This window comes from Oncorhynchus keta, chromosome 1, assembly GCF_023373465.1.
Source record: "Oncorhynchus keta strain PuntledgeMale-10-30-2019 chromosome 1, Oket_V2, whole genome shotgun sequence".
Lineage (NCBI taxonomy): Eukaryota > Metazoa > Chordata > Actinopteri > Salmoniformes > Salmonidae > Oncorhynchus > Oncorhynchus keta.
Window position 1 is genome coordinate 71,585,879 of NC_068421.1, and position 72,089 is coordinate 71,657,967.

Consider the following 72,089-nt stretch of genomic DNA (forward strand, 5'->3'; position numbering starts at 1 on the left):
ACTTCGAAAAACGATCCACAGGTGTAACCCTGTGAAGGTGGAAGATCAGTCAAAAAAATCCACCGAAAGGTGCGACCACGGCCGTTGACGAACGGGTAGAGGTTGTAGCTTACCTCTGAGCAGGTGTCTAGGAACCTTACACTGGGCACACACTGAGCAGGAGGAAACATAAATCCTCACGTCCTTAGCTAAAGTGGGCCACCAGTACCTCCCATCAAGACAGCGCATCGTCCGACCTATTCCAGGATGACCAGAGGAGGGTGATGCCAGAGTGCCCTGCTGCTTTCTCTATTCCCAGAGGAACCAACCCGGCACCGACCAGCAGTGTGCCCTCTGCGACCATGAATGGTGCTCGAGCGGGAACCCCCTCCGGTCTCCCTGCGCACCATCCCTCCCAATTCCATAGGTTCGGGAGAGAGGGTGCGGGAGGATGGAACAACCAGACCCCGATCTAGACGTCCACGAGTAGCCAGCATGTTGTCGAGCCTGATGGACATGTCCACCAGCTGGTCGAAGGTGAGGGTGGTGTCTCTACAGGCCAGCTCCCGACGGACGTCCTTGCGTAGACTACAACGGTGATGGTCGATCAGGGCCCTGTCGCTCCATCCAGCGCCGGCAGCCAATGTCCTAAACTCCAAAGCAAACTCCTGTGCACTCCTTTCCTCCTTAAGCTGAACTTGTATCTGGCCATGGTCTCCCCAGTATCATCTGACCATGAGAAGAGTTGCGACCTCGTCTCATGCCTCACCGGAAAAGCCCTGGAATGGGCCAGCGCTGTGTGTAGAGAGGAGGATACGGCATTGGACCATTTTGAGGAGCTCACCCGCCGCTTTGCCTTCGGGTGGATGGTCGAATACTATCCGGAAATGGCGGGTGAACTCCTCAAAATGGTCCAATGCCGTATCCTCCTCTCTACACACAGCGCTGGCCCATTCCAGGGCTTTTCCGGTGAGGCATGAGACGAGGTCGCAACTCTTCTCATGGTCAGATGATACTGGGGAGACCATGGCCAGATACAAGTTCAGCTTAAGGAGGAAACCCTGGCCGCCGGCAGTATCTCTGTTGTATCCTGTGGGTAGGGATAAATGGATTTTCGGTTCCGGAGGGGAAAAAGCATTCAAGGGAGATTCCGGTTGTGGTGGTGGTGGCGTTGGAGAAACTCCCTGTCTCTCCCAGCGATCCATATTCTGGACAATGCGATCCATTACGGTGCTCAAACAGTCAATCGCCTCCGCTTGTTCCCAGACACATTCCTCCACCTCCATGAGCGTAGTGTCCTCTCCAGCTGACTTCATATTTTTTTGGTCAGAGATTCTGTCAGCGCCGTGTGTATAGGTGGCAGGGAAGTCAGGCGCAAGAGTCAAAATGGAGTGTAAATGGAGTCTTTTAATACATGTCCACATGCTCCATAACACTAAAAGTACAGACATGAACAAACATGGGTACGAGGACCCATCGCAACAACACTGACAATAAAACAATCTCTGACAAAGACATGAGGGGAAACTGTAACGGCGTTCTTCGTTTGTTGAAAGAGAGTCGGACCGAAATGCAGCGTGGTGGTTACTCATGTCTTTATTGAAGAAAAACGGAACGATACATGAAATAACTAATAAATACAAAAACAACAAACGGAACGTGAAACCTATTACAGCCTATCTGGTGAACACTACACAGAGACAGGAACAATCACCCACGAAATACAAAGTGAAACCCAGGCTACCTAAATACGGTTCCCAATCAGAGAGAATGAGAATCACCTGACTCTGATTGAGAACCGCCTCAGGCAGCCAAGCCCATACAACACCCCTACTCAGCCGCAATCCCAATAACCACAAAACCCCAATACGAAATACAACAAAACAAACCCATGTCACACCCTGGCCTGACCAAACAATCAACAAAAACACAAAACACTAAGACCAAGGCGTGACAGAAACAGAGGGTTAAATACACAACAGGCAATGAATGGGATTTAAAACAGGTGTGTGGGAAGACAAGACAAAACCAATGGAAAATGAAAAATGGATCAATGATGGCTAGAAGACCGGTGACGTCGAACGCCGAGCACCGCCCGAACAAGGAGAGGCAACGACTTCGGTAGAAGTCGTGACAAGAGGCTAGAAATGTTTGCTTGTATTCCATTGCCACTCCCTGTTGCAATCAACAAGCCTTCTTTCCCCTGTCACAAGGGGATGATTCATGGCTAATATTTAAATGTTTTATTTCACCTTTATTTAACCAGGTAGGCTAGTTGAGAACAAGTTCTCATTTGCAACTGCGACCTGGCCAAGATTAAGCAAAGTAGTTCGACACATACAACACAGATTTACACATGGAATAAACAAACATTCAATCAATAATACAGTAGAACAAGGCTATAAACAGCATGTACAAATTAGGTAGGATAAGGGAGGTCATTTAAGATGAATTAGTCAACCCTGCTACTTAATTTGGCTACACCACAGGTTCAGCAACTGGAGCTTTCACTAAAGGAGCAGAACACTAAAATACAGTATATACTAAATAAATTAAAGCCCCATACTTTCACAGAAAAATCTACAGACAAAACACAACATTCAGGGGATTGTTTTAAAGAAGTACACACAAATACACACATGTAAGCATGAACACATGCACGCACACTCGCACGAATGCAAACATGCACACACATACCATATCATGAGTATTAATTACATATTGCATCGTGTTGGCACTTGGCCCTTGTAACTAGATTATCCCAGAGAAAAAGCAACTGCCACGATAAAATTGGGTGTTTGTTTTTCTATCTTGGCCAGAAGTATAATTTTACCAGAGGCTATTAGAAAACAAATGAGACTAATGTGCTGGAATGAGGACCTGGACAGAATTCAAACCTTACTGAGAGACATAGGGTGAGATGGGAGAGGGATAGAGAAATAAAAAAAAAGGTTTCAATACACTGCGTCTAATCGGACTGTATTGGGAGAGTAATAACACATGAAAATCTCAACTGGGCCATATACAGATGTAAGAACTTCATTTGATCACCCTGTTGCAGGACATTTCATATTAGACCAACAGTACAGTAGCACAAGTGTAAGTAGCTTTTGCTGTAAAAGTCCAGTCTCAGTCTCGCCATGATCTTCAAATAATATGATGAAATATTACAGAAAAGATTCTTCTCCCTCTCTCAGCTGTTCTTTACTGTAAGCGACCACTCTGTCTCACAAACGTATTCAACCAACCATTCTGCTTCAATGGTGGGATTTCCTGTCCCTCTTATCAGATACTGTAGATGCTAGAACAATGGGCTCAGCCCACACAGTGACACGCACAAGGGCCCTCCGTCTGTCTGTCCACCGGCCTGGCCTGCTGGACAAGCCACTGTCCTGGCAGCGTTCCCCTTCAGCCAGATGTCCCATGCTCGACCCAAGCCAAAGACCCTGACAATTCTGGAGCAGGAAACATGATTTTATAAACAGATACGGTCAGTGACTGTAGACTAGTATGACTAGTAGACTAGTACACTACCATGGGGAGGAGACTGACAGTGACCCGAGGCATCACCTGCTCAGAGGCTTGACACAGATGGCTGACAATATGACCATTACTAATACAAATCATGATTAACAAAACTATTTAAGGGTTTCTTTTATTTATATTACAGTAACACAAGAGATAGCAACACATTGCAAATGTGCACAACAAACAACTTTGTCTCTTGTAAAATAAATACACAACAAATATACAAATGTCCTAAAAGTTTGAAAACAAGCATCATATTATATCAACTTTTCCAGCGTAACGTTGTTAGGGATAATCAGACAATATTTTGGTTGTGCTCTCTTTAACAGTGTGATGAATGACAGATAAACATGTAACTACTATGTTATTAGTGCGTAATTACCTATTTTGAGGTCTCCAATTCCATGTGACAGAAGGGGGAATGGGGAATGAGCATTGCATTGATGTGAGTCATTGCCCTACAGCTCTACTCGTCCCTTGCTTGTAATTAGTCAAATTAGAACAATATTTGCTATTGCGTTCCTGTTTGGGGCTGAAAACAAACTAGATTTTCAAGGCAAAGCTGTACAAAAACATTTGAAAATAAAGAACAAATGTTTAGACTTGCTTGTAGAAGACCATGCGATGGTTAGCCAAGGGGAAAATGTCACTACACAACGAATCTACAGCAATATCCAAACAAAGACATCTACAGTTGTTACAAGAAAACAGAAAAACAAGCAGCTTACCTCCAAAGAAGAAGAAGATGTACAGTATATATTTAATGGGTGTATCTGTGTATCTATTTGTGGTAGGAAATGTTTTATATTACAGAGTATCAGAGGTGTGCATTAAATATACCATATCAATAGAAAATAAAACATTAAGACAGCATCCACATTACATTGTATTCACACACATATTTACAAAGAGCCAGCTTTGAGAAGGAGACAGGGTTGAAAAGCGAGTTGGGTAAATGTCATACATTTCATACTGTGGCACCTACACACAGACACACGGACGCACACACTTTCCGTCTGTGCATTTCCAGGTGCTCTTCACAACAATATCTCAGTGTGGGAAGAGGGAAGTCCTAGTGATGGGAGTCTGAAGTGATACCGAGCTCTGGCTGAGAGATGGTGGAAATGACACTTCCGTCAGAGGAAGCAGCTGGACATAAAGAGCGGAGGGAAGGCTGAGAAATCAGCTACTGATGGATGGGAGCACTGAGGGTACTGCATTGAGCTATAAGACATGTCACAACCTTGTTTGATTAGACAGCTCTAACATCTAACACCAAATTGGCTATTCATCTGAGCAGAATTCCTTCCATTGGCTTTTTCTCCGAACAGTTATTGGTTTGTTCTGCAAGCTTCACATTGGCATTTGAAACGAGCATCATTGGCTTTTTGTCTCAAAACAGAAAGCCTTCTTTAACAATCTTTAAGAGTAGAAAGCATCCACTGGCTAATCACCTTTTCCCTTACACAGTATGCTCATCCTAACCACACACTGTTTCAACCTTACCCATCTTTGGTTTTTATACTAAAGAAACCCCATAGTGATATGGCAGTACCTGTCTGATGACAAATGTAAACAAGGGTCACATACTGTAAAAGACAGAAGAGGTGCCGACACAAGCAACATATTTACATATTTACAAGGATTCTCCAGCAAGCAACCTTTGCTGAATCTAAGCTAATGCTACCTCTCACACCATACGCTTATTACTAGCCATACACAAGGTCAATATATACACATATAAACAGTCATAGTACCATGCTTATCGGTTCATTAGATTGAGAGGTTTCGAGACTCAACCTCCTGAATATAATTTCAGCCATTGGCCCTAGAAATGTCTCTCCTTCACATAATCACCAACAATGAACTTGTGGAATAATACTAACATTCATTTTTTAAAAGATGCAACAGGAAAAAAAAAAAGGTCAACTGAAAGCTTCATTACATGATGCCTACATCTGGAAAGATGTTACATTTCAAGTACTTTCACCTCCAACGATAGTTGTATTTTAACCATTATAAATGCTACATTATTTAGTTTAAGAAAAAAAAAATATTTAAAACAACATAGTAATTCAGTTTAATACATTGATAACGGAAATGTGAAAAACAAAAACATTGTATGAAACATACAAGATACAGTAACAGCAACATTGAGGAAAGTCCTTATAAAATAGAACTACTATGGAGCTATAAACTATAGTGTCCATTTCAAACAGCACATCAACATTTATATGCAGTAATGATCTAGGAATGGTAACCCATAAGGCGGCCAGAAGCAGAGGTTTCGAGAGGATCCTTCTTTAAAACCTCGGTCTGAAGGGGGAGGCTAACAGCTAGGCATAAGGTTGGGAGGGGGTGGTTAATAGCTAGACACAATATATGATTGGAATAGGGTGTGGTGGGGTGTTCGGGATGGCACTGAACAGGCACTTTATGGGGCATCCATCGTGGGTGGGGCCTTACACCTGGTGGACCCTGAGCCCAGTGGCCATCTCCCCCAGAAAGATGTCATCGCTGGCGCTGGCCAATAGGGGCTGAGTGGAGGCGTTGCTGTTGCCCACAGAGTTGAGGCAAAGGATGTTGGCATTCTGCGCCCCCTGGTCCACGCTGGTAACCTGTTGTCCCATTGTAACCGGAAACCTGGAGCTGAAGTTCAGATAGATCTAGACAGAGAGAGGGAGACACGGAGAGGAACAGAGAGAGTTCATACTGGAGGGGTGTTTTCATTGCAGTTCTGCTTACTGAGTGAGAAACATGTAGCGTGGTTAAATAAAGAAGGTGACTGTGTAGCATTCTGGTCTGAAGGTGTGAAGGGGAAGGCGTGAGAAGAGAAGGCCTGCTCTGTGTTAGCTAAATCGCTGGCATGTTTCAGAAGTGAGAGGTGAGCTGATTTCATGAAGAGAGGTCATCATGACACAATGAAAGAGGTGATTATGTGTGTGTTAATTGAGGGTTGACACATTTCTGTGTGTTAACTGCTAGTCTGATGGTAGCCTAAACATGTGGCCCTTGGTAGTTCGGGTGGGGAAACCCACAGGCATGTTCTTTGTACTCTGTTTGGACTGTGTGGACTGTAAACCCACAGGCATGTTTTACTTAAATACTTGTAGTAAGTTGAATTCCCTGATCCACCTCTACGCAGACGACACAATTCTGTATACTTCTGGCCCTTCCTTGGACACTGTGCTATCTAACCTCCAAACGAGCTTCAATGCCATACAACACTCCTTCCATGGCTTCCAACTGCTCTTAAACGCTAGTAAAACCAAATGCATGCTTTTCAACCGTTTTCTACCTGCATCTGCACGCCCGACTAGCATCACCACCCTGGATGGTGGACATCTATAAGTACCTAGGTGTCTGGCTAGACTGTAAACTCTCCTTCCCGACTCATATCAAACATCTCCAATCTAAAATCAAATCTAGAGTCGGCTTTCTATTTTGCAACAAAGCCTCCTTCACTCACGCTGCCTAACTTACCCTAGTAAAACTGACTATCCTATCGATCCTCGACTTCGGCGATGTCATCTACAAAATAGCTTCCAATACTCTACTCAGCAAACTGGATGCAGTTTATCACAGTGCCATCCGTTTTGGTACTAAAGCACCTTATACCACCCACCACTGCGACCTGTATGCTCTAGTCGGCTGGCCTTCGCTACATATTCGTCGCCAGACCCACTGGCTCCAGGTCATCTACAAGTCCATGCTAGGTAAAGCTCCGCCTTATCTCAGTTCACTGGTCACGATAGCAACACCCACCCGTAGCACGCGCTCCAACAGGTGTATCTCACTGATCATCCCTAAAGCCAACACCTCATTTGGCCGCCTTTCCTTCCAGTTCTCTGCTGCCTGTGACTGGAAAGAATTGCAAAAATCGCTGAATTTGGAGACTTTTATCTCCCTCACCAACTTTAAACATCTGCTATCTGAGCAGCTAACCGATCACTGCAGCTGTACATAGTCCATCGGTAAATAGCCCACCCAATTTACCTACCTCATCCCCATACTGTTTTTATTTATTTACTTACTTTTCTGCACTTTTGCACATCAGTATCTCTACCTGCACATGACCATCTGACCATTTATCACTCCAGTGTTAATCTGCTAAATTGTAATTATTCGCCTACCTCCTCATGCCTTTTGCATACAATGTATATAGACTTTTTTCCTACTGTGTTATTGACTTGTTTATTGTTTACTCCATGTGTAACTCTGTGTTGTTGTCTGTTCACACTGCTATGCTTTATCTTGGCCAGGTCGCAGTTGTAAATGAGAACTTGTTCTCAACTAGCCTACCTGGTTAAATAAAGGTGAAATATATATTTTTTTTAAAAGCTAGGCCTCAAAATAAGGCCTTGTGAAATATGCAATGTATTATCATAAACGGTTGAATTATAATGATAATATTAGCCTAGGAACTTACTTGGTGAAGGCCGCAGGACTGAAAATAAATGAATTCAACAACCATGGGTCTCTGTCACTAACAATTACAGTCATGTGAGGTAATTCTACAATTCACTCAAAAAGATAAGGCACACAAGGAAATTATATTGGAGGTGTGGTTTAGTGGGGCCATTCCTCAAAATTTAAAGCCGATACAACTCAACCCCTACACGGTCACAGTGACTCCATCAGTTTGAGTAATGACTACAAAAACACTAAAGTACAGTTGAAGTCGGAAGTTTATATGCACTTAAATTGGAGTCATTAAAAATTGTTTTTCAACAACTCCACAAATGTCTTGATAACAAACTATAGTTTTGGACATCTACTTTGTGCATGACACAAGTCATTAATCCAACAATTGTTTACAGACAGATTATTTCACTTATAATTCACTGTATCACACCAAGTTGACTGTGCCTTTAAACAGCTTGGAAAATTCCAGAAAATGATGTCATGGCTTTAGACGCTTCTGATAGGTTAATTGACATAATTTTGAGTCAATTGGAGGTGTACCTGTGGATGTATTTCAAGGCCTACCTTCAAACTTAGTGGCCCTTTGCTTGACATCATGGAAAAATCAAAAGAAATCAGCCAAGACTTCAGAAAACAAATTGTAGACCTCCACAAGTCTGGTCCATCCTTGGGAGCAATTTCCAAACGCCTGAAGGTACCACGCACATCTGTACAAATAATAGTACGCAAGTATAAACACCATGGGACCACGCAGCCGTAATACCGCTCAGGAAGGAGACGCGCTCTGTCTCCTAGAGATGAAAGTACTTTGGTGTGAAAAGTGCAAATCAATCCCAGAACAACAACAGCAAAGGACCTTGTGAAGATGCTGGAGGAAACAGGTACAAAATGATCTATATGAGTCCTATATCGACATAATCTGAAAGGCCGCTCAGCAAGGAAGAAGCCACTGCTCAAAAACAACCATAAAAAAGCCAGCCTACAGTTTGCAACTGCACATGGGGACAAAGATCGTACTTTTTGGTCCTCTCCATGTCCTCTGGTCTGATGAAACAAATATAGAACTGTTTGGCCATAATGACCATCGTTATGTTTGAAGGAAAAAGGGGAAGGCACGGGGGTGGCAGCATCATGTTGTGGGGGTGCTTTGCTGCAGGAGGGACTGGTGCACTTCACAAAATAGATGGCATCATGACAAAATAGATGGCATCACGAGGATGGAAAATTATGTGGATATATTAAAACAACACCTCAAGACATCAGTCAGGAAGTTCAAGCTTGGTCGCAAATGGGTCTTCCAAATGGACAATGACCCCAAGCATACTTCCAAAGTTGTTGCAAAATGGCTTAATGACAACAAAGTGTTGGAGTGGCCATCACAAGGTACTGACCTCAATCCTATAGAAAGTTTGTGGTCAGAACTGAAAAAGCGTGTGTGAAACGTTTGACCCAAGTTAAACCATTTTAAGGCAATGCTCCAAATATTAATTGAGTGTATGTAAACTTCTGACCCACTGAGAATGTGATGAAGGAAAGAAATTAAAGCTGAGATAAATCATTCTCTCTACTATTCTTCTGACATTCCACATTCTTAAAATAAAGTGGGGATCCTAACTGACCTAAAACAGGGATTTTTTACTGGGATTAAATGTCAGGAATTGGGAAAAACTGAGTATAAATGTACTTGGCTAAGGTGTATGTAAACTTCCGACTTCAACATTAAGTGCAACAGGTTTCATCAAAAGTTTTGAGTAATGACAACACATAGTGGTTTACAGTGTGGCCCTGTGGTAATTAATTAACTCTGTCAAAACAACTAGATCAGTCCTAACAGTCTGTGACACATGCTGGAACGCCTTAACAGATGATTGGTCAGCAGTGTTCAGCAGATGGGACTCTTTGATTGTTAGGTGGTACTTTAAAAGCACTTCTGTCAGGTTTCAAATGTCAGAGGACTCCCATTCTTCAACCACTGAGTGGCCTTACAAAAGGCTAGGGCAGTAGGCTAACGCCACTGGGAACAGACATCAACTCGGTTCCACGTAATATCATTGTATTACATTTGTATTTATTAGGAATCCCCATTAGCTACTGCCTAGGCAGCAGCTACTCTTCCTGGGGTCAAAATACATTAACGCACTTACATTACATATCAAACAAATATAAAGCAGTACATCATATAAAATTAATACACTACTACAATACATAATTGAAATTATGTGGAAATTATTCAACCAGTGTGTGCCCAGTGGGACGTTACTAAAACATGAAGGCAGGTAATATTTTATTGAATTTTAGTACAGTGGCTTGCGAAGGTATTCACCCCCTTGGCATTTTTCCTATTCTGTTGCCTTACAACTTGGAATTCAAATAGATTTGTGGAAGGTTTGTATCATTTGATTAACAAAACATGCCTACCTACCACTTTGAAGATGCTAAATATGTTTGATTGTGAAACAAGAAATAAAGACAAAAAAAACAGAAAACTTGAGCAAGTCAATACTTTGTAGAGCCACCTTTTGCAGCAATTACAGCTGCAATTCTCTTGGGGTATGTCTCTCTAAGCTTGGTACATCTAGCCACTGGGAGTTTTGCCCATTCTTCAAGGCAAAACTGCTCCAGCTCCTTCAAGTTGTAATGGTTCCGCTAATGTACAGCAATCTTTAAGTCATACCACAAATTCTCAATTGGATTGAGGTCTGGGCTTTGACATTTAAATGTTTCCCCTTAAACCACTCAAGTGTTGCTTTAGCAGTATAATTAGGGTCATTGTCTTGCTGGAAGTTGATCCTCCGTCCCAGTCTCACATCTCTGTAAGACTGAAACAGGTTTTCCTCAATAATTTCCCTGTACTTAGCGCCATTCATCATTCCTTCAATTCTGACCAGTTTCCCAGTCCCTGCCGATGAAAAACATCCTGACAGCATGATGCTGCCACCACCATGCTTCACTGTGGGGATGGTGTTCTCGGGGTGATGGGAGGTGTTAGGTTTGCGCCAGACATAGCATTTTCCTTGATGGCCAAAAAGCAATATTTTAGTCTCGTCTGACCAGAGTACCTTCTTCCGTATGTTTGGGGAGTCTCCCACAACTTTTGGTGAACACCAAACACGTTTGCTTATTTTTTTCTTGCCACTCTTCCTTAAAGCCCAGGTCTGTAGAGTGTATGGCTTAAAGTGGTCCTATGGACAGATACTCCAATCTCTGCTGTGGAGCTTTGCAGCTCCTTCAGGGTTATCTTTGGTCTCTTTGTTTCCTCTCTGATTAATGCCCTCCTTGCCTGGTCCATGAGTTTTGGTGGGTGGTGCTCTCTTGGCAGGTTTGTTGTGGTGCCATTTTCTTTCCATTTTTTAATAATGGATTAAATGGTGCTCCGTGGGGCGTTCAAAGTTTCAGATATGTTTTTATAACCAACCCTGATCTGTACTTCCCCACAACTTTGTCCCTGACCTGTTTGGAGAGCTCCTTCATAATACCTCTTGCTTGGTGGTACCCCTTGCTTAGTGGTGTTGCAGTCTCTGGGGCCTTTCAGAACAGGTGTATATTAAGAACATGTGACACTTAAATAAAGTCCACCTGTGTGCAATCTAACTAATTATGTAACTTCGGAAGGTAATTGGTTGTGCCAGATCTTATTTAGGGGGCTTCCTACCAAAGGGGGTGACATATGCACACACCACTTCAGTTTTTTTTTAAAGGACATTTTTGAAACGCGTTATTTTTTTCATTTCATTTCACCAATTTGGACTATTTTGCATGAAATACAAATAAAAATCTATTTAAATTACAGGTTGTAATGCAACAAAATAGGAAAAACGCCAAGGGGGGCTGAATAATTTTGCAAGGCATTGTTTGCTACTATTGAATACAGCACAATCTCAAGGTGGGACCTTTTGGCACTTAAAAAAATCTCAGGAATATGGATTTTACTGCTGGTAAACTCTTGTGAATACCTTAAATCCATGGTCTGTCAACATGTGTAAACAAGCAGGTTAGAAGAGATCTGTGACCTACGTGTTTTGTGGTGTCTGACAGCTGTTGTTCAATTCTCTCCACCACCTTGCTGAAGGAGTGTCTCTTAAAGGGGTTCGAGTCCCAGCACGACCTCATTATCTCATACCTGAAACCGCAACACACATATTTAGCACAGGCATGGCACCAAGCACATACACCTGTTACCCATCTTGTCTCTCCCCCTTCTCTTACAAAGTGACACTTTACATGCTTTTCTCTAAGTCTATTCTTCTGAAAATGGAGCTAACGTATAATAACAAACTAAATAATAATTTAGCTTTCATGGTGAAGTTTATGGTGAAATGCATTAAATATGCAATCTGCTTAAATCCCACATATTCACACCCCTGTATAGTACCCCCACGCACACACCGTCTTTCTCAAGATACTTAGACACATGCACTCACATTTCACTCGGTGCAAACTCTGGTGCATCCATTCTATATCCTTCCTTAATCATTTTGTAGAACTTTGAGTCCACAAGCATCCCAGGATATGGACTGCTTCCTGTAGGCCATGAAGAAAATAAGATAATGAAAACACACACATGGACAGGTACTCGCACACACGGACACACACACACACACACACACACAGACACACACACAGAGGGTAACGTGGACGTACGTACCGAGTGAGAAGATTTCCCAGAGCAAGATGCCATAGGACCATACGTCACTCTCAAATGTGTACACACATTCAAAGATGCTCTCTGGAGACATCCACTTGACTGGGAGGCGGGCCTGCATGGAACACAAACCGTCACAGCCAGTCTAATATGTCAGATGCACTTCATGTATTCATAAAATGCATCAAAGCAAATCTCTTGACATCTTTGAAGTAATCCATCATCTCTATTGCTTCAGCTGTCTACAGCAGTGAAGAGTGTAGAATTAGAGAGAGCAAATAATGAATGCAGATGCTTTTGATTCATCTTGAATTTTGGATCAGAAATGTTCAAAATTGCTTGTTCTTGTATGAGAGGAGAGGTACTGTATTTCCTTAGTTTCAAGAGGAGGTTAAAACTCCCCTAAGGTGCTTAATGTTGTGCTTAATTGAAATAATTCAGTGACATTTAAAGGAATTCATAATTACACCTGTCAGAGTGCACATTACAATGTTAGATCCATCAGATACACACTGAGTGTAAAAAAAACTTTAGGAACACCTTCCTAATATCTAAAGCATTCCACAGGGATGCTGGCCCTGAATTCATCTGGTCAGTCTATGTCAGGGAAAGAGCAGGTGTTCCTAATGTTTGTACACTCAGTGTACAGACAGACAGACAGACAGGCAGACAGGCAGGCAGGCAGGCAGGCAGGCAGGCAGGCAGGCAGGCAGGCAGGCAGGCAGGCAGGCAGGCAGGCAGGCAGGCAGGCAGGCAGGCAGGCAGGCAGGCAGGCAGGCAGACAGACAGACAGACAGACAGACAGACAGACAGACAGACAGACAGACAGACAGACAGACAGACAGACAGACAGACAGACAGACAGACAGACAGACAGACAGACAGACAGACAGACGGTACTTCACATGCCATGGAATTGGAACATACAGTACTAGCCCCTGATGCCCCCAGGCTCATGGCTGACACTGGTTTTGAGAGGCTTTATATCAATGCTGTGCCTGTGCTTGACTATTCCATTGATGGTTTTCACTGCAAAATATCCATGCTGTGTCTATAAATCACATTGAGCTCAACAGTAGTAAGCGATGGGCCAGACTTACATTGCCTTTGACTACATAGTTGGAGTCTGTGGTGATGTCACGGGCCAGGCCGAAGTCACAGATCTTTGCCACTCGCCCCTGAGTCAGCAGAATGTTCCGGGCAGCCAGGTCTCTGTGGATGCACTGAACACACACACACACATAATAAAACATTATGTAATGTAATAAGATAACATAAACGTTTTAAACACTACTAATACATGGTGACAGTAAATGTTCTTCCCCGAATTTGTTCCACACACACTGATTGATACAGGGCCTGGCTGTAGTCTGGTGTCCGCTTGCCACAATGGGTTATACATTTTTCAGCAGAATGCTCAAAATGCATTCTGGACCTGTTGACCAGCTATGGAAATGTGATCCTAGCATTGTTTGGAAATTAAGAAGACGGAACTAATGTGTGTGTGTGTGTGTGTGTGTGTGTGTGTGTGTGTGTGTGTGTGTGTGTGTGTGTGTGTGTGTGTGTGTGTGTGTGTGTGTGTGTGTGTGTGTGTGTGTGTGTGTGTGTGTGTGTGTGTGTGTGTGTGTACGGCTTAGCGTGTGTCTAAATTTAATCTGATACATAGAACAAACAATACCAGTGGAAATAGTGCTTTTCTCGGTCTACGTGAATGTACAGTACTTACAGAATGAAAATATTTAGAGAATGGTTGGACATTATCTACCATCATGGATTTAACTTGCTGGATTTAATTGCAGAGTGAAAATAGACCTGTTGTTCTGTATAGCTAGTGGTGGGGGCTTTCAGGAGCTATATTAGGAGAGGAGAGCTTCTATGAGGAAATTAAGGGCTTACATTTTTAGAAGCCAGGAAGTCCATGCCTTTGGCCACTTGATAGGAGAAGCTGAGCAGATCCTCAGTGTCCAGAGAGAGACTGTCCTCATGGAGCATCTCACTCACAACATCAGGCTCACTACTGGAACCACCTGAGAGAAACATAGTGATAGAGCAAGATAATTTGAGAGGTGCGTAGAGGGAGCAACATTGTGTATTAAGGAATCTTAACTATGGATAGAGGGAGATACTGCACATTGCAGGCTGTATAAATTAGCTTTCTCAAGTGATATATGTGATAATTATCAATTCAAATAAAAGTGGGTGTCTTGCCTGGTTTGCGTATCGAGATTCTCTTCTCTGAGGAGAAGCCATTGGGCAGGACACCAGCGACAGAAGGCCTCATATCCATGTAGCCATTCCTGCTGTCTCTGCAAGGAGGAAATAAGCAGTCTGGTGTCAGTTCAGTCGCCATCAAATACTACACATAACTACAATATACTAGGTAAGAAATACTCCCCAACATAAAAATTTATGAATCTCCAGAGACATTTATATTTACTGTAAGTATTTTTCTCAATAACAGCAAAGAGTAGTCGGTTTAGTGTAGACGTGTCCTGCCTTATAGACCATGAAAGTACTGTATGCTTAGTTAAATTGGGGAATTTTCCAATGGGTGGGAGAACAACGGCAGTGGTATTTACCTTTGTGAGCAGGTGAGATGACACAAGCAACAGTACATATATACAGTATAAACTGTGCAGTGAAAATTACAGTATATACCACCCAACTACCACCCTCTCCTTGTAAACATAATGAGTCCACACTGACCCATCTGTAGCTGTCTCCCTCTGCAACATGACATTCCTGTAGTAGCAGTCCTCCCCTAACGTGTCACAAAAGAACGTCTCCCTCTTCCTCCTCAGAAAGTTGAGGAGGTCACCGAAGCAGCAATACTCTGTGATCACCAGGGTTGGGCCTGAAGACAAGGAGACAAATAGCCATGGTCAGTCACATGAATGTCATCCACCAAGAAACAACACACTAAAGACAAACAAGACAAACAAAACACCTTGAAATATAGACACACCAAAGCAAGTATAGCAAGTTTCAGGAGCACCACTCCTACAAGTTGCAAGAGCACCACTCCTATATCATAAACATTAATACAACGAATAGTAAACAATACTTACGCCCAACAAGCAATGTTCCCTCAAATTGTTTTGGAGCTCTGAGCAGATTTCTGATCTGCTGAGCGCAAACTTGAAGGTTGTGGAAATTCTGTGCAACTTCCAGCACGTGTTTACATTGAACACTGAGGCTGTACCTGCTCTAAGTTAGTTTAACTGTAGCCAAGTAGGCTACTGTGGCTATTTGATCCTAATGTTGGCATACCAGGCCTTCCAGTGGCCTACCATAGAAAACTATGGAGAAAATGCATCCCATAATATTTTAACATGGAAATAGCTGTTCTATCATTCAGCCTTCAGTAGCAGCCAATGTGTGGTGTTCAATGTAGGCCTACATTCCATGAGAGAAAAACAAAACATGCAAGGCTTGAAATCAACCTTTTTATCCACTTGTCCTTCAGACAAGGAGGTGACTGAAAATGTAGTTTTGTTGTTTGATGCAAGAAACCACTTTACAAAATAAAATTATTATTATTATTCCCATACCATTATTACAGAGAATCAGACAAATTATGCTACCATCTGCCAATTGGCTACTTATATTATTCAAGCCTGTCTCAAAATACAAAACTACCCCTTTAAAACAAAAACAGCTCTTTACCTCTTCATATTTTCTAAGATGTCTAGAAATGTACATGTTTTGTAGGAAGCAATCGCTCCCCTACTGTTGACTACAAATGATCTATAACTGGGCTAATAACCCACTAACTAGCAAAGCATATGAACAAAATGTGCACATGTGGCTACATCCAGCTCTTCACATGATCTCAAAACAAGTGCATCTACTCACTAAGACAGCTGTAAACTCAGTCCAGTTCAAAGTAAATGGCACAGATCCATATTTGGCAATGGTCTATTTGCATATAGGCCTACTGCAGCTCTGATTGGTAATGATGAAACGGTCTGTGTAGAGTATTGGCTGCGTATGGGCTGAGTCATGTGCAAAAGAATCATACTCCGATGCATTGTGCCGACAACAAATTATTTTGCATAGTTTGTTTTGTTTCGGTATGTTGCATTGAAAGTGGCTAATATTGAGTGGATTCAACACAATTGCTACAGTAAAGAGAAACGTTGATAGTGTTAACTCACAGGGAAAACTCTGGAAAGGCTGATATTTCGCCAACAAGTCATACAATCCTTGGTGATAAAAAGGGAGGATTGTTCCAATTATTACTGTATCTTAAAAACCCCTGCCAACTGTAGTTCCCAGATTGATAGTAGAATAGATTAGAATGAGAATAAGCCCTACAGTCCTCTAGACATGCTGCTCCTTACCTCCAACAGTACAGGCTCCCAGCAGGTTGACAATGTTCATGTGGTTTCCCAGGTAACTGAGAACTTTCAGTTCTGACATCAGAGCCTCCTTCTCAGTGGCATGGGCACTGGCTGTGGAAACACCACCAGAACATGATCATTTAAAAGTGCTTCAAAGTCATCATCAAAGAAAACACCACAGGAAGTATGGCCTCTGGCTGGTTTATTGTCACAAGCATACATAAACTACATGACCAAAAGAATGTGGACACCTGCTCGTTGAACATCTCATTCCAAAATCATGGACATTAATATGGAGTTGGTCCCCCCTTTGCTGAATAACAGCCTTGACTCTTCTGGGAAGGCATTCCACTAGATGTTGGAACATAGCAACGGGGGCTTGCTTCCATTCAGCCACAAGAGCATTGAATGAGGTTGGGTACTGATGTTGGGCGATGATACCTGGCTCTCAGTCAGTGTTCCAATTCATCCCAAAGGTGTTCGATGGGGTTGAGGTCAGGGCTCTTCGCAGGCCAGTCGAGTTCTTCCACATGATCTCAATAAACCATTTCTGTATGGACCTTGCTTTGTGTACGGGGGCATTGTCATGCTGAAACAGGAAACGGCCTTCCCCAAACTGTTGCCACAAAGTTGGAAGCACAGAATCGTCTGAAATGTCATTGTATGTTGTAGCGTTAAGATTTCCCTTTACCGGAACTAAGGAGCCTAGCCTGAACCACGAAAAATAGTCATCTTCCACCAAACTTTACAGTTGGCACTATACATTCAGCAGGTAGCGTTCTACGGGCATCTGCCAAACACAGATTCGTTTGTCGGACTGCCAGATGGTGAAGCATGATTCCCCACTCCAGAGAACGAGTTTCCACTGCTCCAGAGTCCAGTCGCGGCGAGCTCAACACCACCCCATCCGATGTTTGGCATTGTGCATGATGACCTTAGGCTTGTGTGCGTCTGCTCGGGCCAAGGAAACCCATTTCATGAAGCTTCCAACAAACAGTTTTTGTGCTGACGTTGCTTCCAACTTACTTGTTGGAAAGGTGGCAACTAATGATCATGCCACGTTGAAAGTCACTGAGCTCTTCCGTAAGGTTATTCTACTGCCACTGTTTGTCTATGGAGATTGTATGGCTGTGTGCTCAATTTTTTACACTTGTCTGAACCGTATCTGGCTGAAATAGCTGAATCTATTCATTTGAAGGGGGGTCCACATACTTTTGTATATACGGTGGATTCAGAAATTATTCAGACCCCTTGACTTTTCCACATTTTGCTATGTTACTGCCTTATTCTAAACATTATTTAAAAAAAAGAAATCCATCATCAATTTACACACAATAGCCAAAAATGGCAATGAACATTTAGGCTAATTGATTAAAAAGAAAAACTTACATATCACATTGACATAAGTATTCAGACCCTTTTACTCAGTACTTTGTTGAAGCACCTTTGGCAGTGATAACAGCCTTGAGTCTTCTTAAGTATAACGTTACAAGCTTGGCACACCTGTATTTGGGGGGTTTATCCCATTATTCTCTGCAGATCCTCTCAAGCTCTGTCAGGTTGGATGGGGAGCGTCACTGCACAGCTATTTTCAGGTCTCTCCAGAGATGTTCAATCTTGTTCAAGTCTGGACTCTTGTTGGGCCACTCAAGGACATTCAGAGACTTGTCCCAAAGCCACTCCTGTGTTGTCTTGGCTGTGCGCTTAGGGTCGTTGTCCTGTTGGAAGGTGAACCTTCGCCCCAGTCTGAGTTGCTGAGTGCTCTGGAGCAGGTTTTTAAGGATCTCTCTGTACTTTGCTCTATTCATCTTTCCCTCGATGCTGAATAGTATCCTGGTCTCTGCCGCTGAAAAACATCCCAAAAGCCTGATGTTGCCCCCACCATGCTTCACCGTACAGATGGTGCAAGGTTTCCTCCAGACGTGATGCTTGGCATTCAGGCCAATGAGTTCAAAATTGTTTTAAATCAGACCAGAGAATCTTGTTCCTCATGGTCCGAAAGTCAGTTGGTGCCTTTTGGCAAACTCCAAGTGGGCTGTCATGTACCTTTTACTGAGGAGTGGCTTCTATCTGGCCACTCTATCATAAAGACCTGATTGGTAGAGTGCTGCAGAGATGGTTGACCTTCTGGAAGGTTCTCCCATCTCCACAGAGGAACTCTGGAGGTCTGTCAGAGTGACCATCGGGTTCTTGGTCATCTCCCTGACCAAGGCCCTTCTCACCTGATTGCTCAGTTTGGCCAGGCGGCCAACTCTCGGAAGAGTCTTGGTGGTTCATAACTTCTTCCACTTAAGAATGATGGAGGCCAATGTGTTCTTAGTGTTGTGCTTCCCCAGGTCTGTGCCTCGGAGCGCTATGGACAATTCCTTCGACTTCAAGGCTTGGTTTCTTCTCTGACATGCACTGTCAATTGTGGGACCTTATATAGACAGGTGTGTGCCTTTCTAAGCAATTGGATTTACCACAGATGGACTCCAATTAAGTTGTAGAAACATCTCAAGGATGATTAATGGAAACAGGATGCACCTGAGCAAAGGGTCTGAATACTTATGTAAATAAGGTATTTACATTTTTATTTAAGAAATTTGCAAACATTTATAAAAAAACAGTTTTTGCTTTGTCATTATGAGGTATTGTGTATAGATTGATGAGGGAAAAAAACAATTGAATACATTTTAGAATAAGGCTGTAACGTAACAAAATGTGGAAAAAGTCACGGGGTTTGAATCTTTTCCCGAATGCACTGTATAGTGTACATCAATGCAAACACACACACACGGTCAATAGCTAGTCAAATACATTTAGTTAAATATCCGGGTGTTTAGCACCCATAGTTAGGGGCAGGGGTTCTCTCTGACAGTGTGACCTGACCAGGTCTGATCAGTCAGACACCTTAAAATACACACATCTATCGCCAAAATGTGTCTCTTTTCATTGCTATATCAGCATTTTTATCATAATTTGTGATGTCTTACGTTTGAGCATTTTGACCGCCACTGTCATCACTGTATCAGCTTTGGACATTCCATAAGCAGTAGCCTCCACTACCTTCCCGAAGGCTCCGGAGCCCAGAGTTTTCCCTGCATGGAAACACAGACAGACCAATGTTACTCCATCCTGTTCCTCTCCCACATCCTGTCTCCGCCACCTGTTACCAGGACATGCAGGATCCTGTTTGGGATGGTTTGGATGAGAGAAAAAAAACCTCCAAAATGTCAACAGAGCGTTTGCTTAGAGGGAGGGGTTGGTGTTCTTTATTAAAGAAAGCAGCTACATTAAATACATCATGCAGTTAGTGTATGCTCAGGGCTATTGTAAAAGTGTGACCAACTGGTGAGCAAATAGGGTGTAAATTCATAATTTTGAGACAGGCCCTGGGGATAAGGTATGATGTCACAACAAAGATACATTGCCTGGCTCCAAATAGCAAAACAAAATACACTTCATTTCAACACCTGCTGCTATCGATTGAAACACATAAAATAGACCTAGATAATATTAAAACAAATGATATATCATACAGTTCTGGATTAGAGATGATACATACAGTACTGTAAGATGTCTGGGGCATCCTCCCTGCTTGGTGATTACCAGTGCTTTTTCTGAGTGTGATGATAGCAAAGGAACTCACCGAAACGCAGTTTGTCCCGGGGGAACTCCCACTCGTGATCGTATGGGAGCTGGGTAGGGTCAATATACACATAGTTGTTTCCGTGGATACCTTCAATGACTTTCCACTGGATCTGGTATTTGGGTTTCTGTGAGGCCAGCAGAGTTATAATTTGGATAAGTACAGAGGACACCATTAAACTCACATCAATCGTGGTACTTCAGCATAGAGTTTATTGACCTCTGAGTTAATGCAAATATATTTTTAAAGGTGAGCTACTGTAACTTATCTTTGCCTATGACTTACTGTGTGTAATTTTCAAAGTTTATACAGGTGTGTAACCATTTGTAGAAGTGTCTGTGATGTATGAGAAGAGGTAAGTTTGGGTAGTTACCTGAGTAGAGGTAGTGAGTTTGGGTAGTTACCTGCAGGTACTTGTAGAAGAGCACTATGAGGATGAGGATGAGGAGGGCAGAGGCTGACACTATGCCAATCAGCAGAGGTGTGAAGAGCTCATGGGGAACTGTTCTCTCTGCAGGGACACACACCAGAGAGAGACATACAGTATCAGTGTAACGTTGGAGATGGATAGTGGGGCAAAAAAGTATTTAGTCAGCCACCAATTGTGCAAATTCTCCCACTTAAAAAAATGAGAGAGGCCTGTAATTTTCATCATAGGTACACTTCAACTAGGTAAACTTAAAAAATCCAGAAAATCACATTGTAGGATTTTTAAGGAATTGATTTGCAAATTATGGTGGAAAATAAGTATTTGGTCAATAACAAAAGTTTCAATACTTTGTTATATACCCTTTCTTGGCAATGACAGAGGTCAAACGTTTTCTGTAAGTCTTCACAAGGTTTTCACAGACTGTTGCTGGAATTTTGGCCCATTCCTCCATGCAGATCTCCTCTAGAGCAGTGATGATTTGGGGCTGTTGATGGGCAACATGGACTTTCAACTCCCTCCAAAGATTTTCTATGGTGTTGAGATTTGGAGACTGGCTAGGCCACTCCAGGACCTTGAAATGCTTCTTATAAAGCCACTCCTTCGTTGCCCGGGCGGTGTGTTTGGGATCATTGTCATGCTGAAAGACCCAGCCACGTTTCATCTTCTAGTGTGTTACTGATGGTAGGCTTTGTTACTTTGGTCCCAGCTCTCTGCAGGTCATTCACTAGGTCCCCCCGTGTGTTTCTTGGATTTTTGCTCACCGTTCTTGTTATCATTTTGACCTCACGGGGTGAGATCCTGCGTGGAGTCCCAGATCGAGGGAGATTATCAGTGGTCTTGTATGTCTTCCATTTCCTAATAATTGCTCCCACAGTTGATTTCTTCAAACCAAGCTGCTTACCTATTGCAGATTCAGTATTTCCAGCCTGGTGCAGGTCTACAATTTTGTTTCTGGTGTCCTTTGACAGCTCTTTGGTCTTGGCCATATTGGAGTTTGGAGTGTGGCTGTTTGAGGTTGTGGGCAGGTGTCTTTTATACTGATAACATGTTCAAACAGGTGCCATTTATACAGGTAATGAGTGGAGGACAGAGGAGCCTCTTAAAGAAGAAGTTACAGGTCTGTGAGAGCCAGAAATCTGGCTTGTTTGTAGGTGACCAAATACTTATTTTCCACCATAATTTGCAAATAAATTCATTAAAAAATCCTACAATATGATTTTCTAGTCTGTCATAGTTGAAGAGTACCCATGATGAAAATGACAGGCCTCTCATCTTTTTAAGTGGGAGAACTTGCACAATTGGTGGCTGACTAAATAGTTTTTTGCCCCACTGTATATAACAGACAGAGATAAAAGAGAACGATATCAGTGAGGAACACTGATAGACAGAAATCAGTTTTAATGTTAGGCACCATATTAGCCTTTAGCACTGTGCAGTATCATATGTGCTAATTTGTTGTCATTTCAGTGATCACTCAAAGGTGATCATATTACTTGAATAAAACTGTGTTTTCTGTCTTTTGTATACTATTTAATACCCAATTCCTTAATTCCCATTCTAGTTGTGCAGCATGCAGTAATGCTGTGCAGCATGATATGGTGGTGCTGCTGTTGTTGTTGTTATGTATATCTGTATAATGAGTCTTCTGTTCCTTTGTGTAGCGGTTTGTGATGTGTTATTGTTTTGCTAGCTCTGTACACTGGGGTGTAATAAGCTCTTTAGCCATAAGAGGCTTTCTCTCCATTTCAAATCATCTGAGAATGCAGAGTATGCAGGAACTAATCCTCTGTAAACCTGTTAGTGGCTTTGAAAGCTCTCCCTCCATCCCAATTTTATTCCCCTACAACTCCCTGGGGCTGCGTCCAAAAATCCCACAGCGTCTAAACACTCGGCCAGGACTCCCACTGTGCACCAGACTTCCCTGCACGTCTCCACGCGTCTGTCCTGCTCTGCAGAGAGGAGCACTAAAGCCTGGGCACATGCTCCCCCAGGTCTGTCCTGCTCTGCAGAGAGGAGCGCTAAAGCCTGGCCACATGCTCCCCCAGGTCTGTCCTGCTCTGCAGAGAGGAGTGCTAAAGCCTGGGCACATGCTCCTCCAGGTCTGTCCTGCTCTGCAGAGAGGAGCACTAAAGCCTGGGCACATGCTCCCCCAGGTCTGTCATGCTCTGCAGAGAGGAGCACTAAAGCCTGGGCACATGCTCCCCCAGGTCTGTCATGCTCTGCAGAGAGGAGCGCTAAAGCCTGGGCACATGCTCCCCCAGGTCTGTCATGCTCTGCAGAGAGGAGCGCTAAAGCCTGGGCACATGCTCCCCCAGGTCTGTCCCGCTCTGCAGAGAGGAGCACTAAAGCCTGGGCACATGCTCCCCCAGGTCTGTCATGCTCTGCAGAGAGGAGCACTAAAGCCTGGGCACATGCTCCCCCAGGTCTGTCATGCTCTGCAGAAAGGAGCACTAAAGCCTGGGCACATGCTCCCCCAGGTCTGTCCTGCTCTGCAGAGAGGAGCACTAAAGCCTGGGCACATGCTCCCCCAGGTCTGTCATGCTCTGCAGAGAGGAGCACTAAAGCCTGGGCACATGCTCCCCCAGGTCTGTCATGCTCTGCAGAAAGGAGCACTAAAGCCTGGGTACATGCTCCTCCAGGTCTGCCCTACTCTGCAGAGAGGAGCCTGCCTGGCTTCTTATTTATTTAACCTGTATTTAACTAGGCAAGTCAGTAAAAAAAAAAAACTTACAATGACGGCTTACCCCGGCCAAACCTGGACAACAGTGGGCCAATTGTGCGTCGCCGTATGGGACTCCCAATCACAGCCGGATGTGATACCGGCTGGATTTGAACCATGGACTGTAGGGACGCCTCTTGCACTGAGATGCAGTGCCTTAGACCTCTGCGCCACTCAGGAGCACGGCTACACACACACACCTCGTCCATAATGCCCACCCACATGCCCACTGTGTCCAGGCAGCTACCCCTCCTCCTCTACACCATACCAATCTTATCTTCATACCCACGCCAAGACAACTCTCTTCTCACTCTTGCTTCATCTGCCGTCATACTCCACTAGCGCATCCCACAGTATATAAACAGGATGTTCTAGATAGCTGGATTTGTGGTCCAAAAGTACTCTATACCCTACCACTGATGACCATTTATGCCAGTAAGTGATGATACATTATCACAAATCACAGACGTTAGTGGTATGTCGCTCTGCCTATGTTTACATAAGAGACTCCAGGCCTATATGAGTGTTTAATCTTGAACCTCTATCAATGGGTAAGATCTATGTCAAAATCCAAGTTATTCATAAACATTCAGATGAACCAAATTGAGAAATGGTTTGTGTGAGTGTTGATGATGCGTATAACTTAAACAACCTTGATCCACATAAAGAGAAACGGCTGTAACTCTGCACCTCGGGTTAGACATAATGGGAGAAGGAATGAGCTGCCTGACCTAAATGTTCTTGGTGACCTGTACAAATTACAGATGGAAAGTAATGTAGTTCATGTAATATAGTACTGCATTAACAACATCCATTCATGAATATTTCATATGAAGTACAGTCTGTAAAATATATATAATGAGAGAGGCCTGAATGGGATTGCCAGTCTGTAGGGGTACAACCAAACACAGACACCTTCCAGTCACTGTGTCCTCTCTAGGTTTGTTGACACTGTACTTAATTATAATCCCACGGTAGGGATATCCTAGGGATTAATACCAAACACATCAATTTAAAAACACACGGACAGGCTAGCTGACACCAGGACCACATAAACACCCCCAAGCCCCCCGCCAATAACTCCTGACTCTTGTGTATACTGCTTGTGTATTTGTATTTATTATGGATCCACATTAGCAGCTGCCAAAGCAGCAGCTACTATTTCTGGGGTCCAGAAAAATTAAGGCAGTTTATACAATTTTAAAAACATTACATTCACAGTGTGTGAGTGAGTGAGTGAGTGAGAAGGGGGGTTACTTTAGTACTCTAGGAACCTTATGGCAGGCTTATGTAGAGTAGATCACCTGAGTCCTCTTTAGGCCAACAGTTGTGAGGTACACAAATAGTCACAGCTATTGGCTAGTAAGGAAGACATCGGTTTATGAATGTATATCTGGTCCAATATGAAAAATACTGAATGCTAAGTTCCTGGGAATGGGTCCAGAGAGATAAGTTGTCTGAGTCGGTAGATTCCGGAGAGTGAGGTGTCTGTGTTTTTCTCATGGAGTCTGCAAAGTGCTCTGCTCAAAGTGAGACAAGGCAAGGCTATGCAAAATTCACATCTTAAAAACAACACATTTTTACCGGTTGTGCGTGCATGTGTTTTGAAAGTGTTTATCCAGGAATAATTGCTGACACACACAGTCACGCACACACATAGCAGGATGATGAGCTTCAATCCTATCACAGAGGTACAGACAGCACCTTCCCAGTAACTGTATGTGTGTGTGTGTGTGTGTGTGTGTGTGTGTGTGTGTGTGTGTGTGTGTGTGTGTGTGTGTGTGTGTGTGTGTGTGTGTGTGTGTGTGTGTGTGTGTGTGTGTGTGTGTGTGTGTGTGTGTGTGTGTGTATGTATATGTGTCACCACAACTCACCACTGATAGAGAACAGTGTGAAGTCCTGCTCTCCCTCCACGGTGGCCACACACTCCAGCGTGTGGAATCTTCCTGTGGTAATGTTCAGCCTGCTCTCCACCTCCGTCTTCCCAAAGGAAGGACTCAACAACGTCACTGTGACAATGTCCTGCTCCTCCTGAGTGGCGTTCATCTGGTGGGAGCACCTGAGGGGGACAACGGGACAAACTGTCTACCAAACTAGTGTGACTGAATTTGGATGTTGTTTTCAGTAGCTTTGAGTCCATTGTTTCATGTGGCACTAAACACAGCAGTTGTTATTGTAAAACAGATGAATGTACTGTTATGTACTGAGTATACAAACGGGAGACTAAGGGTTCACATTAGATCATGGACATTTAAAAGTGAGGAAATTTGGATTGAAATGCAGGTAATTTAACCATCCCCTCTTTCCCCAATTATGTTCACCATAAGTGCCCTTCAAAACAACAGCCAGGTACAGAGAGTCTTTGGCCAGCACTGGGGCATGACGCATACATTGGTCTTAAATCAATGTTCCCAGATAAAACATCACTGTCCCAGGCTAAATCAATCCATCCCCAACCATGCCAGTCTTCCAGCGCAAACTAAAGGAACTCATACGATCCTCCACATCAGCTAAAACAACATCACCTTAGAGGTACACAAAGTCCACAGAGTGAAAACATGTGTTATCCAATATCATCAAGTTACATTATGATGACAGCTATAATGTTGAACGGGAAAAGGCTGGGGATTAGTCTGTTGTTTGAAGTAGAGCACAATGATTGGAAGAAGTAGAGAGTGCCCCAAGCAAGGCTCCACATTTCACAGCACCGTACCAAGAACAGCAGATGTTTTCCACATACTGACAGGCCAAGTCACACTTAAAGAACATCTCAGAGCTTCTTCAGTGTACGTGTGTACAGTATGTGTGTGCGGTATGTGTGTGCTAATAGTCTAATAAATAACATGAGCTGGAGCACATTCAGAGAACATTATTTAGTGTGGAGCTGCTGACTAACGGCAAATAAACTGCAAGCCATCAAAAAAGAAATAAAAGAGAGCCGCACACTCTATAAAAATATATAAACTCACAGTTTACTGGGTATAAATGACTGGGAGTTTATATATAGAGAGTGTGAGACTATTTATTTGTGTGTACCAATAAAGTTGGATGTGTAGGCCAATAAAGGCTGATTTTAAACATTGAGGCATTCTAAAGACATTTCATACCATCACCTAGTACCTTAAGTATACAAAAAAATAAAATACACATGGCAAGGGTAACTATAAGCATGTTTGTTTGTGTTGGACAGCTCTAAGTTGAATTGATCCTAATTGAAAGTGATTGGATAATGATTACCCAATTGCCTCTGACTCATTGCCAGTGTTTCCTGGGATTGGTGTTGCCATCATCATTATAAATAACTTCTGAGAACACACTGTCCAATCCCCAAATCATAACATTCATCTCATTCCAAGCCAACAAACCAATCACAAATCACCTCTCCAAACCTTGATCAGTTCAGTCCACCAACAAATAACACCTGTCCATTCCCACTTCTGCTTATTCTCTGGGAAGGTCAAGACAAATAGACCATTTTGAAACCCTCTCACTAAGGTCTTCTCAAATCAAATCAAATTTTAATGGTCACATATTTAACAGATATTATTGTGTAACAAAATTGTTGTGTTCCTAGCTCCAACAGTGCAGTATTATCTAACAATACACACAAATCTACAAAGTAAAATAATGGAATTAAGATATATAGAAATATTATGAAGAGCAGCGTCGGAGGAAGTAGATAACGGGCTTCATAGCTAAAATCCTGAAATATCCCTTTAAGTCATTACAGTTGAATTTCTAAATCCCCTCGATCTATCAACACAGACCAATCATAGCATGTCATTGGGAGTATGTGTGTGTGTTACCCCAGTGATCTCACCTCATATAAGGCTGTTCACAGTAGTACCAGGTGATCTGTGGGGCAGGGTATCCCTCAGCTACACATCGCACCTGTCCATCAACTGGGCCATCATGAGATACAATCTCTGGTTTACCTGAGCACAAACATGTTAGTGTTGATGCCAGATGGGTATATATAGCATATAAATCAACCGTGATGCTCTGGATTACTGCAGTTTTGATGGTTGGGGGAGGGGGCGAAAGAGGTGTTGGGCTTTAACACATACGCCAAATGGTCTGTGAAAATCTGGTCATAAATGCCATATCATGTTAATGATCAATTGCATCATATTAACAGTATGCAGAAGTGAAGTCTCAGACTGCACATTTCCCAATATAATGTATGTGTGGCTCCAGGGCACTTTAAGATAATATAATGTCATGACTTACTGATAACGTAGACGGTAAATGACTGATTGATTGTTGCATCACCATTGGAGGCATAAAAGGTGTAGACCCCACTCTCTGACATTTTCAAACGCACCAGCCTGAGCTCACTGTTGTACCTGGTGATTAAATCAACCACAAAAATTTAAAAAACAACTGGTGTTATTGCAGCTGATTTATTTAAGTAAACCACCTCATGATTAACACAGTACCAGGCTTGGTTCAGCAACTGCCCAATGATTCTTTACCACCAGAAAGACGGTTATTTCCCCACAGTTGAACTGCACAATATTACAGCACACACAAAAAGCCCAGAAGCACTAATGCATTTTTACTGAATTTCTCAGGCAGCTCTGGAGTGTGGTAAAGCAGGGCCAGGGAAAGGCTGGCTGTTGCATAAAAGTGTAATCATCTCTCAATGACCCAGGGCCAGTTAGAAACCAAAGGTGTTACATTTCAGTGAGAGGGTGTAATGAACATATTCATCATGTGGTAGGCCCAGGGCAAGGAGAGTGTGTTGTTTTGTATTTGTGTGTGGACGTGTTTAACTATACTTGTTTTTGTTGTGTGTGTGTGTGTGTGTTTGTGTGTGTTTATCTATACTTGTTGGGACCCGAAGTCACCACGATGATAGTAAACTAAAGAAAATTTGACCAACTGGGGACATTTTGTTGGTCCCTACAATGTCGAATGCTATTTCTAAAGGGGTTTAGTGCTAAGGTTAGAATTAGTGTTAGAATTAGGTTAGGTGCTAAGGTTTAGGGTATAGGTTAGGGAAAATAGGATTTTCAATGGGACTGAATTGTATGTGTGTGTGTGTGTGTGTGTGTGTGTGTGTGTGTGTGTGTGTGTGTGTGTGTGTGTGTGTGTGTGTGTGTGTGTGTGTGTGTGTGTGTGTGTGTGTGTGTGTGTGTGTGTGTGTGTGTGTGTGTGTGTGTGTGTGTGTGTGTGTGTGTGTGTGTGTGTCAGGGTTTCCATTAGCCAGTAATTGCCGGATTTTGGCAGATTTTTTTTATTTTTATTCCATCCAATTCTCCGGGGTTGCCCTGCTGCTGAGGAGGGAAAGAAAGATGAACCTTGGCCTAGCCTAATGTTGATTGCGAAGATGGAGGCCTTTTTCATTGAGAGTACACCTATAATGAAAAGTATTCAAGGCAGGGCTCCAGACTGACTATTTAGTTGCATTTTGCGACCCTTTGACTAGGTTGTGCAAGTTTTTTATTTTATTTTTTTATTTCACCTTTATTTAACCAGGTAGGCTAGTTGAGAACAAGTTCTCATTTGCAACTGCGACCTGGCCAAGATAAAGCATAGCAGTGTGAACAGACAACAGAGTTACACATGGAGTAAACAATTAGCAAGTCAATAACACAGTAGAAAAAAATGGGCAGTCTATATACAATGTGTGCAAAAGGCATGAGGAGGTAGGCGAATAATACAATTTTGCAGATTAACACTGGAGTGATAAATGATCAGATGGGCATGTACAGGTAGAGATATTGGTGTGCAAAAGAGCAGAAAAGTAAATAAATAAAAACAGTATAAAAACAGTATGGGAATGAGGTAGGTGAAAAAGGGTGAGCTATTTACCTATAGACTATGTACAGCTGCAGCGATCGGTTAGCTGCTCGGATAGCTGATGTTTGAAGTTGGTGAGGAGATAAAAGTCTCCAACTTCAGCGATTTTTGCAATTCGTTCCAGTCACAGGCAGCAGAGTACTGGAACGAAAGGCGGCCAAATGAGGTGTTGGCTTTAGGGATGATCAGTGAGATACACCTGCTGGAGCGCGTGCTACGGATGGGTGTTGCCATCGTGACCAGTGAACTGAGATAAGGCGGAGCTTTACCTAGCATGGACTTGTAAATGACCTGGAGCCAGTGGGTCTGGCGACGAATATGTAGTGAGGGCCAGCCGACTAGAGCATACAAGTCGCAGTGGTGGGTGGTATAAGGTGCTTTAGTGACAAAAGTAAAAAATGGACTGGTTGCGTCGGTGCGGGCTGCACATGAATTCACCTCACTAAAAACATATTTTTTAGGAGGTTAAAAACATGATTAGGTCAAACAGTAAAGTTCATTATCCTCATGATGCCTGTCATGAAAGTGTGTGCCTGCCTGCCCCTGTAGCTGTTTCGCTGGGGCCTGTTTCTGTGTCCAGCGAGCCATTCTATCTCTCTCCTTTCCTGGATGGAGAGAAGATGTTCTCTGCTTTCTGTAGGTATACTTTCTCGTTCTCAACTCTTCAATTATAAGCTCAATAGCAACTATTTTTACAGATATGGAGCTAGCGAAATGTGCATTGGCCATTGGAAGTGCATAGGCCTCATTGGATACATTTTTTGGACATTAAATGTACTGTTAAATTAATACATGGCTACTATGAGTGGGTATTATCTTTAGAGTTAGTGATATCGCTAATGTGTTTTGATTTTCCACTTACTCGGGTGGTGAATTAGCCCCAAATAAATTAGCCTATGATATTAGAGCACAAAAGGATGCAAGCAACAAAAATCTGAAAATTCTGGAGCTCTATTTGAAAAGTAAAATATAACAACAATTGCATCATTGTCTACCCACAATGCATGACATATCACTGGATTAGGTTGCACATTCAAATATTTTGAATCCCAACATCACAAGATAATTACACAACTTATTTCTTCAATAAGTTCAAATCCCCGAGCTGACAAGGTACAAATCTGTCGTTCTGCCCCTGAACAGACAGTTAATCCACTGTTCCTAGACCGTCATTGAAAATAAGAATTTGTTCTCAACTGACTTGCCTAGTTAAATAAAAGGTAAAATAAAAAAATAAAAATACCATCTCAGTAGTCTATTACACTGTGAATGACTTTATAAGATGATAGGCCTATTTTTTTTATTATTGTGTGATGGCACCATTTTTGGGGGGTAAAACCAAATCATGGGTTGGTGCCACCAGGGAAAAATGTTCATCTGGAGCCCTGCTACAAGGGCAAAGTCCTCCGTATGGAAAAGTTTTAATGTTGTAGTGAACAAAGATGAGAAGAATGTTGGCGCGGCCAAATGTAGGCTACTGTGCAACACACTCTTCAGGTAGGAAGACATTTTTCATACATTTATATTTTTCTATTTATAATAATTTGTTATCATTATTGTTATTTTTAAAAGATCATTGTTATTATTGTAGGCCTATTTATTAACCCAAACCAGTTATTTAAAATATGCTAAATGTGTTTTGTTTCATTCTTTTGAGACATTTTCATTGGCTAAATTAAGTTCGATCTGTCTTTTTAATTATGTGCTCCGTATTTTGTTTAAGATGGGTTATAAGTAGGCATGTTGTAAAATAAATATCATTAACCTATTGCTGTCATTTGTTGGGTATGGTATGCACTAATTTTGTTGAGCCAGTTTCTTTGGCCAAAATAAGTTCCAACTGTAATGTTGTGTTTACCGCAATATAATTTATCCTGTTTATATTTTCCCAAAAAAACAGTGGCTTGACTTGCTTTTGACATTACCCTAATAAAATGTAGAAACGTTTGTGAAGATTTGGTGTGGTGTGGCTAATAGCCTATTATTTTTATAGAATGTTTTATTTAAACGTTTATTTAACTAGGCAAGTCAGTTAATAACAAATTCTTATTTACAATGACGTCCTACCAAAAGGCAAAAAGGCCTCCTGCGGGGACGGGTGCTGGGATTAAAAATAAAAAATAAATCAAATATAAATATAGAACAAAACACACATTGAGACGAGAGACAACATAACACTACATAAAGAGAGACCTAAGACAACAACATAGCAAGGCAGCAACACATGACAACACAGCATGGTAACAACACAACATAACAACATGGTAGCAACACAACATGGTAGCAGCACAAAACATGGTACACACATTACTGGGCACAGACAACAGCATAAAGGGCAAGGTAGAGACATCACACAAAGCAGTCACAACTGTCAGTAAGTGTCCATGATTGAGTCTTTGAATGAAGAGATTGAGATAAAACTGTCCAGTTCGAGTGTTTTTAGCAGCTCGTTCCAGTCGCTAGCTGCAGCGAACTGAAAAAAGGAGCGACCCATGGATGTGTGTGCTTTGGGGAATTAAACAGAGTGTGACTGGCAGAACGGGTGTTGTATGTGGAGGATGAGGGCTGCAGTAGATATCTCAGATAGGGGGGAGTGAGGGGGGAGTGAGGCCTAAGAGGGTTTTATAAATAAGCATCAACCAGTGCGTCTTGCGACGGGTATACAGAGATGACCAGTTTACAGAGGAGTATAGGGTGCAGTGTGTCCTATAAGGAGTATCAGTGGCAAATCTGATGACCGAATGGTAAAGAATATCTAGCCACTCGAGAGCACCTTTACCTGCCGATCTATAAATTACGTCTCCGTAATCTAGCATGGGTAAGGTGGTCATCTGAATCAGGGTTAGTTTGACAGCTGTGGTGACAGAGGAGCGATTACGATAGAGGAAACCATGTCTAGATTTAACCTTAGCCTGCAGCTTTGATATGTGCTGAGAGAAGGACAGTGTACCATCTAGCCATATTCCCTAGTACTTGTATGAAGTTGACTACCTCAAGCTCTAAACCCTCAGACGTAGTAATCACACCGGTGGGCAGAGCGGCATTCTTCTTACCAAACCACAACCTTTGTTTTGGAGGTGTTCAGAACAAGGTTAAGGGCAGAGAAAGCTTGTTGGACACTAAGAAAGCTTTGTTGTAGAGCATTTAGCACAAAATCCGGGGAGCCGCCACCTGAGTATAGGACTGTATCATCTACATATAAATGGATGAGAGAGCTTCCTACTGCCTGAGCTATGCTGTTGATGTAAATTGAGAAGAGCGTGGGGCCTAGGATTGAGCCTTGGGGTACTCCCTTGGTGACAAGCATTGGCTGAGACAGCAGATTTTCTGAATTTATACACTGTACTCTTTGAGAGAGGTAGTTCGTAAACCAGGCGAAAGACCCCTCAGAGACACCATATACTGCAGGTCTATGATATGAAGGCAGTGCGCACTGGTGCTCCAAATGACTGACAGCTGAATGAGGTGAGGGAAAATGTTTTAGGGCTACCAGAATGACTCCTATAATATAAAAAGAGGATGCTCATCTTTAAAAAATATTTACGAATTAGCCTCTTTCTGTACGCTTATATCTATATAACAGACACAGAAACCTATCAGACAAGTATAAATTAATTAATGTCAGTGTTGTAGCATGCCACAGGCATATCTCTATCTCTCTGGGGCTAGGCCTAAACCTCTCTTCCTTTATATTATTACATCAATAGACCTACCCAGCAAACAGGGGACGTCCAGATGACATTCTGCAACATTCCTACTATGTTATCCCACTAATGTTCTGGGAAGGTTCTAAGAACTTCAATTGATGGTACCAAGGGAATGTTCTCTGGGGGACCTTCGTCTAGTTCCCTGTAAGTTCACATGACGTCATTGAGGACCATGTCAGGACCTTTTTAGGACATTCACAGGACTTTCATCTTACTAGTCCTCATGAAATCGTGTAATAGTCCCAATGGAACGTTCTTTGGGGGACCTTTGTTTAGTTTCCTTGAAGTTCCCAGGATGTCATTGAGGACCATGTCAGGAACTTTTTAGAACATACATTTTACTCGTCCTTAGGATGTTACGTGATGGTCCCAATGAAACGTTCTCAGGTTTGTTCCGGTGAGGTTTTTAGAACGTTGAGTCATGGTCCCCTGAAGGTTTTTTCTAGTTCCCGGTTGGTCCCAGGGATATTCCCGGGGATGTTTTTAGGACATTATTGGGATGTTGAGTCATGGTCCCCTGGAGGCATTGTCTAGTTACCGGTTGGTCCTGCGGACATCCCCAGGACATTCTTGGGACGTTGTGTGAAGGGTCCCCTGAACATTCTTGGGGGATTGTGTCATTGTCCCCTGGAGATTCTTGTCAGATGATGGTCTCAGTTGTCTCGGGAGGCCAATATCTGTAATTTATTGATGGCACTGGCTGCGTGGGTGGATGGCCTAATGGGTTACGCACCCAACGCATATGGATGACAGGTCCATTTCTTTAATGTCTGATAAATTAAATCTTACCGGTCACTTGTCCGGCGCCAAATTATCCTAACGGAAACCCTGGTGGATGAGTGTATGTGTTTGTTTGCGTGTGTGTGTGTGTACCTGTGTCGGTGGTTCTGTTTGGTGATGACATGATCAGAGGTGTTCCTCAGCTGCTGGCCTGAGAAGCTCCAGGAGAAGGTGTGCGGTTTGGGATAGGCCTCCATGTCCACATGCAGGGACAGACTCTCCCCAGCACGCACACGCACAGAACTGTTATCTGACGGAGCCAGGTTGATGAAACCTCTATCTGGAAGACATACAACAACCCACAGGTAAGACACATTGACAGTCACCCACATGAAAATACCTTTGACTCTTCTTAACAAAACCAGTCCATTTCCACTTGTGTTTTCAAATGAGTGTTGCGATAGTTTCACGTTAAGGAAATACATCCCATTCAAATGGAGAATTTCATTATAGATCAGAAGTGCACTGCAATGTCATATACTCACCATAGACGTCCAGCCAGATTGACTCAGAGCTGATCCCCTTCTCATTCTGACCCTCACATCGATATCTCCCAGAATCCTGTGTCCCGACAGAGTTGACTTGGAGTGTAGCGCTGCGGACGTGTGTGATGGGCTCAGTCAGGATGCGTGAGCCATTCTCCACTGCCGGTTGCTGTGGATACGAAGCCCACACGGCATCCTGTCAATCAACACCCAGAGATCTATAGAGATTAACCCTGTCTGGTCTGGGCTGCATTCCTTCCCTCCCCGGGCAGGGGGACAGGAGGGCTGACCTCACGCACATACATGCACACACCTCAGGACCCTGAGACTCAATAAACACACACACAGCCAACTGAATATCACACTAATTTCTCAAGATACTGATTTTTCAGACTTGGAGCATTTTGGACTCTCTAGCAAGTATAAAAAATACATTTAACTTTAGCTCCATTTCAATAAAAATCTATTTTCCAATCAGTCTATTGGAGAGCTGTCCTACAGGTATCCCTCCAGCCTCCCTGGCCAACCCCTCAGAGAGAGGGAAAAGGGTTCTCACCGTGCCCGGCGGAGCGGCCCACTTCAGCTTGATGTCTCCATTGACGTTGGTGGTGCTGCAGGTCAGGGTGAGATTCTGGCCCCGCGTCAGGACCACCCTCTTCGGCCCACGCAACTCAATCACAGGGGGCACATCTGGGACTGAGTAAAACATGTGAGAATATCAAATAAACTATGTCACGGATACAGTACTTCACATCCCAGAACACAAACACAGGAGTGATTGTGTTAGTGCCTACATGCACAGATGCACGCACAGTTAATGCTATTTTACCTGGTCGCACAGTCAGATCATAGCTGTGTGATTTAACGAGGGCACCGCTCAGTCTGCCAGTGCAGATGTAACAGCCCTCAAAGGCCTTCTTAGTGTCATAGATAACCATGCCCCGCTCCAGGCTGGCAGCATAGTGGAGACCATTAGGGAGGGCGCCGCCATGGCATGGCTCCAGGCGCAGGTTGACCACTCTCGGGTCGGTTGCTAGGCAGGGGATGGAGGCACTGTCTCCCGCACGAGTCAGGATACTGAACACAATGGTCTTTCTGAAGACATTATCAGGATCTGCCAAAAAAAGACTTTAAAATCAACAGTGTGGTATGAAAACAGCCTCAGGTATATGGAACGATGTCCAGAGTACATGTGCTGTATGTATAGTACTGAGAGAAGAGATTAGGAGAGTGCTAATTATGTTATTCAAACATGGGGACAGATCCAGTTTGATCTGGATCAATCAATTAGTGACACACATACACTGTAGGCACTTTCCAAGATATAAGCAGTTATTTTTTTTAAATATAACCTTTACTTAACTAGGCAAGTTAGTTAAGAACAAATTCTTATTTACAATGACGGCCTACCACGGGAAAACCCGGAAGACACTGGGCCAATTGTGGGCCGCCCTATGGGACTCCCAATCATGGCTGGATGTGATACAGCCTTGATTACAAATCAGGGACTGTAGTGATGCCTCTTGCACTGAGGCATCTTGCACTGAGACGCAGTGCCTTAGACCGCTGCGCCACTCAGGAGCCCAGATGCACTGCCATATGGACATGATACGATCCAAAGACGGATCCAAATACCTATCAATCCAGTAAACACCTTCATGCACAAACACACCCACACACAGTGCCCCTCTAAAAAAATATTTGATCACGTGTTCTGCCTCAAATAAATGTTCACAAGCCTCTCTGAGGCTTACCTTTCTTGTATGCACACTCTCACACCCTTGTACCAGTGGTCTGGGGACACAAAGGGGTGCACGTTCTTGTTTTGCCCTAACACTACAAACCTGATTCAAACCATCAACTCGTCATCAGGGTTTGATGACTTGAGTCAGGTGTGTGGTGTTAAGGGGCAAAAACAAAATGTGCACCCCGTTGGGTCCCCAGGAACAGGATGAGAACCATTGCCTTATACACATAAAAACTCTCACATACATGCCCACACAGGCAAACAGGGCTATGAATGTTGACTCAGAAAGAAACACACCTGTGACGTAGACGTAGATAGAGCTCTGCTCTCCGGTTTTCTCTTCCAGACAGATGTATCGGCCCATGTGGCCAGGCTGAGCTCTGGGGATTTTCAGGACGGACGCCCCATTAGTCCGCTCCTCGCCCCTCAGTTTGGGGCGATCCTCCCGCTGCCACTGCACCACCTGGTCACCCTGGCAAAGCAGGCTGAAGGGGATGTTGAGTGGAATGACCAGGTGGAGGCCTCTGGGGGTGATGGTGGGTCTGGCGCTACCTGTAGTAACATGGTTGGGAGGGTCATTACAGTATTGATCAAACAGGCTCTTGATATCATGCACATAGTCACTTAAAACGTAATCATAAAAGCCACAGTCCTCACTCAGCGCCATATAACACACGTTTAACAGAATGGAGTAAAATAAGTAAGTACAAGTGCCTATCATGAACTGCAAAGAGTGCACTGCAGGTACTTCAACAGTAATAGTCAGCTATTAATCAGAGGAGGCTGGTGGGAGGAGACATAGGAGTATAGGCTCATTGTAATGGCTGGAAGGGAATAAATAGAACGGTATCAAACACATCAAAGATACGGAAACAACATTCATTTAATTTATTCCATTCCAGCCATTACAATGAGCCCATCCTCCTATAGCGCCTCCTACCAGCCTCCTCTGCTAGAAATGTATGTCAACACTGAGGAACTGGTAGACAAGATCCACAGAGCCTTTTTTGCATGCACTTCGATATCGATACAAATCATTATCATAGCACTCCTAGCAACATATTGATATCATTTTATGACTGAAAAATGACAGGTGAGTTAATTGCTTTGGCAAAGATGTAAAACAATGCACCATGTACCAATTCTTGGCACAACTTGAAATCTACCTGCAGCAATATTAGCACGGGAGGAGTGTCATATTGATTTTATCTTGAACGACAAACAAGTAATCTCCCATCCCATTCCCTATGTGCCCTTCGGCTCTCAACCCGACAGAAATGTTACGGTATGAAATAGTCAACTAGAACAAATTGAGTATAGCCTAAATAGAATTTGGCAGAGGATGGTTTAGAAGAGTGAAAAATAAATCACCCACAGGCAACACAAAAGAAACTACAGAGCAGACAACCCCTGCACAGGTGAGATGTAGGCAGAACTGGCCTACCTGGGCATTGCGTCCAGGACAAAGACTCGCCAGGTACAACGTACTGTGCACTGCTCTCTTTAACAGACCACCAACCAGCCAAAGCCCACCATGCAGAACAACCTGGACTCAGAGCACTTTGTATTATTCTGTTCGTAAATCTGAAACACCCCATATTGCATTGTTTGTTATGTTTCGTATGGTACAGTGGGGCAAAAAAGTATTTAGTCAGCCACCAATTGTACAAGTTCTCCCACTTAAAAAGATGAGGCCTGTAGTTTACATCATAGGTACACTTCAACTATGACAGACAAAATGAGAATTTTTTTTTTTTTTAAATCACATTGTAGGATCTTTAATGATCCTAAATCCTAATGATCTTTAATTTATTTGCAAATGATGGTGGAAAATAAGTTTTTGGTCACCTACAAACAAGCAAGATTTCTGGCTCTCACAGACCTGTAACTTCTTCTTTAAGAGGCTCCTCTGTCCTCCACTCATTACCTGTATTAATGGCACCTGATTAAACTTGTTATCAGTATAAAAGACACCTGTCCACAACCTCAAACAGTCACACTCCAAACTCCACTATGGCCAAGACCAAAGAGCTGTCAAAGGACACCAGAAACAAAATTGTAGACCTGCACCAGGCTGGGAAGACTGAATCTGCAATAGGTAAGCAGCTTGGTTTGAAGAAATCAACTGTGGGAGCAATTATTAGGAAATGGAAGACATTCAAGACCACTGATAATCTCCCTCGATCTGGGGCTCCACGCAAGATCTCACTCCGTGTGGTCAAAAATCCCAGAACCACACGGGGGGAACTAGTGAATGACCTGCAGAGAGCTTGGACCAAAGTAACAAAGCCTACCATCAGTAACACACTACGCCGCCAGGGACTCAAATCCTGCAGTGCCAGACGTGTCCCCCCTGCTTCAGCCAGTACATGTCCAGGCCCATCTGAAGTTTGCTAGAGAGCATTTGGATGATCCAGAAGAAGATTGGGAGAATGTCATATGGTCAGATGAAACCAAAACTATAACTTTTTGGTAAAAACTCAACTCGTCGTGTTTGGAGGACAAAGAATGCTGAGTTGCATCCAAATAACACCATACCTATGTAACGGTTTTCTAGGTGTGGTGAAGGAGAGTCGGACCAAAACGCAGCGTGTAGATTGCAATCCATGTTTAATGAACAAAAAAAACATAACACAAATCTAAAATACAAACACTACAAAACAAAGAACGTAATGAAAACCGAAACAGCCTATACTAGTGAAAACTAACAGACAGGAACAAGGACAATCACCCACGACAAACTCAAAGAATATGGCTGCCTAAATATGGTTCCCAATCAGAGACAACGATAAACACCTGCCTCTGATTGAGAACCTCTCCAGACAGCCATAGACTTTGCTAGATCACCCCACTAGCTACAATCCCAATATATACACACCAAAACCCCAAGACAAAACACACCACAATACAAAAACCCCATGCCACACCCTGGCCTGACCCAATACATAAAGATAAACACAAAATACTTCGACCAGGGCGTGACAACCTACTGTGAAGCATGGGGGTGGAAACATCATGCTTTGGGGCTGTTTTTCTGCAAAGGGACCAGGACGACTGATCTGTGTAAAGGAAAGAATGAATGGGGCCATGTATCGTGAGATTTTGAGTGAAAACCTCCTTCCATCAGCAAGGGCATTGAAGATGAAACATGGCTGTGTCTTTCAGCATGACAATGATCCCAAACACACCGCCCGGGCAACGAAGGAGTGGCTTCGTAAGAAGCATTTCAAGGTCCTAGAGTGGCCTAGCCAGTCTCCAGATCTCAACCCCATAGAAAATCTTTGGAGGGAGTTGAAAGTCTGTGTTGCCCAGCAACAGCCCCAAAACATCACTGCTCTCGAGGAGATCTGCATGGAGGAATGGGCCAAAATACCAGCAACAGTGTGTGAAAACCTTGTGAAAACTCACAGAAAACATTTGACCTCTGTTATATACACTTTGTTGGCAATGACAAAGTATTGAGAAAAACTTTTGTTATTGACCAAATACTTATTTTCCACCATAATTTGCAAATAAATTCATTAAAAATCCTACAATGTGATTTTCTGGATTTTTTTTCTCATTTTGTCTGTCATAGTTGAAGTGTACCTATGATGAAAATTACAGGCCTCTCATCTTTTCAAGTGGGAGAACTTGCACAATTGGTGGCTAACTAAATACTTTATTGTTCCACTGTATGTATTAATTTTTGGATGTCCATCAACAATTTAGTATGATACAGTGGTTTGCGAAAGTATTCACCCCCATGGCATTTTTCCTATTTTTTTTTGTTGCCTTTTTGGGAGGTTTGTGTCATTTGATTTACATAACTTGCCTACCACTTTGAAGATGGAAAATATGTTTTATTGTGAAACAAACAAGAAATATCACCCCCCAAAAATGTATCTAATCATATCTATTCACCCCCCACAGTCAAAACTTGGTAGAGCCACCTTTTGCAGCAATTACAGCTTCAAGTCTCTTGGGGTATGTCTCTATAAAATTGGCACATGTAGCCACTGGGATTTTTGCCCATTCTTCAAGGCAAAACTGCTCCAGCTCCTTCAAGTTGGATGGGATCCGCTGGCGTACAATTGGATTGAAGTTTGAGGTCTGGGATTTGACTAGGCCATTCTAGGACATTTAAATGTTTCCTCTTAAACCACTTGAGTGTTGCTTTATCAGTATGCTTAGTGCCATTGTCCTGCTGGAAGGTGAACCTCCGTCCCAGTCTCAAATCTCTGGAAGACTGAAACAGGTTTCCCCTCAAGAATGTCCCTGTATTTAGCGCCATCCATCATTTCTTCAATTCTGACCAGTTTCCCAGTACCTTCCGATGAAAAACATCCCCACAGCACGGTGGTGGCAGAATCTCAGGGTGATGAAAGGTGTTGGGTTTGTGCTAGACATAGCGTTTTCCGTGATGGCCATAAAGCTACATTTTAGTCTCATCTGACCAGAGTACCGTCCATATGTTTATGGAGTCTCCCACATGCCTTTTGACGAACACCAAACGTGTTCGCTTATTTTTTCCTTTAAGCAATGGCTTTTTTTCTGGCTACTCTTCGGTAAAGCCCAGCTCTGTGGAGTGTACGGCTTAAAGTGGTCCTATGGACAGATACTCCAATCTCCGCTGTGGAGCTTTGTAGCTCATTCAGGGTTATCTTTGGTCTCTTTGTTGCCGGTCTTTGATTAATGACCTACTTGCCTGTTCCATAAGTTTTGGTGGACGGGCCTCTCTTGGCAGGTTTGTTGTGGTGCCATATTCTTTCAATTTTTTAACAATGGGTTTAAAAGGTGCTCCTCGGGATGTTCAATGTTTCTAATTTAAAGAATAACCCAACCCTGATCTGTACTTCTCCACAACTGTGTCCCTGACCTGTTTGGAGAGCTCCTTGGTCTTTATGGTGCCGCTTGCTTGGTGGTGCCCCTTGCTTAATGGTGGTGCAGACTCTGGGACCTTTCAGAACAGGTGTACATATACTGAGATCATGTGACACTTAAATAAAGTCCACCTGTGTGCAATCTAACTAATTATGTGACTTCTGAAGGTAATTGGTTGCACCAGATGTTATTTATTGTCTTCATAGCAAAGGGGGTGAATACATATGCATGCACTACTTTTCCAATTATAATTGTTTTTAATTTATTGAAAAATTTCACTTAACCAATTTGGACTATTTTGAGAATGTCCAGTTCATGAAATCCAAATAAAAATACATTTAAATTATAGGTTGTAAAGCAACAAAATATGAAAAGAGCCAAGAGGGATTAACACTTTTGCAAGGCACTGTATGTTACGAATGCTAAATTAATTATATGTATTGCATTCTAGCTAGGTGGGTAATGTTTTCTAGCTCGCTAACATTAGCAAGGTTAGGGTTAGGGGTCAGGGTTAAGGTTAAGTTCAGGAGTTAGGTTAAAGGATTAAGGTTAGGGTTAGAAGGAAGGAAGAAGGATTAGCTAAAAGGGTTAAGTTTAGGGTTAGGAGAAGGTTAGCGAACATACTAAGTAGTTGCAAAGTCGTTAAAAGTAGTAAAAATGGAAATGTTCCAAAATTATCTAAAATGCTAAAGTTGTCCGTGATGAGATTCAAAACTTGCATCCTTTGGTTGATAGACGTTCAGGCAGCAGGTTAGGTGAAGGTTTGGTAAAACGGTTAGGGTTAGCTAACATGCTAAGTAGTTGCAAAGTAGCTAAAAACGTTCTAATTAGCTCAAATGCTAAAGTTGACTGTGATGAAATTCAAACTCGCAACTTTTAGGTTGTTAGACATTTGCAGCATATGCCCACCAATCCACCCTACATTAGTTGTTGGTCAAGAACACTAAGGCAACCAGCCTAAATTACTACCGAGCCGTAGCACTCACGTCGGTAGCCATGAAGTGCTATGAAAGCCTGGTCAAATAAAAAATGTCAAATCAAATTTAATGTTAATGTGAGTGTAGTGAAATGCTTGTGCTTCTAGTTCCGACAAAGTAGTAATAACCAACGAGTAATCTAACCTAACAATTCCACAACAACTACCTTATACACACACAAGTGTAAAGGGATGAAGAATATGTACATAAAAACATATGAATGAGTGATGGTACAGAACGGCATAGACAAGATGCAGTAGATGGTATAGAGTACAGTGTATACATATGAGATGAATAATGCAGGTTATGTAAACATATTAAGTGGCATTGTTTAAAGTGGCTAGTATTACATTTTTACATCAATTTTTCCATTATTAAAGTGGTTTGAGTTGAGTCGGTATGTTGGCAGCAGCCACTCAATGTTAGTGATGGCTGTTTAACAGTCTGATGGCCTTGAGATAGAAGCTGTTTTTCAGTCTCTCTGTCCCTGCTTTGATGCACCTGTACTGACCTCGCCTTCTGGATGATAGCGGGGTGAACAGGCAGTGGCTCGGGTGGTTGTTGTCCTTGATGATCTATATGGCCTTCCTGTGACATCGGGTGCTAAATGCGTCTGCTAAATGACTTAAATGTAAATGTATGTAAATGTGGTGTAGGTGTCCTGGAGGGCAGGTAGTTTGCCCCCCGGTGATGCGTTGTGCAGAACTCACTACCCTCTGGAGAGCCTTACGGTTGTGGGCGGAGCAGTTGCCGTACCAGGCGGTGATACAGCCCGACACACACTGTCTGTGTGAGTGGACCAATTCAGTTTGTCCGTGATGTGTACGCCGAGGAACTTAAAACTTACTACCCTCTCCACTACTGTCCCGTCGATGTGGATAGGGGGGTGTTCCCTCTGCTGTTTTCTGAAATCCACAATCATCTCCTTAGTTTTGTTGACATTGAGTGTGAGGTTATTTTCCTGACACCACACTCCGAGAAAACCAGCCCCGTCGCGGACCAGGACCTCCTCCCTGTAGGCCGTCTCGTTGTTGTTGGTAATCGAGCCTACCACTGTAGTGTCGTCTGCAAACTTTATGATTGAGTTGGAGGCGTGCATGGCCACGCAGTCGTGGGTGAACTGGGAGTACAGGAGAGGGCTCAGAACGCACCCTTGTGGGGTCCCAGTGTTGAGGATCAGCAGGGTGGAGATGTCACCTACCCTCACCACCTGGGGGCGGCCCATCAGGAAGTCCAGTACCCAGTTGCACAGGGCGGGGTCAAGACCCAGGGTCTCGAGCTTGATGAGTTTGGAGGGTACTATGGTGTTAAATGCTGAGCTGTAGTCGATGAACAGCATTCTCACATAGGTATTCCTCTTCTCCAGATGGGTTAGGGCAATGTGCAGTGTGGTTGCGTCATCTGTGGACCTATTAGGGCGGTAAGCAAATTGGAGTGGGTCTAGGGTGGAGGTGATATGGTCCTTGACTAGTCTCTCAAAGCACTTCATGATGACGGAAGTGAGTGCTACCGTTTAGTCGTTTAGCTCAGTTACCTTAGCTTTCTTGGGAACAGGAACAATGGTGGCCTTCTTGAAGCATGTGGGAACAGCAGACTGGGATAAGGATTGATTGAATATGTCCATAAACACACCAGCCAGCTGGTCTGTGCATGCTCTGAAGATGCGGCTGGGGATGCCGTCTGGGCCTGCAGCCTTGCGAGGGTTAACACGTTTAAATGTTTTACTCACGTCGGCTGCAGTGAAGGAGAGTCGGCAGGTTTTGGTAGTGGGCTGTGTCAGTGGCACTGTATTGTCCTCAAAGAGAGCAAAGAAGTTGTTTAGTCTGTCTGGGAGCAAGATATCCTGGTCCGCGACGGGGCTGGTTTTCTTTTTGTAATCCCTGATTGACTATAGACCCTGCCACATACCTCTTGTGTCTAAGCCGTTGAATTGCGACTATACCTTGTCTCTATACTGAGACTTTTCTTGTTTGATTGCCTTGCGGAGGGAATAGCTACACTGTTTGTATTCGGTCATGTTTCCGGTCACCTTGCCCTGGTTAAAAGCAGTGGTTTGCGCTTTCAGTTTCGCGTGAATGCTGCCATCATTCCACAGTTTCTGGTTTGGGAATGTTTTAATAGTTGAGGTGGGTACAACATCGCTGATGCACTTGCTAATAAACTCGCTTATTCAGCGTATTCGTCAATGTTGTTGTTTGACGCAGTGCGGAACATATCCCAACCCACGTGCTCGAAGCAATCTTGATTGGTCGGACCAGTGTTGAACAGACGTGAGCGCGGGAGCTTCCTGTTTTAGTCTCTGTCTATAGAATGGGAGCAACAAAATGGAGTCATGGTCAGTGAAACAATGGCTCGCATCAACACCATTATCCCAGAAACCCTAGACCCACTCCAATTTGCATACCGCCCCAACAGATCCACAAACAATGCAATCTATATTGCACTCAACACTGCCCTTTCCCATCTGGACTCAAGAAACACCTACTTGAGAATGCTATTCATTGATTACAGCTCAGCGTTCAACACCATACTGTCCTCAAAGCTCATCACTAAGCTAAGGACCCTGGGACTGAACACCTCCCTCTGCAACTGGATCCTGGACTTCTTGACGGGCCGACACCAGGTGGTAAGGGTATGTACCAACATATCTCGCCACACTGATCCTCAACACCCTCAGGTGTATGCTCAGTCCCCTCCTGCATCCCTGTTCACTCATGACTGCATGGCCAGGCACGACTCTAACACCGTCATCAAGTTTGCCAATGACACAGCAGTGGTAGGCCTGATTACCGACATTGATGAGATTCCCATCTTCCATCTTACTGGAGATTCCCATCTCCCTCACTAGCTTTAAGAACCAGCTGTCAGAGCAGCTCACAGATCACTGCACCTGTTCATAGCCAATCTGTATACAGCCCATCTATCTACCTCATCCCCATACTGTATTTATTTATTTTGCTCATTTTGCACCACAGTATCTCTACTTGAACATCCATCTTTTGCACATCTACCATTCCAGTGTTTAATTGCCATATTGTAATTACTTCGCCACCATGGCCTATTTATTGCCTTAACTCCCTTATTTGACCTAATTTGCACTAACTGTATATATACACTTTTTCTCTACTGTATTGACTGTATATTTTGTTCATTCCATGTGTAACTGTATGTGTCGAACTGCTATGCTTTATCTCGGCCAAGTCGCAGTTGCAAATGAGAACTTGTTCTCAACTAGCTTACCTGGTTAAATAAAGGTGAGAAAAAAAATAATAATAAATAAATGAGACAGCCTATAGGGAGGTCAGAGACCTGACTGTGTAGTGCCAGGACAACAACATCCCCCTCAAAGTGATCAAGAAAAAGGAGTTGGTTGTGGACTAAAGGAAAAGGAGGCCCGAGCATGCCCCCATTCTCATCGACAGGGCTGTAGTGGAGCAGGTTGAGAGCTTCAAGTTCCTTGGTGTCTACATCACAAACTATCATGGTCCAAACACATTAAGTCAGTTGTGAATAGGGCACAACAAAACCTATTCCCCCTCAGGAGACTGAAAAGATTTGGCATGGGTCCTCAGATCCTCAAAAGGTTCTACAGCTGCACCATCGAGAGCATCCTGATGGGCTGAATCATTGCCTGCTGTGGCAACTGCTCGGCATCCAACTGCAAGGCACTACAGAGGGTAGTGCATACGGCCCAGTACTTCACTGGGGCCAAGATTCGTGCCATCCATGACCTCTACACCAGGCGGTGTCAGAGGAAGGCCCTAAAAATTGTCCGACTCCAGCCACCCTCGTCATGGACTGTTCTCTCTGCTTCCGCATGGCAAGCAGTACCGGAGCGCCAAGTCTAGGTCCAAAAAGCTTCTTAACAGCTTCTACCCCCAAGCTATAAGACTCCTGAACAGGTAACCAAAGGGCTATTCAGGCCCCTCTTTTACGCTGCTGCTACTCTCTGTTTATTATCTATGCATAGTCACTTTAACTACATGTACATATTACCTCAGTTACCTCAACTAACCGGTGGCCCCGCACATTGACTCTGTACCGGTACCCCCTGTATATAGCCTCGCTATTGTTATTTGACTGGTGCTGTTTAATTATTTGTTACTTATATTTTCTGTTCTTTGATTAAGACTTATTTTTCTTAAAACTTCTTAAAGCATTGTTGGTTAAGTGCTTGTAAGTAAGTAAGCATTTCATTGTAAGGTCTACACCTGTTGTATTTGGTGCATGTGACAAATACCATTTGATTTGATTTGATTAATGTAACCCTACGTAAAGTAACATATCATCATCATAAATGGAGTGTCTCGGATTTACGTACAGAATAATACGAAATGCTCTGACCAAGTTGTGCAGGGAAATTCAACTCTATAGAAGAAAGCATTCCTCTATTTCAGGAAGCATCACTTCATAGGATAACTGACATTATCTATCTGCCTTTGCCTGATTTCAAGTGGGTGTTGTTTGGATTGATTATTCAACCATGTAAACAATTACAAGCAGAGTTACGCCTACCATTGACAACTCAATACTGCTCAATAAAACCTTAAATGAAATCTATAGGTGAGACATTAAATTCACTGGTGAGGCATGTTGTAAGTTATGTAAAAAATATATGTAATATGGTACATGAAGCCCTAACACCAAAACACAATTACAAGGCTTAAAACTGAGATTTAATGCAAATGTTGATGTAAAAATTGTTGATTTGAAAATGTATGACAAAAGTTTCTCTATACGCTAGGCGAATGGTCACAAAAATTACATAAAACGCTACAGACCCACAGTAGGTCTATGCAAAACTAATTCTTAGAAAATGCCACTGCTTATTTACCTACTTCTAAGAAATGTTTCTACATTTCTATAATGACAGTTATTGCTGAGATGACAAGATATGACTAGAACAGCGCTTATCTGCACCAATGACTCTGAGGCTCTTGGAAAATAACAAGCCATTTAGCGAGCCTATACAAACAGTCCTACTAGGCTATTGAACAAACGTTCCCAAATAATATAGTTGATCAAAACAAGTGTCATTATTTAATTGAAAAATTATTCCTAATTTTAATGTCTAACAAGTATTTTAGACTACAACGAGGTCACTTGTCAATCTGTGCAGAAAAAAATCGCTGTTAATTTACTTTTTGCCAATGTCTCCGTGCTGTGCCCGGTCCACTAGATGAATTATTGAGCTGAACGCAACCTGATGCTGAGCGCACAAATATCCAATTTCCTCATTGGGTTTCAGTGATTAACTCAAAATGTCAAGGTACAGGGTAACCAACAGGGTATCTCTACATCCTGAACGATAAAGTTCTAATCTGCTGAAAAAAGGTGTATGCTAGGCTACAATACAATTCTTAACTGAATAGAACATGCATATTTATAGCCCACACAAAATATATATATATAATAATGAACAAAAGTGGCAACACATCTATTTAGTACAGTGATCAAGGTGATTATGTTCGTGAAGTGTGATCAATCACCAAGTGGTTAAAATAAACTTCTGTAAAACAACAACTACCCCCACAACTGTTGGCAGAGAGACAATGGTGACCAATATCATGTCTTACCTGTTTGGAAGGATAACTGCAACAAGACAGAAAACAGTACCCAGTGGTGTTCCATTATTACAATTCCATCTATATTGCGTGCGGTGCCAATGTCTGCTCTGAAGAGCTCGCGCTTGTAAATGCCGCGGATTGCTCCGCAGTTGAGTGAAGGCTTAAGACTTGCAGATGAACGTCTTAAACGCACATTGCATAAGGGAATTGTGTTGAAGTACTAGGATCAACGGGTGGTGATGTTGTGTTGAACTTCGTCTATAGAGGTCGTTCGTGGGCAGGGTGCGGGTTGTGTGGCATCAACGAAAACAAGCATTTCAATTACATTCCATGCATGCCAGAACTTCAGAGCAATACTTTACATTGGAAGAATAGCCCGCAGGAATCACTGAAAAAAAAACACAAAAAAAACGTTTTTTTTAATAAATATTTATTTCACAAAAGTAGTGGCTTTACTAGTATTAGCAGACCAATATAGACATTTTTTCAGCATCTCTGCTATGGCAAAAAAAGGTAGTTGTATAATTAAGAACAATATCTTGCAGGATTCAATAGTTGGAATTGTAAGAGTTGTTGCACGGTCCCTTTCTCTGTGATTGTCATTCTAATAGAATCCAGAATGAGCAAAACCCTGTCCTCAAACATTTACATCAAAATGTGCAAAGTTATGGGCAAAGACCCAAAACATTCACATCAAATTAAACATTTTTATTGATTAAATAACGTGGTACACGAAGCCCTAACACCAGAAAACACCATTCCAAGGTTTAACAAACTGAGTTTGATTGCAAATGTTAAGATAACATTTGCTGACATAACAATGTATGACAAAAGCCTCTCTGCATAGGCTAGGCTAATGGTCACAAAAATCTATACAACACTACAGGCCCACAGTAGGTCTATGCAAAACCAACTCTTAGAAAATGACACTGCTTATTTGGATACTTCTAAGGAATTCCTCGACATTTCCATAATGACAGTTGCTGGGATGACAAGATATGACTAGCACAGCCCTTATCTGCGCCAATGACTCGAGGCTCTAGGGAAAAGAACAAACCAGTTAGAGAGCCTGTACAAACAGTCCTACTAGGCTATTAAACAAACGTTCCCAAAACATATAGTTGATCACAACAAGTGTCATTCTTTAATTGAAAAATGATTCCTAATTGTAATGTCTAACAATTTGTTTAGCCAACAACGAGGTCACTTATCAATCTGTGCATGAATAAATCGCTGTTAATTTACGTTTTGCCAATGTCTCCGTGCTGTGCCCGGTCCACTAGATGAATTATTGAGATGAACGCAACCTGATGCTGAGCGCACAAATATCTCATTTCCTCATTAGGTTTCAATGATTAACTCAAAATGTCAAGGTACAGGGTAACCAACAGGCTATCTTTATGCACCGAATGATGTATAAACTATACAAAATTCTAATCTGCTGAAGAAGATGTGTAGGTTAGGCTACAATATCAATCAATCAATAAAATGTATTTATAAAGCCCTTTTTACATCATCCAATGTCACAAAGAGCAATACAGTGCCAAGCTAAAGTATTCATCCCCCTTGGCGATTTTCCAATTTTGCTGCATTACAACCTGTAATTTAAATGGATTTTTATTTGGATTTCATGTAATGGACAGACACAAAATAGTCCAAATTGGTGAAGTGAAATTAAAAAAAGAACTTGTTTCAAAAAATTCTAAAAAATAACAAACGGAAAACTGGTGTCTGTGTATGTACAGTGCCTTGCGAAAGTATTCGGCCCCCTTGAACTTTGCGACCTTTTGCCACATTTCAGGCTTCAAACATAAAGATATAAAACTGTATTTTTTGTGAAGAATCAACAACAAGTGGGACACAATCATGAAGTGGAACGACATTTATTGGATATTTCAAACTTTTTTAACAAATCAAAAACTGAAAAATTGGGCGTGCAAAATTATTCAGCCCCCTTTACTTTCAGTGCAGCAAACTCTCTCCAGAAGTTCAGTGAGGATCTCTGAATGATCCAATGTTGACCTAAATGACTAATGATGATAAATACAATCCACCTGTGTGTAATCAAGTCTCCGTATAAATGCACCTGCACTGTGATAGTCTCAGAGGTCCGTTAAAAGCGCAGAGAGCATCATGAAGAACAAGGAACACACCGGCCAGGTCCGAGATACTGTTGTGAAGAAGTTTAAAGCCGGATTTGGATACAAAAAGATTTCCCAAGCTTTAAACATCCCAAGGAGCACTGTGCAAGCGATAATATTGAAATGGAAGGAGTATCAGACCACTGCAAATCTACCAAGACCTGGCCGTCCCTCTAAACTTTCAGCTCATACAAGGAGAAGACTGATCAGAGATGCAGCCAAGAGGCCCATGATCACTCTGGATGAACTGCAGAGATCTACAGCTGAGATGGGAGACTCTGTTCATAGGACAACAATCAGTCGTATATTGCACAAATCTGGTATCCATAAAAAGTATTGTTTAAAGTTTGCCACAAGCCACCTGGGAGACACACCAAACATGTGGAAGAAGGTGCTCTGGTCAGATGAAACCAAAATGGAACTTTTTGGCAACAATGAAAAACGTTATGTTTGGCGTAAAAGCAACACAGCTCAACACACCATCCCCACTGTCAAACATGGTGGTGGCAGCATCATGGTTTGGGCCTGCTTTTCTTCAGCAGGGACAGGGAAGATGGTTAAAATTGATGGGAAGATGGATGGAGCCAAATACAGGACCATTCTGGAAGAAAACCTGATGGAGTCTGCAAAAGACCTGAGTCTGGGACGAAGATTTGTCTTCCAACAAGACAATGATCCAAAACATAAAGCAACATCTACAATGGAATGGTTCAAAAATAAACATATCCAGGTGTTAGAATGGCCAAGTCAAAGTCCAGACCTGAATCCAATCGAGAATCTGTGGAAAGAACTGAAAACTGCTGTTCACAAATGCTCTCCATCCAACCTCACTGAGCTCGAGCTGTTTTGCAAGGAGGAATGGGGAAAAAATGTCAGTCTCTCGATGTGCAAAACTGATAGAGACATACCCCAAGCGACTTACAGCTGTAATCGCAGCAAAAGGTGGCCCTACAAAGTATTAACTTAAGGGGGCTGAATAATTTTGCATGCCCAATTTTTCAGTTTTTGATTTGTTAAAAAAGTTAGAAATATCCAATAAATGTCATTCCACTTCATGGTTGTGTCCCACTTGTTGTTGATTCTTCACAAAAAAATACAGTTTTATATCTTTATGTTTGAAGCCTGAAATGTGGCAAAAGGTCGCAAAGTTCAAGGGGGCCGAATACTTTCGCAAGGCACTGTAGCTGCAACAGTACAGTAGAACTAGTTCTAGCTAACCATGACGCCAGAAAAGATGGCTGCCATTTTACGGGCTCCTAACCAATTGAGCTATTGTGTGTTTTTTCGTGTTATTTGTAACTTTATTTGTACATAATGTTTCTAACACCATCTCTTATGACCGAAAAGAGCTTCTGGATATCAGGACAGCGATTACTCACCTTCGTACTGGACAAATAATTTTTTCATTAACGAGTAGGATGCAAAGGATTTACTTCAGACACTGAACAAGGCCCACATCCTTGTCATTCACATGAAGAAGAGACAGAGATATTGGGGACATATATCAGAGTGCCTTGTAAGGATCCGACAGTAAGTGGGTAATCCGCCTCTACCATCAGTCCTATTAGGCAATGTGCAATCATTGGATAATAAATTGGATGAGATCTGATCAAGACAATCCTACCAACGGGACATTAAAATCTTAGAGTCGTGGCTGAACGACGACATGGATAACATACAGTTGGCTGGGTGTTCAATAAATTGGCAAGATAGAACAGCTGCCTCTGGTAAGAGAAGGAGTGGAGGCGGTCTGTGTCTATTTGTAAATAGCAGCTAGTGCACAAAATACGAATATTAAGGAAGTCAGGGTTTTGAAGTCAATGAGCTGTACATTCAATGAGCTGTACAAAGCCATAAGCAAACAAGAAAATGCTCATCCATAGGCTGCTTTCCTAGTGGCTGGTGACTTAAATGCAGGAATTCTTAAATTCGTTTTACCTAATTTCTACCATGATGTTACATTTGCATCCAGAGGGGAAAAAAAATTGGGAAAAAACCTGCCTTTACTCCACACACAGAGACGTGTGCAAAGCTCTCCCTTGCCCTCCATTTGGCAAATCGGACAATAACCCTATCCTCCTGATTGCGGCTTGCAAGCAAAAACTAAAGCAGGAAGTACCAGTGACTCGATCAATACGGAAGTGGTCAGATGACCCAGATGCTAAGCTACAGTACTGTTTTGCTAGCACAGACTGGAATATGTTCCGGGATCAATACAGGACTAAGATTGAATTGTACTACACCGGCTCTAACGCTTGTCAGATGTGGCAGGGCTTGCAAACTTTTACAGACTACAAAGGAAAGCACAGGCGCGAACTGCCCAGTGACACGAGCCTACCAGACGAGCTAAATTACTTCTATGCTTGCTTCAAGGCCAGCAACACTGAAGCATGCATGAGAGAAACAGTTGTTCCGGACAACTGTGTGATCACGCTCTCAATAGCCGATGTAAGACCAATATTTACAAGGTCAATATTCACAAGGTCGCAGGGCCAGGGATTACCAGGATGTGTCACTGACATTTTCAACCTTTTGCTGACCGAGTATGTAATACCAACATGTTTCAAGCAGACCACCATAGTCACTGTGCACAAGAACACCAAGGTAACCTTCCTAAATGACTACCGACCCGTAGCATGCATGTCTGTAGCCATGGAGTGTTTTGAAAGACTGGTCAGGCTCACATCAACACCATGACACCAGAAACCCTTGACCAATTACAATTTACATAACACCCCAACAGATTCACAAATGAAGCAACCTCTATTGCACTCCACACTGCCCTTTCCCACCTGGACAAAAGGAACACCTACAGTTGAAGTCGGAAGTTTACAGACACTTAGGTTGGAGTCAATAAAACTCATTTTTCAACAATTTCACAAATTACTTGTTAAAAAAACTATAGCTTTGGCAAGTCGGTTAGGACATCTGCTTTGTGCATGACACAAGTAATTTTTCCAACAATTGTTTACAGACCGATTATTTCACTTATAATTCACTGTATCACAATTCCAGTGGGACAGAAGTTTATATACACTAAGTTGACTGTGACCTTTAAACAGCTTGGAAAATTCCAGAAAATGACGTCATGCCGTTAGAAGCTTCTGATAGGCTAATTGACATAATTTGAGTCAATTGGAAGTGTACCTGTGGATCTATTTCAAGGCCTACCTTCAAACTCAGTGCCTCTTTGTTTGACATCATGGGAAAATCAAAAGAAAATCAGCCAAGACCTCCACAAGTCGGGTTCATCCTTGGGGCAAATGGGTCTTCCAAATGGACGATGACCCCAAGCATACTTCCAAAGTTGTGGTAAAATGGCTTAAGGACAACAAAGTCATGGTATTGGAGTGGCCATCACAAAGCCCTGACCTCAATCCTATAAATTATTTTGGGCAGAACTGAAAAAGCGTATGCGAGCAAGGAGGCCTACAAACCTGACTCAGTTACACCAGCTCTGTCAGGAGGAATGGGTCAAATTTCAACTCCCGAAACATTTGACCCAAGTTAATCAATTTAAAGGCATTGCTACCAAATACTAATTAAGTGTATGTAAACTTCTGACCCACTGGGAATGTGATAAAGAAATAAACACTGAAATAAGTCACTCTATACTATTATTCTGACATTTCACATTTTTTAAATAAAGTGGTGATCCTAACTGACCTAAAACATGGAATTAGTACTAGGATTAGTTTGAGTTCATTTCATTTGTACAGGGACAGTGCACATGAATCAACGTTTCAGTAAAAGTGCTGGGTTTAGCCAGCCGGCTAATTGTCAACCGCAGTCCCTGGGCAGGTTATTAAAATCAATTACAATATAGACAATCATTGAGCAGTGAGCACACGCAGAGCAACATAGGACAAGCAAGACATAGCATACAGACAGAGCAACATAGAACAAAAAGCAGCAAGACAAAATTCATAAAAGCAACAAAGTGTTTCCACACCTCACAAGCTACAGACAACATGGAAAGCGGCAATACACAGCTAGGGACCATGTTCACAAATCTGATTGACCTTTAGCTATGTCTTCATGCATTTTGTGAAAGTGTGATAGGTGGTGCAGTTATGTGTGTCTGATGGCAGTGTATTCCAGACATGGGAAGCTCTCGGAGAAAGCAGATTTACGGAGAGGTGCACCAGAAAAGCACCAGATTCACGGAGAGGTGCTTTTCCTTAAGGGAACTATACAGTCACCTCTCATGGCTGACCTTGTGGATCTGCTGCCATATGTTTGGGTTTTGTAACGGGTGTCGTAGTCTGAGGAGGAATCGGACCAAAGTGTTCATGACTTTTTCTTTAACTGAATACTGAAACAAAAAGAACAAAGTGCAAAACTAAACTAAAACAGTCCTGTCAGGTGCAGAAAACACTAAACAGGAAACAAATACCCACAAAACACATGTGGGAAAAAGCTACCTAAGTTTGGTTCCCAATCAGAGACAATGATAGTCAGCTGTCCCTGATTGAGAACCATACCCGGCCAAAACAAAGAAATACAAAACATAGGAAAAGGAACATAGAATGCCCATCCAAATCACACCCTGACCAAACAGGTTTTCTGTTTAACAAAAATACTGAGTCAGGCCATTTAGGATCTTGAATACAAGACATGCGTCGGTGTATAGCACAACAATTTCCCAACTCAGGAGCTCATGCTTTCTGAGGATGTAACAGTGATGATGGCTATTGGGCTTCCTATCAAGCACTTTGAGAGCCTGTTTGTAGACAGACTGAATAGGTTTTAATGTTGTACAGCAAGCTTGGGCCCAACTAGTCAAGCAGTATGTTAAGTGGGGGAGTATCATAGATTTAAAGTACAGTTTTGCTACTGTAACAGTATAACTTTAGACTGTCCCCTTGCCCATACCCGGGCACGAACCAGGGACACATCAACAACTGTCACCCTCGAAGCATCGTTACTCATCGCTCCACAAAAGCTGCGGCCCTTGCAAGGAGAACCACTACTTCAAGGTCTCAGAGCAAGTGACGTTACCGATTGAAAAACTATTTAGCGCAAACCACCGCTAACTAAGCTAGCTGTTTCACATCCGTTACACTACCTCTGTCGTCAAACAATTTAGTAGAAATCGGAAATTAGCTAGGTTGAATTTGGTTATTTGAGTTACCTTTTTCACATGCTTTTTAAAAGAGAGGTTGGAATCAAGTATGATGCCACGGTACTTAAAATCAGATACCACCTGGAGCTTCTCCCCTGACACATAGACATCTGGCTCAGTAGCATCTGTTGCCCTCTTTGTGAAGAACTTCCAAACAGTTTTTTTCACATTGAGGTGCAAACACAAGTCACCGAGCCACTTTTTAACCTGGACCATTACAGTAGTAAGTTTGTTGTTTGCTCTTTGCATGCACATATATCACTGTATCATCTGCATACATTTGAACTTCAGACCCAGTACAGACAGAAGGCAGATCATTAATGTACAGGCTGAACAGGAGGGGCCCCAGTATTGACCCTTGGGGAATGCCCACATCGTAGCTAAGAGTGGGCAACAGCTCATTGCTCACTCTGCCTTCAAGGTATGATTTCATCCATCTCAAGGTATCGGGGAAAAGTTGAATTTTGTGATGAGAATCTCATGATTAACAGAATCAAAAGCCTTCCTTAGGTCCAGAAACAAAGCCCCAACAACGCTCCCTTTGTCCATCTTGGACTTCACATTTTCCAGAAGAAAGCAGTTGGCCTTTTCTGTGGAGTGTTTCGCTCTGAAGCCAAACTGCATGGAGTGTAATGTGAAGGGGCTATTGTTGAGGTGGGCAAAAGTATACTAATGGGCCTGTAGTTACTCACGTCAGCAGTTTCACCCGATTTAAAGACTTCCATATCCTTGGAAACACCCCCAGACCAATAGATGTGTTGGTGACCTTAGTAATGGGGCCAATGAGTGCCTCTTTGTACTTTTGAAGAAAAGTAGAGTCCAGCCCAAACACATATTTGGCTTTAGAGTTCTTTAGTGAGCTAATCACCTTGTTCACCATTGACTCAGAAAACCTCCCTTATGATGAAGACAGGTTGAGCGTCATTCACTTGCACTGAGCCCAAGAAACCAGTGGAGGGGTTCTGTGTCGGTACCCTGACAGAGTCAATAAAGTAGGAATTGAAGGCTATTGCTATTTCGACTGCATCCTGTGTTAGATTGTTATTCACCATGATTTCTAGTCTTTTTGCAGTGTTACTATGGTCTTTCCCTGTTAACTTTTTTAGATTCTCCCAGATCAATTTAGAATTTCCCTTTGCTTCACCAATTATGATAATAAAAAAGTTTGCCTTGGCCTGTCTGATTTCTTTCATCACCTTATTTCTCAACATGGTAAACCTACATACGTCTGTCATGCTCTAATTTGGATCTTAGGGCTATTTTTAGAGCATGATCTCGTTCTTTCATCAATTTCCAGATTTCTCAATTTAGCCAAGGAAGAGTGCTCTTTTGGCCAGATTTGGATTTGATTTTCTTTAGGAAACTATTTATTGTAGTCTGTATTGTAGATAGAAAAACCTGACTATCAGTGGAATAGGTGGAATAGGGAGCGAGGTAGACTTGGCCATTATTCAGAACATTATGGTACGCTGTGTACTGTCCGCTCCCGTGGAACGGTGAACCAATGTGTTTGGTGTTGGTATTCTCCGGCAGTAGATTTATTGTGTCATCCCAGCAAGGACGCACTGAAATTATCAGTAGAGCAGCTACACAACTGACAATCATGGCAAAGTACTGGAGATTAAACACTCTTTGTATGATTTACTTAGCTGGGGTCTAAACCTAATGTTTTAGATGAAATAACAGCATTCGTATGAGAAGCGGCACCTGCCTCACCACCCTGTTTTCCGTCCGCCATTATTCACCCACAGCAATTCAGCGTCTCAGGAATGTCAGGAATTGTGAAAAACTGAGTTTAAATGTATTTGGCTAAGGTGTATGTAAACTTCCGACTTCAACTTGATGTAATAATGCTATTCATTGACTACAGCTCAGCATTCAACACCTTAGTGCCCTCAAATCTCATCACTAAGATACCTTGGGACTAAACACCTCCCTTTGCAACTGGATCCTGGACTTACAGCTGCCCCCAGGTGTTAAGGGTAGGTAGGTAACAACACATCTGCCACCCTGGTCCTCAACACGGGGGCCCCTCAGGGGTGCTTGCTCATTTCCCTCCTGTACTCCCTGTTCACCCATGGCTGCATGGCCGAACACGCCCCTATTCTCATCGACGGGGCTGTAGTGGAGCAGGTTGAGAGCTTCCTTTGTGTCCACATCACCAACAAACTATCATGGTCCAAACACATCAAGACCGTCGTGAAGAGGGCACGACAAAGCCTTTTCCCCCTAAGGAGACTGAAAAGATTTGGCATGGGTCCTTAGATCCTCAAAAGTTTCTACGGCTGCTCCATTGAGAGCATCCTGACTGATTGCATCAACACGTGGTGTGGCAACTGCTCTGCCTCCAGACACAAGGCACTACAGAGGGTAGTGCGTACGGCCCAGTACATCACTGGGACCAAGCTTCCTGCCATACAGGACTTCAGATATCAGGCGGTATCAGAGGAAGGCCCAAAAGAATTCCAAGACTCTAGCCTCTCTAGTCATAGACTGTTCTTCCTGCTACTACGCATGGCAAGTGGCACTGGAGTGCCAAGTATAGGTCCAAAAGGCTTCTTAACAGCTTTCAAGCCATAAGACTCTTGAACAGCTAATCAAATGGCGACCAGGACATTTTGCATTGACCCCCCAGTGTGCAAAGCTGTCATTAAGGCAAAATGTGTCTATGTGAAGAATCTCAAAAAGAATATATATTTAGATTTGTTTAACACTATTTTGGTTACTACATGATTCCTTATGGGTTATGTCATAGTTTTGATGTCTTCACTATTATTTTACAATGTCGAAAATAGTAAAAATATAGAAAAACCCTTGAATGAGTAGGTGTTATAAAACTTTTGACTGGTAGTGTATTTATATATTCTTAATTCCATTATTTTACTAGATTTGTGTGTATTGTGTATATGTTGTGTAATTGTTATATATTACTTGTTAGATATTACTGCACTGTCGGAGCTAGAATCACAAGCATTTCGCTACACACGCAATGACATTTGCTAAACACGTGTTCTGTGTGACCAATAAAATTTGATTTGATGCTGACATTGTGATGTTTTTGAAGATTGGAAATCCAACAGCTACTTCTGCTGATTAATTGAACGCTCATGAAAGTGCATTTGGAATCTGCATCTGATCTTATGGCAAGGTTCAGAAATACGTTCCAGAATGAGGGAAAGAAACTTTCTGCATATTTGCTTAGACTGAACAAACTGCTGCACAGTGTGTTTTGTAAAGTTGGAATTGAACTGTCTGAGATGAATAGCAAATGCATTGAACAGGTTGTGAGAGGTGCACTGGTACATGACATGGTTGAGCTTGGCATGCGGATGACCTAAAAGCTGCGTGATCCACCAACCTTCTCTGAGCTGCTTCACGAGGTAAGGGAGAAGAAAGATATGATTCAAGACAGGACTGTCTCCACATGTGTTGTGATTTCACCAGATGACACTCCAGTTGTTGCTGCACCGACAGAAGTCATGGAGCTGCTGAAGGAAGAACTGAATGGTTTGAAAACTGATATGACTAGTCTTAGTTCTGCTGCTGTCACCACAGGTAAGCCTGACACAATCTCACAGAAGACAGATTCCGCATTCAAATTCAGAAGGAAGAATGCTGATCCATCTCAAGGTCCCACTAAGGATGAAAGCCGACCTGGTACCTTATGCTATACATGTGGAGAGGATGGACACTTGAAACGAGACTGCGAGGGCAAAGAAAATCAGAGGAAAGTCAACAAGTGTCTCATTAGCTAGAAACTTTCAATGTGAAACTACAGCCGGACCCAGTAAAGGAGCAGTCTTCTGTCCCCGTGAAGCCTTAGCTCAGAGCAATACCCCTATTATGGCTATTTGTTGTTGAAGTTGGAGGTTTCAGGATCAGTAGTGGGGGTAACAGGGACCATAGAAGCACTTGTGTTGATTTGCCCAGGCCCGGCCGTGATAGGTAAAGTCTCTATACTGTTTGGTACAAACACTTCTGTGGTGAGAAGGCTGATGATGGCCTGCAAAGTGAAAGAAAGTGGTTTCTTGAGCACACTATGAGTTCATTCTGTTATGAAATAGGCTGAAAGAGATCCCAACTGATACTGATGACCAGAAAATAAGGAACAGTATGGTTTTCACAGACAAAACCTGTAACATTGACCCCTGGTGGACTAGCAAGAGTCATCGGGATTCCAAAGTTTCCTGGATCACCTTCCTGGATCACTCAGACCATTTTGGTAGATAGGCCTGAAGAATGTCAGTGTCCAGAAAATTCCCAGTTTTCAGAAGAACTTCTTGTGAGACCTGAAATTCAGATGTCTACGGTTGTGTCATCTAGAAGAATAACAGTTATAGTCAGGAATGTATCGTCAAGGGAGATAACCTTAAAACGTGGCATGGCCATGGCTTACCTGTTTCCTGTAGATGTAGCTCCTGTTCCTGCTGCCCAGAAGGGAATTAAGTGCAATTTACCTGAGAAGCTGACTCCTTCATTCAACTTCAGTGACTCACCTTTACCTGAAGAATGGAAGAGGAGGTTAACTGACAAGATGATGGAACGAAAATAAGTTCTCAACTCATGAGTTTGACGTTGGTTGTAACAAGAGTACTCGCCATACAATTAGAGTCACTGATGACACAGTGCTTAGGGAGAGGTCTCAATGGCTGTCCCCAGCGGATGTGGAAGATATAAGGAAACATCTGAAGAACCTGAAAGATGCTAAAATCATTTCTCCGTCGAGAAGCCCCTATGCGTTGTCAATTGTAGTGATGAGGAAGAAGAACGGAAACATACGGATGTGTGTGGACTACAGAATGCTCAACAGATGTACAGTTTATGACCACTACACCGTTCCACGAATTGAAGATGTCCTGCCCAGTTTGAATGGAAACAAATGGTTCAGCGTGTTGGATCTCAGAAGTGGATTTTGACAAAGAGAAGACTGCTTTCATATGTCCTGCTGGAGGATGTTTTAGAGGATGCCACAGGGTGTGTCAGGAGCACCAGCAACGTCCAATGTGTTAAAGAACAGACCGTTGGAGACACTACTTGAAGTTCTAGTGTACTTAGATGACCTGATAGTGTTCGGAAAGACAATGGAAGAACACGAAAAGAGAGGCTTCTCAAGATGTTGGATCGCTTGAAATAAAAAGGACTGAAGTTGTCTTTGGACATGTGTCAATTCTGCTGAACGTCAGTTGTCTATGTGGGACACATAGTATCCCAGGATGGAGTGGCTACAGACCCATCAAAGATTGAAGCAGTAACCACATGGCCGAGACCAGACACTGTGTCTCCTCTACATTCTTTTCTCGGATTCTGTGGGTATTATTTTTTTTAATTTTATTTTATTTCACCTTTATTTAACCAGGTAGGCTAGTTGAGAACAAGTTCTCATTTGCAACTGCGACCTGGCCAAGATAAAGCATAGCAGTGTGAACAGACAACACAGAGTTACACATGGAGTAAACAATTAGCAAGTCAATAACACAGTAGAAAAAAATGGGCAGTCTATATACAATGTGTGCAAAAGGCATGAGGAGGTAGGCGAATAATACAATTTTGCAGATTAACACTGGAGTGATAAATGATCAGATGGGCATGTACAGGTAGAGATATTGGTGTGCAAAAGAGCAGAAAAGTAAATAAATAAAAACAGTATAAAAACAGTATGGGAATGAGGTAGGTGAAAAAGGGTGAGCTATTTACCTATAGACTATGTACAGCTGCAGCGATCGGTTAGCTGCTCGGATAGCTGATGTTTGAAGTTGGTGAGGGAGATAAAAGTCTCCAACTTCAGCGATTTTTGCAATTCGTTCCAGTCACAGGCAGCAGAGTACTGGAACGAAAGGCGGCCAAATGAGGTGTTGGCTTTAGGGATGATCAGTGAGATACACCTGCTGGAGCGTGTGCTACGGATGGGTGTTGCCATCGTGACCAGTGAACTGAGATAAGGCGGAGCTTTACCTAGCATGGACTTGTAAATGACCTGGAGCCAGTGGGTCTGGCGACGAATATGTAGTGAGGGCCAGCCGACTAGAGCATACAAGTCGCAGTGGTGGGTGGTATAAGGTGCTTTAGTGACAAAACGGATGGCACTGTGATAGACTGCATCCAGTTTGCTGAGTAGAGTGTTGGAAGCCATTTTGTAGATGACATCGCCGAAGTCGAGGATCGGTAGGATAGTCAGTTTTACTAGGGTAAGCTTGGCAGCGTGAGTGAAGGAAGATTTGTGAAAGACTACTCAAAAGTAAGTTACCCTTTTTATCAGCTCCTGCATGGTTACCTTCCCTCAACCAAGAAAGGAAGAAAGCCCAAGGAAAAAACAGATGAGGTGTACTTCAAGCCCTCTGAACCCCTGAAATGAGAGGAAAGCCTTACTAAAGCTCCGGTGCTGGCTTTTGCCAATCCTCAACAGTCATATGTTGATGGAAGCAGTGAAGGACTAGGTGGAGTATTGTGCCAAGAAGACAAGGATCAACATCTGCATCCAGTTGCATTTGTCAGTCAAAGTGTATCCCCTTCTGAGTGCAATTACCCTGCTCATAAATTAGGATATCTAGCATTAAAGTGGGCCGTCGTTGACAAACTGCACAATTACCTGTACAAAACAAGGTTTGAAGGGGAGAACCGACTACAATCTGTTGACACGTGACTAGTTTCATGAAACTAGATGTATGTTACGCATCACTACTTCACAGGAGAGCCATATGAACATAACCTTTTTTAAATCAAAATGTGTTTGTTTTTGCAGAAATGCCTTCTGGAACATATGAACTTTCATGTGCCTTAATAACAAACTGGTATGTGTAGGTAATCCTGTCTAACGCTGCTTTAAAAATGTATATATAGTAGTAGTAGAACTGCATAAGTGTTATTCTCCACTTTCTGGAGGACTGAGTTTTGAAATCAGTGGAATTAGAGCATGATAGCTAAGGGGATGGAGAAAACACCTGTCTCCGGATTACCTTATCTTCAAACTAAGGGCAACCATGGAATCCGTGACAGAGAGGGAGAAGCTTCCATCCATGTATACGGGTAAGATAATCTAGCTAGCTATGTTTTCAGCTATTTCACGTTTCTAATTTTGTCAGAAAGTTGTTTTCATTTCAAGTTAAAGTGTAATGTTAGCTAGCTAGCTAAGGTTAGCTGGCTGGCTCGCTAGCTAACATTACAGTGGTTCCTCAATGAAAAGTTTTGAGATTATGCCATGGGATTTAGAGGTAATTTGTGGTTTAGTACATTGCCCTGCGTGACTGCTTTATTGCTCCAGACCACTGAAAGGGGGAGTTAGAGCACTGATTATGGGTCCCAAGGCGCTAATGTATCTCTAACTGACGATGAATGGGCGATATAAACCAAATAGAAACTGATAATTGTGCACGACTGCAAAATTGAATTCCAATGAACTGAATGATGAGGATGAAGAAGGTGATTGAATTTAGAACAATAGTGTAAGAATTGCTATTCCTCTGTCCTGCACGCACACCCAAAAAGAGACACTTATTTTTTTGTTTCTTCTTGGCCAGAAGAAGTTGTAACTGGATTGTAGCGTATTACTTACTAAAGCTGTTGTTACACTAAGGTTTTTATTCTAAGAGAAACGGAAATGACCAGGATGCCATGTATTAGAGTCTCTAAAAGGAAAAATATTACCACCGTCTCTTTCGCATCTCATTTTGTTTTCATTGCATCCTTATTTACAAAGTGATTATTCTTATTTTTATTAGATATTCTCACAGAGCAGATTTGCTCTAACACAAAATGCCCCCCTAGATACTGTATGAATTTAGAGGGCAGAAATTATTAAATATTAAAGCATTAGACCTCTCACTAAAGGCGTCCGTCATGCAAAAGTTATACTTAAATCCGAACTGGATTTAATGAAAAATTACATAAAAACGCACATTTGTAAATCACAAACTCTAAAAGTAATTTGAATGGTAGATACACATTATTTGTGACATTGTGGTTACAATAAAGAATGTAAACAATATGCTGTGTTTTTATTTACAGTAGTGATGGACAGCTGGTGGCATTTTGAAAACAGGGTTTCAAACACTTGTTTTTCACAAGTGTACTGTACTACTGTAGTACTGTAGTACTGCAGCAGGTGTAGCCCATCATGCAAACAATGTTTCCTATAACAAGGTTGGCCCAAACAGTTCTTCATCAACATCTTTATGCTTTTATTAATAAAATAACTAGAAAAAAGACATCCAAAATGCAGATGTTAATTTAAACTACATTTTAGTTCCAGCTCCACGACCACAGGTAAAACCTTGCTGAGATGATCAATGTATTTGTTGCATTGTGTCACACCCTGACCATAGTTTGCTTTGTATGTTTCTATGTTTTGTTTGGTCAGGGTGTGATCTGAGTGGGCATTCTATGTTGGATGTCTTGTTTGTCTGTTTCTGTGTTTGGGCCTGATATGGTGCTCAATCAGAGGCAGGTGTTAGTCATTGTCTCTGATTGGGAGCCATATTTAGGTAGCCTGTTTTGTGTTGGGTTGGTTGTTTCCTGTCTTTGTGTTTGTTGCACCAGATAGGGCTGTTTCGGTTTTTCCACGTTTATTGTTTTGTATTATGTTCATGTTGAGTTTTTCTATTAAAAAAACATGAACTATAACCACGCTGCATTTTGGTCTGCCTCTCCTTCCCAGGAAGAATCCCGTTAAACATTGTTGCATTGTCAACTTCTCAAGCCAAAACGTCTTGATGGCCTTCACCAGTTCATCTTTGCTTGTAGGCTTGGCAGAGTTACGGATTAATATTTTCAGTTGATGCCAAACAAGTTAGATCGGGTTTAAATCAGGAGACCTACATGTAGAGATGGAAAAAATATTTTCAGATATACAGTGGGCCTACTGTTGTAGGTCATTTATTTATATACATTTTACTACATAAAGGTCTACTTACTCTGCTGGCATCTTGACCCAGTTTATGCCCTCATTTGCAATGCAAACCCGGGCAGCAGTATGTTTTGGGTCATTGTCTGCATTTGGAGAAAAAAAAACATTTAGCCTAACAACCAACATTAGGTACAATACGAGAAATATACATGTAAATAGGCCTAAACATAACAAAATATCACTATAATCCTACCTTGAAACAAACTATGTGGTCCCAGAAACACCTCTCTGACAGGGTCCAGCATATCTCTTGATAATAGCTAAACTTACCATCAAAAATCAAATATGGGCCTGGTCCCTGGTGAGAAGTTGCGCCCCCCACACACACACATGGAGTTTGGGGGGATGTTTGGGACTTGGCTTGCTTGATTTTCTTCCTTTTTTCTGTAGCAATTTTGAGCAAAATCCTCAAGGGCCAAGGTTGAGTTGTCTGTGAAGATGGTGTCATTGAATGTCTCGCCAGCTTTGATCTGGGCCTGCAGGACGTGAAGTTCTTTGTTTGTCAGACGAATCATTGGGTCAAAACTACAGAACAGTACAAAACAAGAGAACACACAAGGTTAATGTGCAGTATCGAAGAGCCCTCACTACTGCTCGATCGTCCTATTTTTCTAACTTAATTGAGGAAAATAAGAACAATCCAAAATGTATTTTTGATACTGTCGCAAAGTTAACTAAAAAGTAGCATTCCCCAAGAGAGGATGGATTTCACTTCAGCAGTGATAAATTCATGAACTTCTTTGATGAAAAGATTACGATCATTAGAAGGCAAATTACGGACTGCTCTTTAAATCTGCGTATTCCTCCAAAGCTCATTTGTCCTGAGTGTGCACAACACTGCCAGGACCTAAGGGAGACACTCAAGTTTTTTAATACTATATTGCTTGACACATTGATGAAAATAATCATGGCCTCTAAACCTTCAAGCTGCAAACTGGACCCTAATCCAACTAAAGCCTCTCTTGAAAAAGCCCAACCTTGACCCAGAAAATATAAAAACTATCGGCCTATATCGAATCTTCCATTCCTCTGAAAAAGTTTAGAAATAGCTATTGTGCAGCAACTCACTGCCTTCCTGAAGACAAACAATGTATACAAGATGCTTCAGTCTGGTTTTAGACCACATCATAGCATGGTTTTATACCGCACTTGTGAAGGTGGTAAATGACCTTTTAATGGCGTCAGATCGAGGCTCTGCATCTGTCCTCGTGCTCCTAGACCTTAGTGGTGCTTTTGATACCATCGATCACCACATTCTTTTGGAGAGATTGGAAACTCAAATTGGTCTACAAGGACAAGTTCTAGCCTGGTTTAGATCTCATCTGTAGTAAAGATATCAGTTTGTCTCTGTTGATGGTTTGTCCTCTGACAAATCAACTGTACATTTTGGTGTTCCTCAAGGCTCCGTTTTAGGACCACTATTGTTTTCACTATATATTTTACCTCTTGGTGATGTCGTTCGGAAACATAATGTTAACTTTCACTGCTATGAGGATGACACACAGCTGTACATTTCGATGAAACAACATGGTGAAGCCCCAAAATTGCCCTCCCTGGAAGCCTGTGTTTCAGACATAAGGAAGTGGATGGCAGCAAATGTTGTACTTTTAAAGTCGGACAAAACAGAGATGCTAGTTCTAGGTCCCAAGAAACAAAGAGATCTTCTGTTAAATCTGATAATTAATCTTGATGGTTGTACAGTCGTCTCAAATAAAACTGTGTTACTCTGGACCCTGATCTCTCTTTTGATGAACATAACAGTGGAGATTATAACAGAACATGGATGGACGTGGATGTCGAGGGCGCAACAGGTCAGCACCTCAGGAGTAAATGTCAGTTGGCTTTTTATAGCCGATCATTGGGAGTATCTCTACCTCTCCTGCTGTTTCTAGAGAGTTGAAAACAGCAGGTCTTGGACAGGTAGCACGACCGGTGTTAGAGCCGATTTGGACATATTTGTATAAAAGACTGAACATACGGAGCTCCATGTACATTTGTGTAAATATATTAAATATTAATGTATATGATGAAATATTAGGTACGTACCTTTATGATTTATATTTATCTGATTGAGATATATTCATTTGTTAGTGTAATTCGGTTTTTGGCCCCCCCTCTTGCCCATTCATTGTATTGTGTTAAGTCTGTTAGGATAAAGGCAGGAAGTCGGGCCTTCGGGGGAGGGAGTCCTTGCTAGATGCGGGAGCGGTATCGTTTCTTGACCATACAGACATACAGACAGGTCATAATATGTATTTTCCATATCAAGTATTCTATGCTTTAAGTTGATTGGAGAATCATTTATTTGTTAGATATAAGAATAATAAACATTTTTGTTGCACCATATCCCTGGATGTCATTGAATGTTTGGCCGTTTGGAAACCTTGAGTGTGGACTGTATGCGTACCAAACAACCCTGCTTCAGGCTTGGGCAGTGGCTATGGTAAAGACGAAAGGAAGCCACTACAACCGGTGAACAGGTCAGGGTTCCAAAGCCGCAGGCAGAACAGTTGAAAGTGGAGCAGCAGCATGGCCAGGTGGACTGGGGACAGCAAGGAATCATCAGGCCAGGTAGTCCTGAAGCATGGTCCTAGGGCCATTATCATAAGTCCACGCAAGTTTCTTCAACTGTCTTCTGACTGTGATTAGAGCGATGTTGATGTTGTGCCGTGATGCCAGCAGATTACAGATGGCCTTTGCCAATCGCTTATCATCTTCATCCATCAGTGAGTCAATCTCTTGAATAGTCACGCTGGAAATGGAATACAATGTAAAAATGGGCAGCAGACAGTAAAGACCAGCAGTTGATTTATTTAAACATTACAGTGGCTTGCAAAAGTTTTCCCCGTGGCTTTTGTCCTATTTTATTGCCTTACAACTTGGAATTAAAATTGATTTTTGGGGAGTTTGTATCATTTGATTTACACAACATGCAACACTTTGAAGATGCAAAATATGTTTAATTGTGAAACAAAGAAGAAATAAGACAAAAAAAACTGAAAACTTGAGTGTGCATAACTATTCACCCCCCCCCCCCAAAGTCAAAACTTAGTAGAGCCACCTTTTGCAGCAATTACAGCTGCAAGTCTCTTGGAGTATGTCTCTATAAGCTTGGCACATCTAGCCACTGGGATTTTTGCCCATTCTTCAAGGCAAAACTGCTCCAGCTCCTTCAAGTTGGATGGGTTGTGCTGGTGTACAGCTATTTTTAAGTCATACCACAGATTTTCAATTGGATTGAGGTCTGGGCTTTGAAAAGGCCATTCCAAGACATTTAAATGTTTCCCCTTAAACCACTCAAGTGTTGCTTTAACAGTATGCTTAGGGTCATTGTCCTGCTGGAACGGGAACTTCCACCCCAGTCTCAAATCTATGGAAGACTGAAACAGGTTTCCCTCAAGAATTTCCCTGTATTGAGCGCCATCCATCATTCCTTCAATTCTGACCAGTTTCCCAGTCCCTGCCGATGAAAAACATCCCCACAACATGATGCTGCCACCACCATGCTTCACTGTGGGGATGGTGTTCTCAGGGTGATGAGAGGTGTTAGGTTTGCGCCAGACATAGCATTTTCCTTGATGGCCAAAAAGCTCAATTTTAGTTTCATCTGACCAGAGTACCTTCTTCCGTATGTTTGGGGAGTCTCCCACATGCCTTTTGACGAACACCAAAAGTGTTTGCTTATTTCTTTCTTTAAGCAATGGCGTTTTTTCTGGCCACTCTTCGGTAAAGCCCAGCCCTGTGGAGTGTATGGCTTAACGTGGTCCTATGGACAGATACTCCAATCTCCACTGTGGAGCTTTGCATCTCCTTCAGGGTTATCTTTGGTCTCTTTGTTGTCTCTCTGGTTAATTCCCTCCTTTCCTGGTACTTGAGTTTTGGTGTGGCGGCCCTCTCTTGGTAGGTTTTCTGTGGTTCCATATTCTTTACATTTTTTAACAATGGATTTAATGGTGTTCCGTGGGATGTTCAATGTTTCTGGTATTTTTTTATAGCCTAACACTGAACTGTACTTCTCCACAACATTGTCTGTGACCTATTTGGAGAGCTCCTTGGTTTTCATTGTGCCGCTTGCTTGGTGGTGTCCCTTGCTTAGTGGTGTTGCAGACTCTGGGGCCTTTCAAAACAGGTGTTACTGAGATAATGTGACACAGATTGCACACAGGTGGACTTTATTTAACAAATTATTTGACTTCTGAAGGTAATTGGTTGTACCAGATCTTATTTAGGGGCTTCATAGGAAGGTGGGTGATTACATATGCACGCACCACTTTTACATTTATTTTTGAGAATCTTTTGAAAGATGTTAATTTCACTTCACCAATTTGGACTATTTTGTCTATGTCCATTACATGAAAAAAAAAAAATCCATTTAAATTACAGGTTGTAATGCAACAAAATATGAAAAATGCCAAGGGGGGTGAATACTTTTGCAAGTCACTTTATTTTTAACATTATTAGGCCTACTTTACAGTATTGTAGCCTACTGTAGCTGTTCATTTTCCAGGGCTTTCGCTTTTGGTGTAACACAGGCATCTGATAATAGTTTTTGCGAATAGCACTGTCCTTGACCAAAATCCCCAAGTCTACCAGTATTTTTGAAATGTCTTCAGTAGCTTTTCCATTCCTCCTGAAAGCCCTAATCGGCTCACTTAAATTAATAGATATCCTAGTCATAGTGCTACAATATGTTGTTATATCATAACCAAAGTGATGATAATCAGCTATCTACTGTATACGTGTGGCCTATTGTAACCTGAAAGTCACACCTTTCCAGTACTGCTCACCCGACCCAAACTCCATCCTTACACAGTTACCATTCAAAAACCTGCTGTTTATCTAAAAAGAAATGCGACCAAAGAGAACAGGCGAAATGGACATTGTTTTCATCAAGTCAGTTTCTTTCTATGGTGTGTGGCAAACCTCTTCCAAGGTTAGGAGCGTTTGTCACAAACTTAGTGGTAAACTGTCACCAAATCACCCAAGAATGAGAGTTCTTTCGAACAGGACAGTCAGTACCTGTGTGTTTGTTTCTCCGTCCTGGTCCACCCAGGCCGTAGGCGAGGTCAAGGATAGCAGGGTTCGGTACACGAATCGGGTTCTCGGTAGGTCCAGGTCCAAACACCAACAGGTAAGTCCAAACAATCCAGCTCATACACGGTAAATCCAGCCAATCTCTATAGTCTCTTTCTCTGTTGTTCATAGCTCCTTCCAGCACTCTCTCTTCTTCTTCCTGGTTTTTCTTGACCCTTTATCTGTGAGTCGGCTCCACCTTCTGAGGGTTCCCCTTGCTTCTGGGACTTGTAGTTTTGGCGGTCGGCCATTTTGTGATCTGTAGTTCTGACAGGGGTGGCCATTTTAGTGATCGGGCAGAGCCCGTTTATTAGCTCTGCTCTCACATATCTGCCACTTATCACTCGACCCCTTCTTTGCCACATATCTCTCCCCTAGATCCGACCCCCTAGGTCGGGCTACCGCAGCAAAATATGCATGCATGCGGGATAACCCATCCGCGTTTCCCATTTCCTTCCCTGCTCTGTGTTTCAAGTCAAAATGAAGCGGTTGGAGACTCAAAAACCACCGCATCACCCGAGCGTTCTTCTCTTTAGCCCTATGCATCCAGGTGAGTGGGGCATGGTCACTGATGAGGGTGAAGTGGCGCCCCAGCAGGTAGTACTTCAGGCTTTCTAGAGCCCACTTTACTGCCAGCGCCTCTTTCTCAACGACTGAGTAGTTGGTTTCCCGTGGTTCCAGCTTCCTGCTTAAAAACAGGATGGGGTGTTCCACCCCTTCTACCTCTTGGGATAGCACTGCTCCCAAGCCGACCTCTGAGGCATCCGTCTGAACCACAAACTCTTTCTCAAAGTCTGGTACCACCAGCACTGGGTTACAACAGAGAGCCTCCTGTAATGTCCTAAATGCTTTGGTGGCCCTTTCATCCCATTTGACCATGTTTGGCCCTCTGGCTCTAGTCATGTCGGTAAGTGGGGCGGCCACTGTGGCATAACTTGGGATGAACTTCCGGTAGTAACCGGTCAGCCCTAGGAAGGCTCGGACCTGCTTCTTATTTACTGGTTTCGGCCATTCTCTAATTGCCTTCACCTTCTTATGTTGGGGTTTCCCACAGTGTATCCCAGATACTCTGTTTCCTCTAACCCCACATAACACTTGGCAGGGTTTGCCGTGAGCCCTGCCTTTCTAAGGGCATCTAACACTGCCTGTACCCGGGGTAAGTGGGATTCCCAATCTGGGCTGTAGATCCCCACGTCATCTAAATAAGCTGCAGCGTATGCCTTGTGCGGTTTTAGGACTTTGTCCATGAGCCGTTGAAAGGTTGCTGGGGCCCCGTGTAAGCGAATGGCATGACGGTGTATTGAAACAAACCGTCAGGTGTTGCAAAGGCTGTCTTTTCTTTGGCCCTGGGGGTCAGAGGAATTTGCCAGTACCCTTTTGTCAGATCAAGGGTCGTAATGTACCGAGCATGACCAATTTTCTCCAGTAGTTCATCTACTCGGGGCATGGGGTAGGCATCAAACTTTGAGATTTCATTTACCTTCCGAAAGTCGTTACAGAACCGCAACGACCCATCGGGCTTGGAGACCATCACAATTGGGCTAGACCACTCACTATGTGACTCTTCAACCACTCCAGCTGTCAACATTTTCTCAGTCTCTGCTCTAATCGCGGCCCGTCGAGCCTCGGGTACCCGATATGGCCTCATACTCACTTTTCTCCCTGGTAGGGAAACGATATCATGAGCCGTAACTTCAGTTCGGCCAGGTACCTCTGAAAACACATCTCTGTTTTTCTGGATCAGGGCCTTTACTTCCTGTACTTGCGCTGGGGACAGAGTGGGTGAAATATTTACTTCGGCTGTCTCCTGAATGTGTGTGGGGTATGTGACCATTAGTGTTTCTCTCTCTCTCCATGCTTTTAACAGGTTTATGTGATAAATCTGTTCCTGGGGCCGTCGACCTGGCTGTCGGATCCGATAATTGACTTCTCCTATTCTCTCCAGTACTTCATATGGCCCTTTCCATGTGGCTAGTAGTTTACACTCTACTGTGGGGATCAGCACTAACACCTTATCTCCCGGTTGAAATTCCCTCAGGGTAGCCTGCCGGTTATAAGTGTGCCGCTGGTGTTCTTGTGTTTGTCTCATGTGCTCTCTGACGATGGGCATGACTGTGGCTATCCTGTCTTGCATTGCCGTGACGTGCTCTATGACACTAGTATACGGGGTGGATTGGTGCTCCCAGGTTTCCCGGGCGATGTCTAAGATTCCCCGGGGATGCCTCCCATATACCAGCTCAAAGAGAGAACCCCAGCGAGGCTTGAGGAACCTCTCTAATGGCAAACATCAGATACGGCAACATGCAATCCCAGTTTTTCCCATCCTTATCGATTACCTTCCTGAGCATTGACTTCAGGGTTCGGTTGAATCTCTCAACCAGCCCGTCCGTCTGAGGATGGTAAACCGATGTCCTCAACTGTTTCACCTGCCACAGTTTACAAAGGTCCGCCATAAGGCGGGACATAAAGGGGGTCCCCTGGTCGGTAAGGATCTCCTTTGGAACCCCTACCCTGGTGAACAAGAGCACTAATTCCTTTGCGATATTTTTGGAAGTCATCGTCCGAAGGGGAATGGCTTCTGGGTAGCGAGTGGCATAATCTAGAATGACCAGAATGTATTGGTGCCCTCTGGCGGATTTGGGTAGTGGGCCCACTAAATCCATCGCTATCCTCTCAAATGGCGTTTCGATTATGGGGAGTGGCACTAATGGGCTTCTAAAAGCTGGTCGGGGAGCTGTTAACTGGCACTCCGGGCACTCTCCACAATGCCGAGCCACTTCAGCTTGAATTCCTGGCCAGTAAAACCTCCTTACAATCCGGTCTCTGGTTTTATCGATACCAAGGTGTCCACCCAGAATGTGCCCATGAGCTAGATCCAGTACTGTCCTCCGGTACCGAGTGGGAACCAACAACTGTTCCACCACATCAACCCCTATTTTCGAGACTCTGTACACCAAACCCTTTTTCAGGATGAAGTGTGGAAAACTGTTAGGCATCATCCCACCATTTATGGGAGTACCATCTACGACCTGCACATCTGCTCTGGCTTGTTGCAGGGTTGGATCCTGGTTTTGGGCCGTCCCAAAATTAGTCAAGGACTCTGCCAGGTCTGCTGGTTCTATATCGTCGTCCTCTGGATTCAGATCGACCCCAGCCCCACTAGTACCGGGCTGTTCGTCATCAGCGAGGTTTGCCACTTCATCCTCCTCCTCCCCTACTAGCA

At 42.8% G+C, this 72,089-nt stretch overlaps 1 protein-coding gene across 3 annotated transcripts; it reads right to left on the reverse strand.

Annotated features, from left to right (window-relative positions):
• Positions 1–1,557: 1,557 nt before the first annotated feature.
• On the reverse strand, positions 1,558–47,843 carry LOC118392541 (mast/stem cell growth factor receptor Kit-like). Of its 3 annotated transcripts, none has more exons than XM_035784602.2 (21): positions 47,638–47,842; positions 36,519–36,773; positions 35,304–35,588; positions 35,031–35,170; positions 34,475–34,643; positions 34,083–34,269; positions 27,928–28,043; positions 27,518–27,632; positions 25,572–25,756; positions 20,953–21,059; positions 20,549–20,675; positions 19,893–19,997; positions 16,918–17,028; positions 15,281–15,428; positions 14,783–14,880; positions 14,471–14,601; positions 13,675–13,797; positions 12,578–12,689; positions 12,354–12,453; positions 11,947–12,052; positions 1,558–6,173 (listed from the first exon to the last, which is right to left on the reverse strand). In XM_035784602.2, exons 1-21 carry the CDS (start codon positions 47,690–47,692, stop codon positions 5,970–5,972), a joined length of 2,979 nt encoding a protein of 992 aa, XP_035640495.1. In that variant the 5' UTR covers positions 47,693–47,842; the 3' UTR covers positions 1,558–5,969. The 3 variants fall into 3 exon arrangements, with proteins under 3 accessions (XP_035640495.1, XP_035640487.1, XP_035640503.1); XM_035784594.2 differs by having other exon boundaries at positions 34,475–34,670; XM_035784610.2 differs by lacking the exons at positions 27,518–27,632; positions 27,928–28,043 and having other exon boundaries at positions 34,475–34,670; positions 47,638–47,843.
• Positions 47,844–72,089: the final 24,246 nt, after the last annotated feature.

Bases quoted from the DNA above. Each gene is read 5' to 3' on its own strand.
- LOC118392541 (XM_035784594.2), bottom strand. From the start codon at position 47,692: ATGGAACACCACTGGGTACTGTTTTCTGTCTTGTTGCAGTTATCCTTC. The intron at 25,757-27,517 runs GTGAGATCACTG...TGTCCCCCTCAG, and splicing joins TGTGAACAGCCTTATATGAG to GTGCTCCCACCAGATGAACG. The intron at 13,798-14,470 runs GTAAGCCCTTAA...GTGTGTGTTCAG, and splicing joins ACTTCCTGGCTTCTAAAAAT to TGCATCCACAGAGACCTGGC.